This window comes from Lathyrus oleraceus, chromosome 2, assembly GCF_024323335.1.
Source record: "Lathyrus oleraceus cultivar Zhongwan6 chromosome 2, CAAS_Psat_ZW6_1.0, whole genome shotgun sequence".
Classification (NCBI taxonomy): Eukaryota; Viridiplantae; Streptophyta; class Magnoliopsida; order Fabales; family Fabaceae; genus Lathyrus; species Lathyrus oleraceus.
Genome location: NC_066580.1, coordinates 148,637,941 through 148,710,029, shown reverse-complemented (window position 1 = coordinate 148,710,029; position 72,089 = coordinate 148,637,941). Strand labels below are relative to the sequence as shown.

Here is a 72,089-nt window from a genome sequence, read left to right as displayed (position 1 = left end):
TCGGGAGTCGGTTATGCGAAGGGAAGGTATTAGCACCCCTACGCATCCGTAGTACTCTACGGTATCCACTTTTGTAGTTTTCGTCTAAAGGGTGTGGGTTTATCTTGTGCTGTTTGCCAAAAAAAAAGGGTTAAATGAAAATGACTCGCGCGGATGTCGCATCCACTGCATACGTATCTCATCTGAATATGAGAATCAGAGTCTTCGTAGCTCGGCTACCTATGGGCTGGGGGGATGTGTGCTCGCTAAGACATCGCGTCTTATGCCTACGTATCTCATCTGGCCTGAGAATCAGAGCAAAACGTAGTTCGGCTAACTATGGGGTTATGGATTGGGTTTTGGACGAACGACGTCACTACGCAATCTACCGGATGCTCGACCTTTGGAGACTTACTTGCCTGTAGTAGAAGGAGTTAACGTGTTGCTTTGGGTTTTAGGGTTTGGGATGCTCAAGGGCAAAAAGGCAGTCCTTGATGAAGGAACCGCGCTACCTGCAGGGATACGAACACATACAAAACAAACATGTATAAAGTAAATGTGCCAACAAGGGGCTCAGAAGTAAATAAACAAAAGAAAACAAATGCCTCCTATCGAGGTCTTCCAGCTAAGAAAGCGATAAAATGCGGAAAAGAGGTAAAAGTACCACACGGATGAAGATCCGAAGTAACAGCAATTAAAGGAGTAAGAAACCCAGAGATCTCCCAAGCTAATGCCATCAAAGAAAAGTAAGTCAGTACAGGTAATCGGAATGAACCTCCAGGGGGTATCCCACAAATAAAGTGGAAAACCATGCAAGTTATCCCTGCAAAAGTCATGTGAGCCCTCACAAAAACTCAACAAAAGGGTTAGTGAAACACCATAAGCATTTTTTTCATGGATAACAGTATGGTTTCAGAAACCTCAAACCCTGTGGCATACACTTCAGAAATTAAACGATTAAGCATTCAAGGCATTATTTATACATTCATACATAATTATGAACCCGTGGGCAAAAACCTAATGAAATTCATCCATCATACCTCAAACATTCAGAGTATTCAACTTCAAAGCAAAAGGTAATGGGAATAAAGGCAAACCTGATTGGAGAGCTTGATTGAAATTGAGTTGCACCCGTGAGGTTTACAAAACAATCTTTAGGATTTATGTGAGGCAGAGATGATTCTGTGTAGTTGAGTTCCCTTCAGGGTTTGGAGGCTGCTCTGAACTCCGTTAGGTCTTCTCTCACTATCTTTTGCCTCAGGGTTTTGTTCCAAGGAAACCTCAGAGTATTTTGCTTCTCTTCCTTTTTCTCAAGTGAAGCCTTGGTATTTATAGACTGAATTTCATGGTTTTGTGGGCTCAAATGAGAGAGACCCAAGTCCAAAATTTTTTTATATTTTATTTATTTTATTATTATTATTTTTATTTATTTATTTATTTATTTATTTTTCGTTTTTTTTTTCCGGATCTAATTCTGATTGACATGATGAAATGCAATATGAAATGAATGCATGAATGAGGAGGGCAAATTTTGGGGTGTTACAGCTGCCCCTATTTAATCATCAGCTAAACCGAGTAGGATGAAAGCGAACAGCGTATCAGACAAACGGGGTGAGCTGTGATTGAATACCAAAGATAGACCGAAAATTTGCGCTCCGAGAACACCACAAAAACGCGGAAATACACCGTGCTGTTTATTTTTCTTCCGATCCTCTGGCTTAATCTGGAGTTTCGATCCTCTGGCTGAACCTATACTCAATTTAGTCCTCTGGTTGGATATTAATTTTGATCCTCGGGCTGGATACGATTTTGATCTTCTGGCTAGATCTTCTTCGATCTTCTGGCTAGATCTCCTTCGTTTCGATTCTCTGGCTGAATCTATTTCCTTTGATTCTCTGGCTGAATCTACTTCGATCTTCTGGCTTGATCTGAATTGTTTCGATTCTCTGGCTGAATCTATTTCTGGTCTTCGGGCTAGACCTGACTTCGATCTTCTGGCTAGATCTTCTTTGATCTTCTGGCTAGATCTCCTTTGTTTCGATTCTCTGGCTGAATCTATTTCCTTTGATTCTCTGGCTGAATCTACCTCGATCTTCTGGCTAGATCTGAATTGTTTCGATTCTCTGGCTGAATCTATTTCCGGTCTTCGGGCTAGACCTGACTTCGATCTTCTGGCTAGATCTTCTTCGATCTTCTGGCTAGATCTCCTTTGTTTCGATTCTCTGGCTGAATCTATTTCGATCTTCTGGCTAGATCTGGATTGTTTTGATGATAAATTCCCATCATTAGGATCCCGCATCTGAGGCATGCGCTGGTTGACCCTCTTTTGAAATCTACACCCAACCTTCATATTAGATATGCAGCTTCGAGCATATTCCACTTTTGGGCTTCGTACATATTCTTCGGGCTAGAACATGTTGTAACGACTCCTCTATTAGACTTGGGCTTGCTGGGGAAATAAAGCTTGTAGGCGACTTCATTGGGGAATCTTCAAATTGAGCCTTAGGCTGGCTTACTGGAACACGATTCTCAGGCTGAATCTTCGAAATGACCCTCAGGCTGGATCACTGGAACACGATTCTCAGGCTGAATCTTCGAAATGACCCTCAGGCTGGATCACTAGAACACGATTCTCAGGCTGAATCTTCAAAATGACCCTCAGGCTGGATCACTAGAACACGATTCTCAGGCTGAATCTTCAAAACGACCCTCAGGCTGGATCACTCACGCTTGATCCTCTGGCTGGATCTCATGACCTTGGTTGTAAAGTAATTCTTCAGTCTGCTTGGAAGAACCTGTTTATCAGCTTATGTGTATGCTTGATATGATATGCATGCAAATGCAAATGTTATGCATGGTGTAAAAAGAAATCTGCTTGGGGAAGCAAACTCCGGTAGGGAACAGATCGTTGTATCAATCCTTGAATGCTCTGTGGGGAATGATCCGTCTGCCGGGACCAATGAGCCACCAGAAATAAATTGGCTGCTTGAAAAGTTGACCTTGCGAGGGGAGTATCAACTATGGAAATTTTTCTCGGCGAGGCTCTGTGAGGAGAGTCTGTGGGGAAAACACTTCCTGGGGAAATGTAGTAGGAAACGACCTTTGTTGGGGATATGAACTTGCTAATCGTCCTCAAGCTGGGGATTAGAACAAATCTGTTAGAAATAATCTGCTGGGGATGAGATGAACACTGGGAACACCACCCTCTCATCTGTTGGTTATGCAACCACTCCGTTGTTGCTAGGAAGATACAGTCTGACACTGTCAACTCCGCTGGGGATATATAGTCTGGATACTGTCAACTCTACTGGGGATAGACAGTCTGGATACTGTCAACTCTGTTGGGGAACATGCTCTGCTGTGGAGAGACTTTGTCAACCGCTTGGGGATGAGGATTCATGACTTGGCATCTGGTTCCTGTGACCTGCAACCAAAAATACACGTATGCCTCGGGGGAATTACTCGGTTTGAATTCACCGTCCGGGATTAAGCACATTCAAAGCAATTTTAAATGTTTTCCTGTGCAAATCATCTGCAAAAGCCACCATTATGTTCATATGCAATATGTTTTATCAAAAATTCGGACATTTTTGCAAACAAGCTGATAAATGAAAAATAAAGAGGCTCTTTAACTGAATTATTCGACTCTTAATGGGGAGAAAATTTGTGCCAGGAATAGGCGAGGGTATCAGGAAGCTGATCCCTGAAAAGAGGTGATCGCTATAAAAAGAGAACTATCCTAATGGCAATGGGGATACGGGGTCCCACCGAGTTTCGACTCTGCTATGGCTCGTATGTCCTCAAGACGCTCTGCTCATCTTGCTTTCTGAAGTGGATGATTAGTCGATCTTTAACCTTCGAAGATTGCCGGATTAAATGAAACGGTGATATAACACTGATGAACTCAGATCACAGTCATTCGCTTATTCCCTAACTTTTGCCTGGATCGCCCCCTTTTTCGGGTTTTCAATCCATCGGGATACCCATTTTTGCCTGAGCCGCCCTTTTGGGTTTTCGACTCACCGGGTGTACTCTTTTTTTATATCCCTAATTTTTGCCCGAACCTCTTTATTCTCTTTTTTTTTGTTCGTCGGGATGCCCTTTTTTTTGCCTGGACTATTCTTTTTATCGTCCAGCGGGTCTATTTTATGCGAAGTATTTTTTTTTAACTGCGTCTGAGTTAATAGGGAACGGGAAGTCTTCGCCATCCATGGTTGTCAGCATCAGAGCTCCGCCAGAGAAAACTCATTTAACCACGTACGGACCCTCGTAGTTCGGTGTCCATTTGCCCCTGTGATCTGTGTTGGGAGGAAGAAATCTTTTGAGTACCAATTCACCGACTTGATACCCCCGAGGGCGCACTTTCTGACCAAATGCTTTCTTCATTCGTCTCTGACCGAGATACGTCAATTCTGGGTACGTAGTTCCAGCATAGCACCATTTCCCGTTGGTTTGATTGATGACCAAAGCTGAATCCCCGTATACATCCAGGGTTTTAATTTGTATATTGATGGCTTCCTCAAGTCTTAGGATACAAGCTTCGTATTCGGCTTCATTGTTGGTGCAGGGAAAAGTTATTCTGACACCAAATGGCATATGAACCCCCTTCCGGTGTGATCAACACTATACCAACTCCGCGACCATTGACGTGGACCGCCCCATCAAACATCATAACCCATTTGGATTCAGGGTCAGGCCCCTCCTCCGGGAGTGGTTCCTCTCAATCTTTCGATTTGAGAAACATGATGTCCTCATCAGGAAAGTCAAACCTCATAGGTTGGTAATCATCAATCGGTTGCTCTGCAAGATAGTCTGACAAGACACTTCCCTTGATGGCTTTTTGTGAAGTGTATTGGATGTCATACTCTGTCAGTATCATTTGTCACCTAGTAACCTTTCCGGTAAGTGCTGGCTTTTCAAAAATATACTTGACTGGATCCATTTTTGATATCAATAGAGTCGTGTGAGTCAACATATACTGTCTTAGTCGGCGAGCAGCCCATGCCAAAGCGCGGCAAGTTTTCTCGAGCAATGAGTATCTTTGTTCACAGTCGGTAAACTTTTGCTAAGGTAGTATATTGCATGCTCTTTTCGACCTGACTCGTCATGCTGACCGAGCACACAACCCATTGACCTTTCTAACACAGTCAAGTACATGATCAACGGTCTTTCCTCTCGGCCTGTAGACTGGCCCCGATCTTGATCTCTTTCTTGTCGTCTTCGGTACCAACGTTGACGGTCTCAATCACCTCCTGATAAGGTGTAATAGCTCGGTCCTCCTGTTTCAACAATCTGGCTAACCCTTCAGGCAATTCACAATCTTCCTCAGCCCCTTCTTCGGCTTGATAGATAGGATTGTCGAAGTCATACTTGGCCATAGCAGTGTCGTTAGCAGTGAGATCCGAGTGGTCGGCTCTGCATGATGGAGGATCATGCTTTACCTTAGCATGAGAGATTTTTTTTTTGGAAAGAAAGAAAAAACGAAAAAAGAAACATTGCCATTTTTTTTTGTAAAAGTAAAAAAAAAACTGAAAGAAAGAGAACACAAAATTGTTTGCAAAAGCTGTCCTTTATTGATGATAAAAATAATTGCGAAATGTATCTAAATGGATGGCCCTACAAATGAGCCGTTACACCTTGGGCAAAGTGTAAGACTTTATTATGCATGTAATAAAGGAAAACAATAAAAATCACTCTTTCAGTAGAGTAACCCGGACGGTTTTTTCAGACGACCAATTGTCGAACTTTTCTCCCGGGACACACGGGCGAATCCAGCTATCTAAGTCATAGTCGCTGTCAGCCTTGTCTTCATCTGCAGCATTGACGATGTGGGGGGAAACCAAACCCCCGCTAGAGAGAGTACCGATTTCATTCTTCTGAGATCCCGGAGCATACCCCAATCCAAACTTGTCTTCTTTGATGATTGGCTCCACAAATTTGCCCCAGCCTTGGGCATTACCAGCTTTAACCACTTCGACAGCTTGCTTGTATGAAGAGATAGAAGTCCCGACCTTCTCAAACTCAGGTGAAAAGACAGCTTCGGGCGCGACCTCATTGATGTTTGTAGTTTCGAAGCCCTGACACAGCATCTCGTGCATCTCGCCGTCCATCTCTACATACTTAAATGTAGACAGGTGGCTAACAAAAATATCCTCTTCACCACATACAGTGACGATCTGACCTTCTAATTCATATTTGAGCTTCTGGTGGAGGGTAGAAGTAACAGCACCGGCAGCATGAATCCAAGGCCGACCTAGCAGACAGCTGTAGGCAGGCTGGATATCCATAACATAAAAGGTGCTCTTGAACACCTGCGGTCCAATCTTAACTGGCAACTCAACTTCGCCAAAGAAAGCTCTCTTAGAGCCATCAAAAGCCCTCACAACTAAGTTACTTGGCCTCAGGATGATGCCATCGCAATCCAACTTCATTAAGGCTTTCTTTGGAAGAACATTCAGAGAAGAGCCTGTATCAACCAAAACATGGGAAAGCACCACCCCTTTGCACTCCATTGTGATATGCAAGGCTTTGTTGTGATTCCTTCCCTCAGGTGTCAGGTCATTATCGGTGAAACCTAGCCCCCGGCTAGCGTTTACATTGGAAACTACCGACTCCAGCTGGTTAACAGTTATCTCCGGTGGAACATAGGCCATATTCAGTACTTTCAACAAGGCTGCTCTGTGCGCCTTAGAGCACAGCAATAGTGAGAGAATGGAGATCTTTGAGGGTGTCTGATTTAGCTGGTCGACTACCTTGTAGTCACTTTTCTTGATAATCCTCATAAACTCATCCACTTCCTTCTCGAATGCGGTCTTAGGAGGATCTTCCTCAGTAGTAACCTCTTCGGTGGATACCTGTTTCCCTTTAGCCTTGGCAGCTGCCTCGGCTTCAGTATTCGCGCGTAATGTTGATGGTGCAAATAGGCATCCACTGCGAGTGAAGCCACCAACCCCTCCAACATTGTCTACAGCGGAGCTACCAATGTCAATGTCTTCTTCGTTAACTTTCTGCCCCTGGCAGTAGATATCAGCCCCATAGTGCCACGGGATAGCACTGTCTTTCTCATACGGAACAGGTCCTGGTACCGTGATGGTGATTGGACCAACCAAAGTCGGTTGAGGGCTGTCAGAGTAAATTGCGACTGGTGCTGAACTTTTGATGTTCACCGCTGCTGGTTCTGTACTTTCTGGGAAATATATTGTTGTCGGAGCGAGTCTCTCGGGAACATATATTTCTTCAGGAGTGAAATAAAACGTCACCGTCGATACATCATTCTTCACTGGACGGGCCTGATCGAACTGAAGACAACCTTCATCTATCAGTTGCTGAATACCCTTTCTCAAACTATCACATCCGTTTTCGGCAGCTTGACAATTTCTGCATTCTTCCCCACAGCCCGGGAAAATCTGTCCTTTCAGAAGTCAGTCTTTAACCACCGATAGTGAAGTCTTCACCTTAGTCACATCAGAAACCAAATTCAAAGTTTCCCCACTATCAACAGCATTAATCCTCTACCCGCCGCGAGCCGGCATCGGGTTCTGGATAACATTAGGCACCGGAGCAAAATTGATAGCCTGGGCATCTCTCAAATCTTGTACCTTTAATTGGAGAGCCTTGCAATTATCTGTAGTATGGCCAGGTGCGTTGGAGTGAAAAGCACATCTGGCGTTGACATCATAACCTCTAGGCAGATTATTGGGATCGATTGGTGGGGCCAGAGTTCTCAATGTAACCAGATTCATGTCAATCAGCTTAGGAAGTAATACTGAATAAGGCATTGGGATTGGCTCGATGACCCGGTCCGTCTGCCTTGGACGTTGTTGATAGTGTCTCTGCTGACCCGGATTACCTCCTTGTTGTTGATTGTTGTACCTGGGTTGTTGTTGCGGATGATATTGCGGTTGAGGAACAGGTGTTGGAATAGTGACTGCGGCCACTTGATCTTGATAATAATTAGGGCGTCCTTTACTCCTGCCTCTGCCGGCATACACAACGCTTGCCTCGCCTTCTTTTCTTCGCTGACCGTTACCAGCATACGGTCTCTTGGGACCGGATGAGTTGGAAGCACTATTGTCTTGAATTCGGCCCATCTTCAACAGACTCTCGATTCTTTCTCCAGCAATTACTATCTCTGCAAAGCTGATTGACGGGCAAGCAGCCAATCTCTCAATATAATTGCCTTGAAGAGTGTGGTCATGAACATGTCCGCCATCTCCCTTTCAGACATAGGGGGTTGGACGGACGCAACAATCTGTCTCCAACGCTGAGCATATTCTCTAAAGGTCTCCTTGGCAGTCTGGGACATACCTTGCAACAAGGTCCGATTTGGAGCCATGTCCAAGTTGTATTGATATTGCTTGACAAAAGCCTCTGCCAAGTCTTTCCAGCTCTTGATGGTAGTACGAGACAAATGAGAATACCATTCACGAGAAGCTCCAGTTAGACTGTCTTCAAAATAGTACATCCACAGCTTTTCATCTTCCGTGTGAGCTCCCAACCTTCCCAAATAAGATTGGAGATGAGTGCGTGGGCAAGAAGCCCCGTTGTATTTCTCAAAAATAGGGGGTTTGAACTTGTGAGGAATCCTTACTCCCTGAACCAGACCAAGATTTGTGACATCAAAGCCTAAGAAATTTTGAGACTCCAAAGATTTGAGCTTCTCAGCAAGCTCATCCATACGGCGAGTGGTCTCGAGGGCCTCGTCGTGCAAAGAAAATTGATCACACTGATAATCTTCAGTAACGGGGCGCCCGTTAATCCGAATTCCTTGATTCACATTGTACCTTCCACCAATACCATTTCCAACATTCCCTGTGTTGCCAACATTACCCGGGTTTCCATCAGCATTTGCGTTACCAGTGTTACCAGTGTTCACAGGGTTATCAGCGTTCCCAGGGTTACCAGGGTTTCCCTTAGCATTTGGTATCTCCACCTCCGGATCGGGTCTCGGTTGCTCAACCAATTCCCTCAGCTTTTCCTGGCCTTCTGCCATACCAGTCATCAATGTCATGAACTGATCCATCCTTTCACGCATATCAGCCAGCTCTTTCTGTACTTGGTCCATCGCTAGTCGTGGACGGTTTTCCTTTGTCGGGTATCTGTGAACTCGCTTGGGACCAATAACTGCCTGATACAGGGAACAAACATTAGACACTGCGGTGACACCTGCAAAACAGACAAGGGTTAATATGCATGGTATGCGATGCACTGCTTGTTCAGTTTTAAGGCACCCCCGTTTTGAAAGGGAATACCCTGCAAATGAATAAGCATGAGATGTTGGATGCAAATATGCAGATGATGTTATGCAATGCAAAGGCATGTCAATCAGAATTGATGGATCCGCTTGAACATCTGTCAGGTTGCACTTCCTGGAGAGAAATTCACTGAGGAATATAATACAAGACCAAAACTCTGCTCCAGAAAACCGGGTTGGTTGGAGGTTAAGGTTTCCTGAATTTAGCCCACCCCTCACTGGTAGGTTCTAAGAACAGAAGTTCGTCAGCTTCAGTCCTTCAGTCGCGAATAATACATTTACCACTGAAGGTTTGGAATTATTACGGGATAAAAGACCTCCACTGACTCCCCTCAACAGGACATCCTAAAGCAAGTTCCCAGTCTCGGGGTCCTCGGATTGATCAGCGAGAATGCGCCCACCAGAGCTAACATAATCACGTCTCGGAGGAGAGGCCTCGACTGAGTTCTCGGGAAATGGTCACCAGAGTCGACGATTTCTAAAGGAACACCATGTCGTTACGGAACATCCGTAGGACATAATATATCCAAAAGAAACCTCGTCTGGGTGTGGTTCTTCACGAACGACTTAACGTAGCAACATGCCACGCAAGCCTCATGATCATCCACTCTAAAACCTGTGTGTACACTCAAGCCTGGGTAATGGGCTTATCTCTCGTAGAACATCCCATCCCAACAAACAAACAACAGCTCCAACAGATACAGCAGATGAATGCAAGCAAGTTAGTGAATAAATGTACAAAAGCATGAACACCCAAAAAACAAGAAATCACAAAAGCTAGGAGGGACTCGCTTAGGGCAGATGGACCAGCAAGAGGTCAACTTCTTTCAGTCCCCAGCAGAGTCGCCAGCTGTCGCAACCTGAAAAATACAGTGCGCGAAAAAACAACCGGCGAAAGAAAATGACAGAAGAGTCGCCACCGTGCGTTATTCATCCCAAAGGAGGGAAAGGAAACGCTCGAAGTAAACCTGAAAAAGGAAAGGACAAGACGGGGTCTCGCAACCAAATCTTGGGTTCGGGAGTCGGTTTTGCGAAGGGAAGGTATTAGCACCCCTACGCATCCGTAGTACTCTACGGGATCCACTTTTGTAGTTTTCGTCTAAAGGGTGTGGGTTTATCTTGTGCTGTTTGCCAAAAAAAAGGGTTAAATGAAAATGACTCGCGCGAATGTCGCATCCACTGCATACGTATCTCATCTGAATATGAGAATTAGAGTCTTCGTAGCTCGGCTACCTATGGGTTAGGGGGATGTGTGCTCGCTAAGACATCGCGTCTTATGCCTACGTATCTCATCTGGACCAAGAATCAGAGCAAAACGTAGTTCGACTAACTATGGGGTTATGGATTGGGTTTTGGACGAACGACGTCACTACGCAATCTACCGGATGCTCGACCTTTAGAGACTTACTCGCCTGTAGTAGAAGGAGTTAACGTGTTGCTTTGGGTTTTAGGGTTTGGGATGCTCAAGGGCAAAAAGGCAGTCCTTGATGAAGGAACCGCGCTACCTGCAGGGATACGAACACATACAAAACAAACATGTATAAAGTAAATGTGCCAACAAGGGGCTCAGAAGTAAATAAACAAAAGAAAACAAATGCCTCCTATCGAGGTCTTCCAGCTAAGAAAGCGATAAAATGCGGAAAAGAGGTAAAAGTACCACACGGATGAAGATCCGAAGTAACAGCAATTAAAGGAGTAAGAAACCCAGAGATCTCCCAAGCTAATGTCATCAAAGAAAAGTAAGTCAGTACAGGTAATCGGAATGAACCTCCAGGGGGTATCCCACAAATAAAGTGGAAAACCACGCAAGTTATCCCTGCAAAAGTCATGTGAGCCCTCACAAAAACTCAACAAAAGGGTTAGTGAAACACCATAAGCATTTTTTTCATGGATAACAGTATGGTTTCAGAAACCTCAAACCCTGTGGCATACACTTCAGAAATTAAACGATTAAGCATTCAAGGCATTATTTATACATTCATACATAATTATGAACCCGTGGGCAAAAACCTAATGAAATTCATCCATCATACCTCAAACATTCAAAGTATTCAACTTCAAAGCAAAAGATAATGGGAATAAAGGCAAACCTGATTGGAGAGCTTGATTGAAATTGAGTTGCACCCGTGAGGTTTACAAAACAATCTTTAGGGTTTATGTGAGGCAGAGATGATTCTGTATAGTTGAGTTTCCTTCAGGGTTTGGAGGCTGCTCTGAACTCCGTTAGGTCTTCTCTCACTATCTTTTTCCTCAGGGTTTTGTTCCAAGGAAACCTCAGAGTATTTTGCTTCTCTTCCTTTTCCTCAAGTGAAGCCTTGGTATTTATAGACTGAATTTCATGGTTTTGTGGGCTCAAATGAGAGAGACCCAAGTCCAAATTTTTTTATTATATTTTATTTATTTTTTTATTATTATTTTTATTTATTTATTTTTTTTGTAAAAAAATAATTTATTTATTTTCATTTTTTTTTTCGGATCTAATTCTGATTGACATGATGAAATGCAATATGAAATGAATGCATGAATGAGGAGGGAAAAATTTGGGGTGTTACAACATCCATTGGTGTGTAAGGGATTCAACACAGACTTTGATGGGGATCAAATGGTTGTTCATGTGCCTTTATCTTTGGAGGCTCAAGCAGAAGCTCTTTTACTTATGTTTTCTCATACGAATCTCTTGTCTCCGACTATTGGGGATCCCATTTGTGTACTAACTCAATATATGCTTATTGGACTTTATGTATTAACTAGCGGAAATCGTCGAGGTATTTATACAAATAGGTATAATTCATTTAATTGCAGAAATTCTCAAAATGAAAAAATGAGCAATTAGAACTTTAAGAACTTGAAGTATATGAAAAAAAAACCTTTTTTTGCAATTCATATGATGCAATTAGAGCTTATAGACTGAAAAGAATCAATTTTGATAGTCCTTTTTGGCTCCGGTGGCGAATAGATCAATGCATTATGTCTTCAAGAGAAGTTCCTATCGAAGTTCACTATGAATCTTTTGGTACCTATTATGAGATTTATGGGGATTATTTAGTAATAATAAGTATAAAAAAAGAAATTTGTTGTATATACATTCGAACCACTATTGGTCATATTTATTTTTATCGAGAAATCGAAGAATATATACAAGGTTTTTCTCGAGCCTATTCATACGGTATCTAATCATATAGATGGTTAGTGTTGGTATCCACGCTAAGTCAATTCATGATACTAGTGTAAATTCAGGTCAACTAGCATCTTTTCCATTTTCTACGTGAATAAACATAAAGAAAAGGGAGTTTTCCAATCATTCACTCAAATTCATTATCGTCGAACCGAATACCACTGGGAGGTACTTATGGCAGAATGGGCCAATCTAGTCTTTCACAATAACGTGATAGGTGGAACTGCCATTAAACGACTTATTAGCATATTAAAATAGATCATTTCGGAATGGCATATACATCACACATCCTGGATCAAGTAAAGACTCTAGGATTCCATCAAGCTACTGCCACATCTATTTCATTAGGAACAGATGATCTTTTAACAATACCTTCTAAAGGATGGCTAGTCCAAGTGCTGAACAACAAAGTTCCGTTTTGGAAAAACATAATCATTATGGGAATGTCCATGCGGTAGAAAAATTACGCCAATCCATTGAAATATGGTATGCTACAAGCGAATATTTGCGACAACAAATGAATCCCAATTTTCGGATGTCTGGCCCCTTTAATCCAACCCATATAATTTCTTTTTCAGGAGCTAGAGGAAATGCATCTCAAGTGCACCAATTAGTCGGAATGAGAGGATTAATGTCAAATCCACAAGGACAAATGATTGATTTACCCATTCAAAGCAATTTACGTGAAGGATTGTCTTTAACAGAATATATAATTGCTACGGAGCCCATAAAGGGGTTGTAGATACTGTTGTACGAACATCAAATGTTATATATCTTACACGTAGACTTGTTGAAGTGGTCCAACACATTGTTGTATGGTGAACAGATTGTGGTACCATCCGTGGGATTTTTGTAAACACCCGAAATGAAATGATGCCAAAAAGAATTTTGATACAATCATTAATTGGTCGTGTAGTAGCCGAGAATATATATATATATATATATATATATATATATATATATATATATATATATATATATATATATATATATATATATATATATATATATATATATATATATATAGGTTCATGGTGCATTATCGTTAGAAATCAAGATATTGGAATTGGACTTATCAATCGATTCATAACTTTTCAAACACAACCAATATTTATTAGAACTCCCTTTACATGTAGGAATACGTCTTGGATCTGCCGATTGTGTTATGGGGGGGAGTCCTATTCATGGGTGTCGCAGCCTAAAAAATATAGTATGCAAAAAACAACCGGCGAAGAAGAAATGACAGAAGAGTCGCCACCGTGCGTTATTTATCCCAAGGGAGGGAAAGGAAACGCTCGAAGTAAACCTGGAAAAAGGAAAGGAAAAGACAAGGTCTCGCAACCAAATCTTGGGTTCGGGAGTCGATTATGCGAATGGAAGGTATTAGCACCCCTACGCATCCGTAGTACTCTACGGGATCCACTCTTGTTGTTCTTGTCTAAAGGGTGTAGGTTTATCTAATGTACTATTTACTAAAAGAGGGGTCAAAAGAAAATGACTCGCACGGATGTCGCATCCACTGCATACGTATCTCATCCGAATATGAGAATCAGAGTCTTCGTAGCTCGGCTGGCCCATGGGTTAAAGAGGAGTGTGCTCGCTAAGACATCGCGTCTTATGCCTACGTATCTCATCTGGAATGAGAATCAGAGCAAAACGTAGTTCGGCTGACCTATTTGTTTGTTTTGGATGAACGACGTTACTACGCAATCTACCGGATGCTCGACCTTTGGAGACTTACTCGCCTGTAGTAGAAGGAGTTAACGTGTTCTTAGGAGAAGAAATATCAATGGGTTTGTTTGTGTTTTAGGGATGCTCATGCAAAAAGGAAGTCCTAGACGAAGGATCCGTGCTACCTTAATTGACATGCAAACGAGAGACTATACGAAGCCTAGCAATCCTATGGGGAGACGATTACACCATACAAAACGAACATGCATAAAGTAAACGCGCCAACAAGGGGCGCAAACATACGTGGGTAGGGCTTTAGTCAAGAGGGGTCATATCAACCTCGACAAACAAACCATGGAAAGGTAATCAAACGGGCTCTTAACCGCTGACATTGAACGTCAGGGTGAGCAGATCAAAAGGGTAATGAGGATAAGACCTCATAGCTCTTAACCCTGGACGGGGTGAGCTCATGACAAAAAGTGGGGATTCAGAAAGGTGGAACCCTCTCCACTGACTGACCGGACAAAAGATCTTAGGCTTTTGTTCTGAAGTATCGACACGTAGTGCGAGCATAAAGAACGACACACTGAATAACGGGGGATTGATTACTAATCCCTTTTGTCCGTCAATTGCCTCTTCATAGAGGTCTTTAGCACTGGTGCCTCTTCTTGGAGGTCTTTTAGGCACAAAGGTAAACACACAAAAACATTGTCTCCTATCGAGGTCTTCCAGCTAAGAAAGCAGTAAAATGCTGAAAAGATGTAAAGGGATCAAAAGATCTACCACACGGATAAAAATCCGAAGTAATAACGACTAAAGAAGCAAGAAACCCAGTGATCTCTCAAACTAGCACCACCAAAGAAAGCAAGTCAGCAAAAGCAATCAGAATAAATCTCCACGTGGTATCCCACAAATAAAGTGGAATACCAAGCAAGCTATCTCTTCAAGAGTCATGTGAGCCCTCACAAAAAAAACTCAACAAACAGGTTAGAGAAACAAGATGGGGCGCAATCAAGAGTTGCACCAAACCAGAATCAAAATATAGCCACATGAATCATGTCATTAAAGTTCACAAAAAGCTCACAAAAGCAACCAAGGACAGGAGGCCTAGACCTCTTGTCAGACAAATGCATCAAAAGGGTGTCAAAACTCAAAGTCAGGGGGCAAGGATCCATACATCAAGACATGACATACATACCAAAACATGTGCCCGGATGCGATAGAAAACATGTCATAACAAACACAAAACAGATTGGAGAGAAAACACAAAAAAAACAGCTACTGTCGCGATCGCTACAGCATCGCTTAGCGAAGGCTTAGCGAAGCTTTGCTGTAGGCTCGCCTAGCGAAGGTGCTAGCGAAGGCCTGCGGGTTCTGGATTCTCCTTTGATAACAATACGATTTCAGAAATTAAGTGATCAAACATTCGAGGTATTGGTCTACACATTCATACATAGCTAAACCCACATGTGAAACCTAACGATATCCACTCTTCCAAATTCACCCATAATTCCTCACACATTCAGAAAATTTCGAATTGAAAGCATAAAGTAATGGAAATAAGGCAAACCTGATCGGCGAGATCGGTTGAAATTGAATTGCACCGTTGGGTTTGCAGAACAATCTTAGGGTTTACATGAGATGGAATTGGTTCTGTGCAGATGAGTTCCCTTTGGTGTGTATGAAGGCTGCTCTGAATTCTATTAGTCAGCTTGCTCTTTTTTCTCTCTGGGGTTTTTCCACTGAATTTTTAGAATTTATAACCTGATTTTCGTGGTCCTGTGGGCTCAAATGAGAGAGGTCCAAGTCCAAGATTTTTCTATTATATTTTGAAAACGCGTGCGCTTCGCCTAGCGAAGGATTTGCTCGCCTAGCGAGCATGACAGTTCAGACTCGCTAAGCGAACCACGCTGCTCGCCTAGCGAGCATGACAACTCAGGAACAGATTTTTGCTTCTTCAAGATTAGCGTTTCGCATGATGAATGGACCCCATTTGAACATGTTGGAAGTAACTCAAGTCTTTCCCTTGTGTTGACTGATCACCCAGATAGAATCCACAAAGTGTCTTGGATGATATTCAAGCTTCTTAATTCTGATTCTGATTGACATGATGAAATGCAATATGAAATGTTAAACGACCTAAAAATGAATGCATGAATGAGGGGGGCAAATTTGAGGTGCTACAGCTGCCCCTATTCAATCAACTGGAGACCCGAAAAGAAGATAGCAGTGACTTTCGCACTTTCGAGGTATCAAGGGATTAAATACAATAAAAGCCTGAAAATTTGCACTGAAGTAAAGTAACAATGCCTGTCAGAATCGGCAAAGAGGTGGTCTTGAAAGAAGAACCTGTCTGTCTGGTACGGTGAGAGTCGGTCTGGATACCGAAAAAGAACGTCAACCTGGATACCAAAATAAATGGTAACACAGAAATAACCATGGCCTGAATACCGCTCATCAGTCTGAATACTGGAAATGACTTCGATCTGAGCATCGGAAGATATGAGATTATCAATATCGGTCTGAACATCGAGAGACTGGCCTGAATGCCGCTTCGGTCTGAATACCGGAGATCTGGCCTGAACGCCACAAGTTGCATCGACCAGAACGTCGGAAACTTCTTCGATCTGAACATCGGAAAATTGGCCTGAATGCCACAAGTTGCATCGACCTGAACGTCGGAAACTTCTTCGATCTGAACATCGGAAAATTGGCTTGAATGCCACAAGTTGCATCGACCTGAACGTCGGAAACTTCTTCGATCTGAACGTCGGAAAATTGGCCTGAATGCCACTTCGGTCTGAATACCGGAAACTTGGCATGAATGCCACAAGTTGCATCGACCTGAACGTCGGAAACTTCTTCGATCTGAACATCGGAAAATTGGCCTGAATGCCACTTCGGTCTGAATACCGGAAACTTTCATGCCCGTCAGCATCGGCAGAAATAGGGAACATGATAATTGAGGCGGCGCGTGGGCCAAGGACCCCTGCTGGGAATAATAGGTCATGAACAACCTTCAGTCTGAGCACTAGAAACGACTTCTGGCTTATCACTTGGGATACCGAGAATATTTTATGCTTTATATGCGTATGTTTGAATTTTTCGATGGCGTAATGCTCCATGAAAATGGAAATGCTACGCAATTTGGGAGGATGCAATGCAATATGATTCTACATGCAGGGATGCGAAATGCTTGATTAGAGAGAATGCCAAGCCGAGACAAGGAATTCTGCTGGGGAAATGATCAGAATCTTCTGGACCCTGGCAAGGTTGTTGGAGATGCACCGCACAAAGAACTCTGTGGGGAAATGACCCGCCACACGGTGTTCTGGCAAATAACAAAATACCGAGGCTCTGACCGAGGAGAGAACGACACTGAAAACTGGCTGTTGAGGAAAGCGACAGTGGTCCTGGCAACCATAATTTACGAGAGACGATTCAGCAGGGGGCAAACACCGATACGGTACCGAGATTCTGCTTCAAGGAGAGAGACTGCGGATCTAGCGTCGAGATCGTCGATCTGGCATCGAACTTTGAGGAGCAGCCGCTTCTGCTGGGAAGGTACAGTCTGGCACTGTCAACTCCGATGGGGATATACAGTCTGGCACTATCGACTCTACTGGGGAGTGTATAATCTGAAACAAATGCTTGGGGAAGTACAACAGTGAGAGCCTGCTGGGGATTGAAGAATCCAACACTCGGACTAGCTCTGCAGGGATAAGATATCAAAATTCCAACTGTTGAGGAAAAACATCCGCGATCATTTGATGGGGACCTTGAGGAAATGCCCCGAGTGTACCTGTTCTGAATAGACGATCCAAGGCACTTAAAATTTACAGCAATTTTCAATGTTTATTAAGCACTTACCTGTAAAGCTCTTATGTTTCATGATGCAATGTTTATCAAAAAGTCGGACGTCATTTTTGTAAACAAAACAGCAAAATGAAAATGAACACAGATATGTACTGAATAACAGGTTTTTATTGATTGAGTGGCCTCTGAATAGGCATTTACATCAGGAAGCAATCCCTGGAAAGAGGTAATCGCACAAAAGATAAAAAAACAGAAATTAATCTAATGGCAATGTGAAATGGATTTCTATCGGGTTCCAATCCTGCTATGACTCGCTCGTCTTCAAGATCCTCCAGATGATCAGCTTTCCGAAAAAGGTGATTAGACTGTTTCCTATCCTTTGGAAGTTTCCAGTTATCGACGTGAGGTGAGATTCATAACTACTCAGAACGCGGTCATTCGCTTAATCCCTAACTTTTACCTGGATCGCCCTTTTCGGGTTTTCAATCCACCGGGACACCCATTTTTGCCTAAGTTGCCTTTTCAGGTTTTCAACCTACCGGGTGTACAATCTTTTCATTTTTAATCCCTAATTTTTGCCCGAACCCTCTCATTTTCTTGGTTCGTCGGGATGCCCATTTTTGCCTGGACTATTCTTTTTGTTGTCCAGCGGGTCTATTTTATGCGAAGTATTTTTTAACTGTGTTTGAGTTCACAGGGGAAGTAAAGTTTTCACCATCCATAGTTGCAAGCATTAAGGCTCCACCGTCAAAAACCTTGGTGACAATATACGGTCCATCATAGTTAGGAGTCCACTTGCCCCTGTGATTTGTCTGAGGAGGAAGGATCCTTTTCAACACTAGATCTCCAACTTGGAAACATCGAGCACGCACTCTCCGATCAAAGGCTCTCTTCATCCGACTCTGATACAACTGCCCATGACAAATGGCTGCCATTCGCTTCTCTTTGATAAGACTCAACTCATTGAACCTTGTCCGAATCCATTCAGCTTCGTCTAACTTGACATCCAACAGGACTCTTAGGAAGGAATCTCCACTTCAACAGGTAGGACTGCTTCCATTCCATACACAAGGGAGTAAGGGGTTGCCCCGGTCGATGTACGTACTGAGGTACGGTACCCATGCAAGGCGAAGGGTAGCATCTCATGCCAATCTTTGTACGTGACGACCATCTTCTGCACAATCTTCTTTATGTTCTTATTTGCTGCCTCAACAGCACCGTTCATCTTAGGGCGATAAGGGGAAGAATTGTGATGCTGAATGTTGAAGTTCTGGCACAACTCTTTCATCATTTTGTTATTGAGATTAGAACCATTATCAGTAATGATTCTTTCGGGAATCCCATAAAGACAAATGATTTCTTTCTTGATGAATCAGGCAACCACATGTCTAGTGACATTCGCGAATGATGCTGCTTCGACCCACTTGGTGAAATAGTCGATGGCAACAAGGATGAAGCGATGCCCATTGGAGGCAGTCGGCTCAATATTCCCAATCATATCAATGCCCCACATAGCAAATGGCCACGGCGAAGACATCACATTCAAAGGATTTGGCGGCACATGCACCTTATCAGCATAAATCTGGCATTTATGACACTTCTGAGCATATTTGAAACAATCAGATTCCATGGTCATCCAGTAATAACCCGCTCTCAACAATTTCTTAGCCATTGCATGTCCCCCGGCATGAGTACCAAAGGAGCCTTCATGAACTTCTTGCATTAACATGTCTGCTTCGTGTCTATCCACGCATCTGAGCAAAACCATGTCGAAGTTTCTCTTATACAATACATCGTCTTTATTCAAGAAGAAACTGCCTGTCAATCTTCTCAAAATCTTTCTATCATTGTTGGATGCCCCTGCGGGGTACTCTTGATTCTTCTTAAAGCACTTGATGTCGTGATACCAGGGCTTGTCATCAACTACCAGTTCAGCAGCAAACGCATACGCGGCCCTATCAAGGCGTACCACGTCGATCTTGGGAACATGGTTCCACCGAATCACCTTGATCATGGAGGATAAAGTAGCAAGAGCATCTGCCATCTGATTCTCATCACGAGGTATATGATGCAGCTTTACTGTTGTGAAGAAAGTCAACAATCTTCTCGTGTAATCTCTGTAAGGGACCAGATTGGGTTGGAGGGTGTTCCAATCACCATTCACTTGATTGATCACTAGAGCTGAATCTCCGAAAATGTCCAGGGTCTTGATTCTCAAATCAATGGCTTGCTCAATACCTAAGATACAGGCTTCATACTCAGCTTCATTATTGGTGCACTCAAAAGTCAGACGAGCGGTGAAAGGCATGTGGGCACCTTTCGGAGTAGTAATGACAGCACCAATTCCACTTCCTCTGGCATTGACAGCCCCATCGAACAACAAAGTCCACTTTTCGTTTGGATCAGGTCCCTTCTCAACAACTGGCTCTTCGCAGTCTTTCATCTTGAGGAACATGATGTCTTCATCTGGAAAATCAAACTTCATTGGCTCATAGTCTTCAATCGGTTACTGAGCAAGATAGTCTGACAGAATACTCCCTTTGATGGCTTTCTGGGATGTATACTGGATGTCGTACTCTGTCAGTACCATTTATCAACGAGCAACTCTTCTGGTGAGAGCTGGCTTCTCAAATATGTACTTGACTGGATCCATCTTGGAGATCAGTAAGGTTGTGTGAGTCAGCATGTATTGCCTTAATCGCTTAGCAGCCCATGCAAGTGCACAACATGTCTTTTCAAGCATTGAGTACCTCGACTCGCAGTCTGTGAACTTTTTACTCAGGTATTAGATGTCATGCTCTTTCCTACCTGTCTCGTCGTGTTGACCGAGAATACAACCCATGGAATTATCAAGTACTGTCAAATACATAATCAGCGGTCTCCCTGGGACTAGGGGCATAAGGATAGGAGGATTCTGCAAATACTCTTTTATCTTCTCGAAAGCCCTTTGGAAATCATCGTTCCACCTGATAGCCTGATCTTTTCTTAACAATTTGAATATTGGCTCACACATGGTTGTTAGGTGGGAGATGAACCTTGCAATGTAATTCAACCTCCCTAAGAAACCACGGACTTGTTTTTCTGTTCTTGGCTCAGGCATTTCTTGTATCGCTTTCACTTTGTCAGGATCCCCCTCAATCCCTTTTCCGCTAACAATGAAACCCAACAGTTTTCCAGATCTCACCCCGAAAGTACACTTGTTCGGATTAAGCCTCAGCTTGAATTTCCTCAAACGCTCAAACAATTTCTGCAGATTCACCAAATGTTCTTATTCTATCTGAGATTTGGCAATCATATCATCAACATAAACCTCGATTTCATGATGAATCATATCATGGAAAAGAGTCACCATCGCTTGTTGATATGTTGCCCCGGCATTTTTCAGACCAAACGGCATCACCTTGTAGCAGAAGGTCCCCCATGGGGTTATGAATGTTGTCTTCTCCATGTCTTCTGGTGCCATCTTGATTTGATTATAGCCAGAAAAGCCATCCATGAAGGAGAATACCGAGAACTGGGTTGTGTTATCCACCAAAACGTCAATGTGAGGTAATGGGAAATCATCCTTAGGGGTAGCTCTGTTCAGATCCCGGTAGTCAACACACATCCGTACCTTTCCATCCTTCTTAGGTACTGGAACAATGTTTTCAACCCATGGAGGATAATTGGTGACTGCTAGAAAACCTGCATCCAACTGTTTTTGCACTTCTTCCTTTATCTTGACAGCCATCTCTGGTCTTGTTCTTCTGAGCTTCTGCTTGACCGGAGGACAACCTTCTTTGAGAGGCAAGCGGTGTACCACGATGTCTGTGTCAAGCCCGGGCATGTCCTGATAAGACCAGGCGAATACGTCAACATACTCTTGCAGCAGTCCAATCAGCCCTTTCTTCACATCGTCTTCTAAAGCAGCCCCTATCTTGATTTCCATCTTGACGTCCTCGGTGCCAAGATTAATCACTTCAGTAAACTCTTGATGCGGTTGAATGACCCTTTCCTCTTGCTCTAATAGCCTGGCAAGTTCTTCAGGGAGTTCACAGTCTTCATCACCCTCTTCTTCAGCTTGAAAGATTGGATTTTCAAAGTCGAAGTGAGCCATAGCAGAACCGTTATCAATAGGATCCGGTGATGTGCATCTGCATGAGTGATGGTATGTGCTTATGAGTGTGAACAAGAAGTGAAAACTAAACAAAACATTGCCAAAATATTTTTTTGACTTTTGTTTTTTTTGAAAACTGCAAAAATAGAAAGACAGCGAACAAAATATTTGAATGCAAAAAGACGTCCTTTATTTATGATAAAAAATGCAGGTATCCACATAGATGAGCCCTACAATGAGTCATTACGCCCTGGGCGGAACGTAAGACTTGGACATGCATGAATAAACAAAGAAAAATTACTCCTCCAGAAGAGTGACTTGGATAATCTCTTCAGAAGACCAGTTGCGGAGAACTTCACCCGGGACCCTTGGACGCACCCAGTTGTCGATGTCGCAATCACTATCCCCATCTTCCTCGTTGACCGCAGAGACCTGGCCATATTGGATGACGCCAGCGCTGGAGAAAGTAATCGGCCCCTGACGAGTCTAAATTGTTGAAGTTGTAGAAGTCAGAGTTGGCTGATACCCAATCCCGAACTTGTCTTCTTTCATTGATAACTCTAACAGACGTCCCCAACCGGGAGCAACACCTAAATCCACCAAGGCATGTGCCTGCTTGAAGGACGACATAGAGGCACCCGCTTTAACCTCTTCCACCGGAGCTGCATCCTTGATCTGAACTGCCTCAAAGGCCTGACATAGGGTCTCATGAAATTCACCTTCTACCTCCACATACTTGAATGTAGACAGGTTACTGACCATAATGTCCTCCTCACCACAGACGGTGATGATCCTCCCACTGACCGGGAACTTGATCTTCTGATGCAAGGTCGAGGAGACTGCCCCAGCATTGTGGATCCAAGGACGACCCAGCAAGCAGCTATACGAAGGACTAATATCCATCACATAGAAGACGGTGTTGAAGGTTTTTGATCCAATCTGAATTGGCAATTCTACCTCTCCGAACACCAACCTCTTAGAACCATCAAAGTCTCTCACAATAAGATCTGAAGGCTTCAAGACCAAACCCTCTACTTCTAACCTTGACAGGGCTCTCTTGGGTTTCTGCGGGTACCGTACCGGTGAATGCCTGAATCAGCTATTCTGCTAGTGGAACACCAAATAATATGAGAACACCGCAGTGGTACCTGTTATGCAAGATATGCAAATGAATATGTAAATGCAATGACATGTTTATCGATTCCAAAGGGTATTCTACCCCCTTGATTCCAGTCTCATAAGAAGATCGAGCCATAGATAAACTTCGAAGATCAAGATGCAATAGAGAGAAAACCTTCATAAGTTCAAAGAGAAGGGCCTTAGCCGACAGTACATCAAGAGAGGATCTCCACAACAAGCCTGTGGATCATCACTACAATATAATAAGTAAAAAGAGGAACAGAAATCAGGAATCAGCCTCCTGTATACAACCCATAAGGACTGCTCCTAACTTCAGCCAGTAATGCCACTGTGTCAGGATGATCTGGAGATTTTGTCAAACGCCGGATAAGCAGATTCCTCTTATGAATAACTCCATCCAACTCATTGATGTGCTCTCTGTAGTAATTCCCATCATCTTCTCCGAATACCTCTTCAAGTCTGGATTTCTTCAAACCTGCCAGCACTTTGAGTTCCTCAATCTGTCCTTGAGCTTTGTTGAGTTGATCTGTGATATAACCATTGGTTGAACTGGCGCACAGAAGCTCATTGCTCTTCTCCTTCGGCAAAATCTTCAACTTCTCCATCTGACCAGTCAATTCGGCCTCCATCTCCTCCTCCTTTACCTTCCTAGAAGCTGAAAATGTATCCCATTGCTCTCGCCAACCAGCTAACTTACCATGAGCATCTGTTAACTGCTGCTTGACTCACCTCAACTCAGAACTGGATGATCCCAGGGCTTTGTTTGTCTCTCTGAAGAAGTCCACCTCCACAACTAATTTCCTCTCTGCTTCCCCTTGCAATCTGACGGCTTCCCCCTTCTGATATTCCGCCTCATGGAATTGCCGTATACAGTCTTGCAGCTTCACACTTAACTCCGATTTTTCAGTTTGAAGCTCCTCCATGGCATTCTTCAATTTGTCATACTCCTCTCGACCCACCATTGTTGACTGCTCAGGAGCAGGTGGATACAAAGGTTCTTCAATAGGAAACGGCAGACCAAAGAGTTCGACTCTTCCTTGAAGCCACTCTCCATACTGAGGGTAAGTTCTACAATCTCCTTTTCCAAGCACAGTTCTTCCTCTTTTGATCACCTTGAGCCAAGCCTCAGCTGCCTTACGGGATACAGTCAAATCAGATGAAGAATGGAAAAACAGAGATTCTTCCACATCTTTTTCCAAAGACGGAGTTCTCAAAGCATACCCAAACTGTCTAACTGCTAGAGAAGGATTATAGTTGATACCTCCTTTTCTTCCTACCAACGGTACATTCGGGAAGTTCCCACAACTGTGAATGATATCCGTCCGAAGCAAGTTCTGGTCAGACCACCAAGAAATATCTTTAGCTCTTAACCTCATCAGCCTCTTCGACCAACTCGACGAGTCCTTGAAATCAATGAACGCTCCTGACTTGGGTAGGTGAGAACTGAACCACTTATAAAACAAAGGTGCACAACAATTCAACAATCCTCCCCTTCTATTCTCATTCCTGTGATGCACCGAATGAAAGAAATCTCCCAACAAGGTCGGCACCGGATTTCCCAACACGAAGAGGCGTATGGCGTCTATGTCCACAAATTTCGCCACATTAGGGAACAGGACAATCCCATACACACAAAGAGCCAACACAGCATTGAAACCCCTCTGGTCACCATCCTTAAGCTTCTTCTTTGCTTCTCCCACTAAGAAACTCAAATGAAAACCACTGACTCCTCCCTTCTGACACATATTAGGCTTCAAGACTGATTTCCCCAAATACGTGGCTGAAGCGACCATACTGAGATCAGGCAGAAACTCGGAACTGTAGAATAGCAACTGCGACTTGATAGACACTTTGAGAAAACTAGCAACCTCCTTCAAAGTAGGGACCAAAATATAATCTGGGAATGTAAAACACCTCAGGGGAGGGTCATAGAACTGCAACAATGTAAAGAGAGCATCATGTTGATCTTTGGAGAGAACCATAACGAAACTTAGAATCAAACCATAATCCTTCCGGAATCCTTCTAGAGAATTATGATCCATTAACTTCATCAGCTGTTGAATGGGATCCAAATAAACCACAGGAAACTTGTAGGTGACGTGTCTCTTTCTGCCAATGTCCATCTTAGAAAGACCAAAGAACCCCGACCGGAATCAAGAGGAAGATATAAACCCCTAGTAATAGATAAACATATGTTAAATGAGATGAATGTAAAATGATGTGATGCAATGCAGTGACATGGGAATCAAGATTGTTGTATCTGCTTGAACAACTGTCGTGTTGCACTGTCTGAAGAGAAACCCACTGAGGAATATAATACAAGGTCAGAACTCTGCTCCAGAAAACTGGGTTGGTTGGAGGTTAAGGTTTCCTGAATTTAGCCTGCCCCTCACTGGTAGGTTCTAAGAACAGAGGTTTGTCAGCTTCAGCCCTTCAGTCGAGAATAATATGTTTACCACTAAAGGTTTGACATTATTACGGGATAAAAGACCTCCACTGACTCCCCTCAACAGGATATCCTAAAGCAAGTTCCCAGTCTCGGGGTCCTCGGATTGAGCAGCGAGAATGCGCCCACCAGAGCTAACATAAACGCGTCTCAGGGGAGAGGCCTCGACTGAGTTCTCGGGAAATGGTCACCAGAGTCGACGATTTCTAAAGGAACATCAGTCGTTATGGAACGCCCATAGGACAGAATATATCCAAAAGAAACCTCGTCTGGAATGTGGGTCTCATGAACGACTTAACGTGGCAACATGTCACGCAAGCCTCATGACTATCCACTCTAAAACTTGTGTGTACGCTCAAGCCTGGGTAGTGGGCTTATCTCTCATAGAAAATCCCATCCCAACAAACAGAACCAGCAGATACGGCAGATCATATGTACATGAATGCAATAAGGTAAAGCAGGTAAATGCTGAAAAATAAATAACTGTGCGAAAGAATAAACACCCAACAAACAAGAAACCTACAAAAGCTAGGAGGGACTCGCATAGGGAAACCGGATCCCCAGCAGAGTCGCCAGCTGTCGCAGCCTAAAAAATATAGTATGCGAAAAACAACCGGCGAAGAAGAAATGACAGAAGAGTCGCCACCGTGCGTTATTTATCCCAAGGGAGGGAAAGGAAACGCTCGAAGTAAACCTGGAAAAAGGAAAGGAAAAGACAAGGTCTCGCAACCAAATCTTGGGTTCGGGAGTCGATTATGCGAAGGGAAGGTATTAACACCCCTACGCATCCGTAGTACTCTACGGGATCCACTCTTGTTGTTCTTGTCTAAAGGGTGTAGGTTTATCTAATGTACTATTTACTAAAAGAGGGGTCAAAAGAAAATTACTCGCACGGATGTTGCATCCACTGCATACGTATCTCATCCGAATATGAGAATCAGAGTCTTCGTAGCTCGGCTGGCCCATGGGTTAAAGAGGAGTGTTCTCGCTAAGACATCGCGTCTTATGCCTACGTATCTCATCTGGAATGAGAATCAGAGCAAAACGTAGTTCGGCTGACCTATTTGTTTGTTTTGGATGAACGACGTTACTAGGCAATCTACCGGATGCTCGACCTTTGGAGACTTACTCGCCTGTAGTAGAAGGAGTTAACGTGTTCTTAGGAGAAGAAAGATCAATGGGTTTGTTTGTGTTTTAGGGATGCTCATGCAAAAAGGAAGTCCTAGACGAAGGAACCGTGCTACCTTAATTGACATGCAAACGAGAGACTATACAAAGCCTAGCAATCCTATGGGGAGACGATCACACCATACAAAACGAACATGCATAAAGTAAACGCGCCAACAAGGGGCTCAAACATACGTGGGTAGGGCTTTAGTCAAGAGGGGTCATATCAACCTCGACAAACAAACCATGGAAAGGTAATCAAACGGGCTCTTAACCGCTGACATCGAACGTCAGGGTGAGTAGATCAAAAGGGTAATGAGGATAAGACCTCATAGCTCTTAACCCTGGACGGGGTGAGCTCATGACAAAAAGTGGGGATTCAGAAAGGTGGAACCCTCTCCACTGACTGACCGGACAAAAGATCTTGGGCTTTTGTTCTGAAGCATCGACACGTAGTGCGAGCATAAAGAACGACACACTGAATAACGGGGGATTGATTACTAATCCCTTTTGTCCGTCAATTGCCTCTTCATGGAGGTCTTTAGCACTGGTGCCTCTTCTTGGAGGTCTTTTAGGCACAAAGGTAAACACACAAAAATATTGCCTCCTATCTGTAGCGGTGTATTCGTCACTTTATGATTTATTGATTAAATCAAAAGCAAAGCATACAAAGATAGAGTCGCCACCGCACTTTTATTTATCCAAAGGATTGGCTAAAAAGCGAACAAAAGCCTAAGAAGTTTTACACATAGAAAACTAATGAAAAGGTCAGAGATCTGGGTAAGGGGTTAATTACGCAATGGGAAGGTGTTAGGCACCCAAAACGTCCTAGGTACTCCTAGGGAACCTCTTTTCACACTTGTTGTATAAAAAGTTTATTTGTTTATGACATATATTGTGCAAACAATGATGGAAGGGATGAGAAAAGAATATACAATTTTTATTGTTTTTGTGTTTGAACGGATGAACCCGTTGCCTACGTACCTTCCATGAAAGGTAAGGATCAAAACGCCGTAGTTCGACTAAAAGATTTCCAAAATATGAGTGGGTTCATTTTAAAACAAAAGCCCTAAGGTCTTTCGTTATCCACGGGAGAAAACTCAACCTTATACAAACAACAAGTCCACCATGTGAGAAAAGCTTCAACTTGCTAGTGAGGGGTTAACCCTATAATAAGCAAGGAAGTCTTACAATTCAATCACTAAGGACAAAAGGTGAGATTAACATCAACCAACTAGGATAAATCAAACCTATGGCTAATGTATGAAAACTTATCAAGAATGAACAAAGCCACAAAACAATTGAATGAGTTGGAGTTAACCAATTATGAGTATTTACAAAATATGGTCAAAGTATGATTAGAATTCAATTCAAAAGAAGTATTAAGAAAATGAAGTTTGAAAAGTCAAAGGCCTAAGGCCTAGGTTTCTAATTTGAAAGACATGTCAAAATGTTTGCACAATAGATGTCAAAGTTTTTGAATTATCATGTGAAAAGAGGGTCTTGAAAACACACACAAAAAAGGATGGGTGAGGAAGTAAAACTTCTTAGGTGTTCACCTCTTGAAATCATATGGAAGATGATTCAAGTGTGTCCTTTGGAATAGGCAACAATGCAAATAACAGATAAACAAAGTATCAGGCAAGGCCAACAAAAGCGGATACCGGATGCCAATTACTGGACTTATACTAATCTCCTAAAATAAAGATGGATACCAGATGCCACTCAATGGACTTATACTAGTCTCCCAAAGCAAAACAAAACATGGATATCAGATGCCAATCAACTGGACTTACACTAATCTCCTAAACCAAACAAAGAAATGATACCGGATGCCAATCAACTGGACTTACACCAATCTCACAAAACAAACTGGATATCGGATACCAATAAATGGATTTACACCAATCTCCTAAAACAAACAAACATGGATATCAGATGCCAATCTATCTGGACTTATTCTAATCTCCACAGAAATGATCATGGGAAACAAATGCCAATAAATGGACTTATAATTGATTCCTCACATACAACAACATGCAATAAGCAAAAGGAAACAAGTTGCCAATAAATGGTCTTACACTCGACTCCCACCAAATCATAGGAATAAAGGCCAATGAATGGACTTACACTTGATTCCTCAATGGACAATCAAAGATGTTACAAAAGATATAAACAAAGATCATGCAATAATGAGCAATTAATGATGATAAATGCACAAAGGCACACATAAGCAGATATGCACAGATGAATCAAGCAATCAGGCAAACAAGTCAATTAGCACACACTATATACAAGCAATTAGGCTCAAACAAGGTTAGACTTTACAGTCAACTGGAATGGGGTAAGTGGTGCTTTTAACCTTAACATTGAGAGTTAAGGTGAAGCAGATGAAATGGAGATGAGGGGTGTGCCTCATAGCTTCTATCTCTGGTCAGAGAGAGCTTTGAATAATAGAAGATGTGGGAGTTCAGAAAGTTGGAACTCTTCTCCACAAAGATTAGACTCCATAGATCTTGGGCTTTTACTCACTATGCATCAACACATGTAGTGTGAGCAAGGTGAGTGACACACTGAGTAGCAGGAGATGGACTACACATCTCTTTTGTCTGCCAATTGCCTTATCAAAGGACTTTTCCTGCTTAGCACAAAAATAAACACACAAAGACATTGCCTCTTAAGGAGGACTTCAGACAGGTGCCTGGCCACATAACAGGCCAGGTCTTCCAGACTACATGAGGAATAGAGGTTATACCTAATTGGTTAAGCAACCAAGCAAAAGCAAGTTCAAAGTGAACTTAAGCAACTTAATGTACCTGTGGAAACATCACACAAATCAGTACACAGTTTAGACAAACCAACAACAGTTAATATCAACAGTCAAACCCAATAAGCAAAGGCATAAGCCACAAGTTAAGCTCAAATGAGTTAACAGCCCTACAAAACACACAATGTTAGTAGATAATGGTAAACATCAAGTGCTCAAATGATGAAGCATCAACAACTATGGACCTTGAGTGATCAACCTGAAAACAAAGCTCAAAGATGAGAAGCAAACCCTTAGGCCAAAGCCTAGGGTCAAAGATGAGGAAAAAATTTAAAACAGAAGCTCAAATTTGACATGATGAAACTTCAAACAATTATTGACACATAGCAAAAAGTCTCACATTCATATCATTTACCAAATGCATTTTATGATCAATTGAAGTTCAAGACAATTTTAAAGTCCACATGTGATCAAACAGAATGAAAAATCCCAATTAAATCAGAAATGATTCACAAAAATCTAGAAAAAATCATACATGTTCAAGACATACCATATGATCAGCATGCAAAAAATCAGAACAATTGAGCATCATTTGATAGGGTAAACACATAGCATAAGATGAACATGCAAAGGTGTGACACAAATTGTCACACCTACTTAGAAAATTCACAAAACAGAAACCACAAATGAGAAAATTGCAAACTCAACATCAAAATATCAATTAGAGTGTCTAGTTTCATCATGCAAATTTCCAGAAGCATTGGATCAACACACATTATTTCACAAAGGAAATGGCAAGCAATGTCAAAATAGCATACATGTACAAAAACTCTAGACAAAATTAAATCCAGGCCAGGCACAACTTTTATTTTCATGCTGATAAAAAACTAGAGGAAAAGAGAAAATCATAGCAAAAATCCCCATATCAATTGGATCATTATTTGATTTTATATGATTTTTTGAAGATGCAAATGAAAAATGAAATAAAAATTGAATAGAAAATAGAATTAAATGAATTAATATGAAATTAATTTGAATTTGGTGAATTGGCGCCCAGGACAAAACGGTGCGTTTCATTCAATTCTCGCCTGGCCAATCAGAGCGCATCATGGGAGCGCGCATGCACCAATGGCAAAAAACCCTAAGGCTACGGCAACGGTTTAGAGAAACCTATTGGCAACGGATTTGCGTGGTCAAAAACAAAAGAAAACCGTGGCCTGAACTGTATCTTCTTCTCCAACTCAAACACGCGACATGAACAGTAACCAAGCATGAACACTATGAACAATTTTCTCAGAATTAACCAATAAGCATATCATCGTGTAGCTTAAACCTCATGGAACACGAATCAATCAATAATCAAGCTTCTAACAACCTAAATCGCACGGATCGATCAAAGTAAATTTCCACATGCAAACTTTAAATCGATGAATCTAAGTGAATAATGCACGGAATCAAGTGGTTCAAAGCTCAGAATGCTCACACAAACACGATCTACAAGAATCACACAAGGAAATTGAGAATAGAGAGAATCGATCTAAAACCTCTTGAAGAGCAGCTTTTGAATTCAAGCGTTTCAGGTCCTTGCAATGCTTCCAATGTGTTCTAGCAAGCTTGTATGAGTGAATGGAAGGATCTTTAATGTCCAATTGGTCACGAATCAACAGATTGAAGAATCCACCATTGATGTTCTTCAAGCTCAAGCTGCTTCAAATGGCACGGATTCACCTGGATCTTGCTCGCAGCTTACTCTATGATGATGTTAGATGAAGAATCAAGCAAGAATTATGCAATTGCTATGAAGAAATGAGAGAAAAATTTGAGAGAAAAATTGAGAAAAATTTTTAGATCTGAGATTTGTGAATTGTGCTTAGTGTTTTCTGTTAGGGTTTTGGTTTATATACTCCTAATTAGTCATGCCTAATCATGTTTAACCAAAATGCTAATGCATGATTAACTTAGGAGGTGTTTTGACAAAATGTGATTTTTCAACCTTGCATGAAAATGGTGCATGAACAGTGCACGAATTTAGTTCAAATTCACTTAAAATGATATTTTGGAGCTATTGGCAATTGTAAAATATTCAAATGAATTACCAATTTTAAATTGTGAAAATTCCCTCCAAAAATCAAGATTTTTGCAAATGATCATGAAATGAGAAATGATGCAATGTAATGCAAGATTATGAAATTATAGGTCATGACAAGAATTTATCAAAAAGAACCACATGATTTGGAGCAATGGTTGAGAAGTTATGCCCTTTTGAAGTTCAATCCACACTTGGCCATGTTTTGATCATATCTCTTCAACCACAAATGAGAAATTGATGTTCTTGGACATTTTGGAAATGGGAGAGAGAGATCTATAACTTTCATGTTCAACAAAATTTCATTTGAAGCATTTTTGGTCATGTAATTTAAAGTTGAAGTTGGATGAAAACCTTTCCATTTTTGGAAAGTTCAAATTATAGGTCACTTTCTATTTTTGGCAAATTTTGACTGGACCTCAAATCCTTCAAAGAGAGTGTTTGAAATGTCAAATGAGACTTGTTTGAACATGAATGAAGTATTTCCCATCACTTCCCATATCCAAAAATCACAGTTGACTTGCAGTTGACTGGCTAGGGCTTCAGTTGACTGAAGAATGCCTTGATGAGATTCAAGCCTCTACCACTTGAGATTTTGATTCAAAATGATATCATAACTCTTATGAACTCTTGATTAATGAATGTGGTGCCCAAATTCTTCAGAATGGCCACCATCTATAGCTCAATGAATGCATTGACTGCCTTGACCTGTAATTGCTTCATCTACAAGTAACAAGGTTAGATGACATATTTTTGTACTTTTGGTTAGTGAACAAATGAAAAGAAATGATATACAAATGCAAAACATGCTTGGTGATCAAGAACCACTCTCAAAAGATGACCCACCCACAGGGAAGGAAGCAAGGTGCACAATGATCCTTAAGGCAATGAAATGAAATGATATGATATGATGAGGTATCTTAGGGACAAAATTGGGGTCTTATAGATGCCCCTATTTAAGGTCATTCTAACCGGAGAAGTGAAGTTTATAAATCTTCATCTCGACGCGGTAGAATGGGCTTAAATAACAGTAATGAGACAAATTTTGGTCCCTAAGAGACCTCATGATGCAGATGTATGCATGCAAAAGAAACAACAAACTCTGTGGGGAATATGGGTCCACAAAGAAGGAAAGACGATCCATCGGAGTAATACACTCACCAGGAACAGAGACTCTAACAAAACTCTCATGGGGATAAGAAAAAGAAAAAGAATGCGTGAGCAGGACACGACTCTGAATTAGGGGAAACAAGAACTAAACTGGAGACCTCACTGGGGAGTGAAGGACTCACACTGGGGAAAGAAAGAATTCCAAAGGAAAATGTAACACCCCGATGAAATTAAGATGATTGTTTAAATTAAGTTAATATTTTATCTATTAATTTAATTAAATAATTAGAAAATTATTGGATTATTAATATTATTATTGGGATAATATTATTGGGTTTTATTATTGGAGTATATAAGTTGGAATAATAAAAAGTCCTAATTTTTTTTGGAAAAGGGTTTTCACGTGAAAAAGGAAAAGAGAAGCGGCTGAAAGAGAAAGGGCAAAGAGGCAGAGCAAGAGAAGAGGAAAAGCTTGAAGCTAACGGAATTGCCGGATTTACTCAGGTAAGGGGGGTTTATCATCGTTTGATGGGTCTTATGGGATAGCATGTAATGGGTAGTGATGAACCTCTGAATTTGACTCTGATTGAAATGATATGTGATGAATTTGTGAAATATTGATGAACGAAATTGGATGATAATTGATGAAATTGTAGGAATTAGATGTAGTAAGGTTAGCGATTTGAGAAGTGGAATGTATCTGAGTTGTAATTGATAAAACGAACGAACGTGTATGAATAAATTGGACTATGAGAGGTTGGATCTGAAGGATCTCGTAGCAGAGAAAACCCATAGCAGATCTGGAAAACTGGATTCTGGTCATACGTGTATGGCACTAGGCAATACGCGTATGGGATGGCTTGAAAATGGGGGTTTTGGCGCTGGTACGCGCCATACGCGTGTGATACGCGTATCCCTGGAGTGGTACGCGTATGGTGTATGCTATACGCGTATGAGTGAAAGAGATGATGTTTTGAACATGAAAGCGTCTCTGTTGGTACGCGTATGAGGATGTGGTACGCGTAGCATACGCGTATGGGCGTGGGCGATACGCGTATGGGATGGGCGAGGAAATGCGCCATACGCGTATGGGCATAGGCGATACGCGTATGGGCAGACTTGTGGTTTTCTGCACTGTGGTTGTGCAGTTTTTGGTGGTTTAGGCTGAGAGATGTAACTTAGCTGATGTATGACGTAGTAGGGATCATTTCCCGTTGTTTTGAGTAGTATAGGTATTAGTAGAGTGTGCTAATACTGTGTTTGATGATGAGGTATGATATGATATGCCTTGTGATAAAATGTGTTGATGATGCTGTGAATGTATCAGTTATGTATGCATTTGTGAATAGACTGTTTTATGGCTTAGAGTGTGAGCATATGTCTATTCTTGAGTTGTTGTTGTTGTTGCATTGCTAGGTGATTAGCATGCATATTGTGGCCCATTTGGGGTGGTAGCTAATTCCCATGGTGAGGAATTAGTGAGTAAATCATTTTGATTATTGTTGATGTTTGCATGCTAGGTGATTAGCGTGCATAGCATGGCCCATTTGGGGTGGTAGCTAATTCCCATGGTGAGGAATTAGTGAGTGAGTCACTAGGTCTCAAATGAGTGGGACTAGTGAGCTTGGTAGCCGTGCCGGGATTGGGACGGTGAGGTTGAACTATATGTTCACAAAATAGTCGGTACCGCATGCATGGAGTCTCATTGCATAATATATGTATGGCGTGTAATATGAATGGATGTATTCCAATATTACACGTGTATTTGTGTTGGTATTGTTGTGTTGTTATTGAGTATGAGGTTGAATTAATATGCTGTTCCTGAATGTGTGTTTTGATTAGGGTGATGAAGTGTGTTGAATCACTTAACATAACATGATATTTTATAATACTCATTATATTGATTGAGGAACTCACCCTTACAACTGTTTTTCAGGTAACGAGAAATGAGTTGAGTAGAAGCTAATTGTTGGAGTCTAGTGTAGTCTCCGTAGTGGGTCGTGCTCTGATAGATGTAACATCGGGATGGGTTGTCTTAACTTGTTTTGAATGTTTTATGGTTGGTTGAGAACCATTTTCCATGTAATGTTTTGCATGATTGATGAAATTATATCCGCTGTGTCTTATGCAATTGTTTAAGTTTGAAATTAATAAAAGAGCATGACCTCTATATTGTTGAATAGTGTGGAAGATTGTGTGACACCCTTAAAGGGCATAATTACTCTGATGTTATATTTTGATATTTAATTAAATTATTGGGGTATTTTAGAAGGGTGTTACATTAGTGGTATCAGAGCATAGTCGGTCGAGTCGAGTCGTAATTATTCTGTTTCCCCTGTACGGGATAGGTGTTGAGTAACCCTATCAGTACTTATTGTTTAGCTTTTTGGACTTTCAGAATAGAGATGGCTGGAAGAAGTAGAGACGATGCTGTGATTGCTGAGGCTCTGGGTATGCTAGCTGGAGTACTTGGAGGAAATCCGAATGTTGTGGGAATGGGAGCTGCTCGTCAACTGAGTGAGTTCCAGAAGAACAATCCTCCAATGTTCAAGGGAGCATACGATCCAGATGGCGCTCAGAAGTGGTTGAAGGAGATCGAGAGGATCTTCCGAGTGACTGAGTGTGCCGATAACCAGAAGGTCAGGCTCGGTACGCATATGCTGTCAGAGGAAGCAGATGATTGGTGGGTTGCTACCCGCACCGAGTTGGAAGCTGCCGGGAGTGCTGAGGTCACTTGGGCGATGTTCAGAGAGAGATTTCTGAGGAAGTACCTTCCAGAGGAGGTCAGGGGAAGGAGGGAGATAGAGTTCTTAGAATTGAAGCAGGGCAATCGGTCTGTTACTGAGTATGCTGCTAAGTTCACAGAGCTGTCGAAGTATTACATTCCCTATGATGAGGCTACTGGAGAATTTTCAAAATGCGTGAGGTTTGAGAACGGGTTACGTCCCGAGATCAAGCGGGCTATTGAGTATCAGCGGATTAGGGTGTTTTCTAATTTGGTCGACTGTTGCAGAAGGTTTGAACAGGATACCAAGGCCAGAGCGGAAAGCTATCAGCAGAGGGTTGATAGGAAAGGCAAGAATCAGAATGATCGTGGGAAACCGTATGCAGCTGGCAGAGGTTTCCAGAGACAGAGTGGGAGGAAGAGACCTAGTGGGGGAGACTCTAGTGCTCCTGCTAAGTGTTTCAGATGCGGTCGGGCTGGACATCGTGTCCATGAGTGTACCAGTACTGAGATGAAGTGTTTCAAGTGTGGCAAAGGTGGTCATTTGGCTGCAGAGTGTCGGTTGAAGACTGTAACTTGTTTCAACTGTGGAGAGTTGGGTCATATCAGTCCACAGTGTCCTAAGCCGAAGAAAGAGAATCAGTCGGAGGGCGAGGTCTTTGCTTTATCAAGTTCGGAGACTTCTGCAGATGATCGTTTGATCCGAGGTACGTGTTATATTAATGGCTTTTCTCTTGTAGCTATTATTGACACCGGTGCTACTCATTCCTTTATATCTTTGGATTGTGCTGTGAAACTTAAGTTAGAGATATCTGAGATGCTTGGAAGTATGGTGATTGATACTCCTGCGAAGGGTTCAGTGACTACTACTTCAGTTTGTTTAAATTGTCCTTTGAGTATTTTTGGTAGAGACTTTGGGATAGACCTTGTGTGTCTTCCACTAGTGCAGATTGATGTTATCTTGGGAATGAACTGGTTGGTGTTTAACCGAGTTTCTATTAACTGTTTTGATAAGACTGTGATTTTTCCTGAGATTGAGGAAGGAAAGAATTTGTTTCTATCTGCAAGGCAGGTGAATGAGGCAGTAGTAGATGGGGCAGAGTTGTTTATGCTGTTAGCGACTATGGAAGCTAAAGATAAACTGGTGATTGGTGATCTAGCCGTGGTGTGTGATTTTCCTGATGTGTTTCCGGAAGAGGTGAATGAATTGCCACCAGAGCGTGAAGTTGAGTTCTCGATTGATTTGGTACCTGGTACTAGACCGATATCGATGGCTCCGTACCGTATGTCTGCTGTTGAGTTAACTGAATTGAAGAGTCAGTTGGAAGATCTGTTGGATAAGAAATTTATTCGTCCGAGTGTGTCACCGTGGGGTGCACCAGTGTTGTTGGTTAAGAAGAAAGAAGGTACCATGAGGTTGTGTGTGGACTACAGGCAACTGAATAAAGTGACGATCAAGAATCGGTATCCTTTGCCGAGGATTGATGATTTGATGGATCAGTTGGTTGGTGCGAGTGTGTTCAGTAAAATAGATTTGAGATCTGGGTATCATCAGATACGTGTGAAAACTGAGGATATTCAGAAGACTGCGTTCAGAACAAGGTATGGACATTATGAGTATTCTGTAATGCCTTTTGGAGTGACTAATGCGCCTGGAGTATTCATGGAGTATATGAATAGGATTTTCCATCCGTATCTAGACCAGTTTGTTGTGGTGTTTATTGATGACATTTTGGTGTATTCGAAATCTGAAGAAGAGCATGCTGAGCATTTGAGAGTGGTTTTAGAAGTTCTACGAGAAAAGAAGTTATTTGCTAAACTATCCAAGTGTGAATTTTGGTTAGAGGAGGTTAGTTTTCTTGGTCATGTGATTTCAAGAGGTGGTGTTGCTGTTGATCCTTCTAAGATAGAAGCGGTATCTAAGTGGGAAGCTCCGAAGTCTGTTGCTGAGATTCGAAGTTTTCTTGGTTTGGCTGGTTATTATAGGAAGTTCATTGAGGGACTTTCTAAGTTGGCGTTACCGTTGACGATGTTGACAAGAAAGGGGCAAGCGTTTGTTTGGGATTCGAAATGTGAAGAAGGTTTCCAAGAGTTAAAGAGAAGGTTGACTACTGCTCCTATTCTGATATTACCGAGTCCGTCGGAATCATTTGAGGTTTTCAGTGATCATAAGAGTTTAAAGTATTTGTTTGATCAGAAAGAGCTGAATATGAGACAGAGGAGATGGTTAGAATTTCTGAAGGATTATGACTTTGGTTTGAATTACCATCCGGGTAAAGCAAACGTAGTGGCTGATGCATTGAGTCGGAAGTCATTGCATATGTCTATGTTAATGGTTTAAGAATTGGATCTAATTGAACAGTTTAGAGATTTGAGTTTGGTGTGTGAGAGTACTCACAATAGTGTTAAATTGGGAATGTTGAAGTTGACGAGTAATATTTTGGATGAGATCAGAGAGGGTCAGAAATCCGATATGCTTTTGGTTGATAAGTTGACTCTAGTGAATCAAGGCCAAGGTGGTGAATTCAGAGTTGATGAGAATGGTGTTTTGAAATTTGGTAATCGGGTGTGTATTCCGGATGTTACCGAACTTAAGAAGAGTATTCTGGAGGAAGGACATCGTAGTGGCTTGAGTATTCATCCTGGAGCTACAAAGATGTATCATGATTTGAAAAAGCTATTTTGGTGGCCGGGAATGAAAAGAGAAATTGCGAGTTTTGTTTATTCCTGTTTGACTTGTCAGAAGTCGAAGATTGAGCATCAGAAGCCGTCGGGGCTAATGCAACCGTTGGCTATTCCAGAGTGGAAGTGGGATAGTATCAGTATGGATTTGGTTTCGGGTTTACCGAGGACAAGTAAGAATTTTGAAGCTTTGTATGGTAGGAGATGTCGGACACCGTTATGTTGGTATGAGTCCGGTGAGAGTGCTGTGGTTGGACCGGAGATTGTTCAACAGACTACGGAAAAGATTAAGATGATTCAGGAGAAGATGAGAATTGCTCAGAGTCGTCAGAAGAGTTATCACGACAAAAGGAGGAAGTCACTGGAGTTCCAAGAGGGAGATCATGTGTTTCTTCGTGTTACTCCGATAACTGGAGTTGGTCGAGCTTTGAAGTCGAAGAAGTTGACACCTCGATTTATTGGTCCCTATCAGATTTTAGCAAGGATAGGAGAGGTAGCCTATCGTGTCGCTTTACCGCCGTCGCTTGCGAATTTGCATGAGGTTTTTCATGTGTCTCAGTTGAGGAGGTACATTCATGATCCGTCGCATGTAGTCCAAGTAGATGATGTACAGGTGAGAGATAACCTGACTGTTGAAACATCACCTATGAGGATCGAGGATCGAGAGTTGAAGCAGTTGCGGGGTAAAGAGATCGCCTTGGTGAAGGTAGCTTGGGAAGGACCAGCAGGTGGCAATGTGACTTGGGAACTTGAGAGTCAGATGAAGGAGTCTTATCCTGAGTTGTTCGCTTGAGGTATGTTTTCGAGGACGAAAACTCTTTTAGTGGGGGAGAGTTGTAACACCCCGATGAAATTAAGATGATTGTTTAAATTAAGTTAATATTTTATTTATTAATTTAATTAAATAATTAGAAAATTATTGGATTATTAATATTATTATTGGGATAATATTATTGGGTTTTATTATTGGAGTATATAAGTTGGAATAATAAAAAGTCCTAATTTTTTTTGGAAAAGGGTTTTCACGTGAAAAAGGAAAAGAGAAGCGGCTGAAAGAGAAAGGGCAAAGAGGCAGAGCAAGAGAAGAGGAAAAGCTTGAAGCTAACGGAATTGCCGGATTTACTCAGGTAAGGGGGGTTTATCATCGTTTGATGGGTCTTATGGGATAGCATGTAATGGGTAGTGATGAACCTCTGAATTTGACTCTGATTGAAATGATATGTGATGAATTTGTGAAATATTGATAAACGAAATTGGATGATAATTGATGAAATTGTAGGAATTAGATGTAGTAAGGTTAGCGATTTGAGAAGTGGAATGTATCTGAGTTGTAATTGATAAAACGAACGAACGTGTATGAATAAATTGGACTATGAGAGGTTGGATCTGAAGGATCTCGTAGCAGAGAAAACCCATAGCAGATCTGGAAAACTGGATTCTGGTCATACGCGTATGGCACTAGGCAATACGCGTATGGGATGGCTTGAAAATGGGGGTTTTGGCGCTGGTACGCGCCATACGCTTGTGATACGCGTATCCCTGGAGTGGTACGCGTATGGTGTATGCTATACGCGTATGAGTGAAAGAGATGATGTTTTGAACATGAAAGCGTCTCTGTTGGTACGCGTATGAGGATGTGGTACGCGTAGCATACGCGTATGGGCGTGGGCGATACGCGTATGGGATGGGCGAGGAAATGCGCCATACGCGTATGGGCATAGGCGATACGCGTATGGGCAGACTTGTGGTTTTCTGCACTGTGGTTGTGCAGTTTTTGGTGGTTTAGGCTTAGAGATGTAACTTAGCTGATGTATGACGTAGTAGGGATCATTTCCCGTTGTTTTGAGTAGTATAGGTATTAGTAGAGTGTGCTAATACTGTGTTTGATGATGAGGTATGATATGATATGCCTTGTGATAAAATGTGTTGATGATGCTGTGAATGTATCAGTTATGTATGCATTTGTGAATAGACTGTTTTATGGCTTAGAGTGTGAGCATATGTCTATTCTTGAGTTGTTGTTGTTGTTGCATTGCTAGGTGATTAGCATGCATATTGTGGCCCATTTGGGGTGGTAGCTAATTCCCATGGTGAGGAATTAGTGAGTAAATCATTTTGATTATTGTTGATGTTTGCATGCTAGGTGATTAGCGTGCATAGCATGGCCCATTTGGGGTGGTAGCTAATTCCCATGGTGAGGAATTAGTGAGTGAGTCACTAGGTCTCAAATGAGTGGGACTAGTGAGCTTGGTAGCCGTGCCGGGATTGGGACGGTGAGGTTGAACTATATGTTCACAAAATAGTCGGTACCGTATGCATGGAGTCTCATTGCATAATATATGTATGGCGTGTAATATGAATGGATGTATTCCAATATTACACGTGTATTTGTGTTGGTATTGTTGTGTTGTTATTGAGTATGAGGTTGAATTAATATGCTGTTCCTGAATGTGTGTTTTGATTAGGGTGATGAAGTGTGTTGAATCACTTAACATAACATGATATTTTATAATACTCATTATATTGATTGAGGAACTCACCCTTACAACTGTTTTTCAAGTAACGAGAAATGAGTTGAGTAGAAGCTAATTGTTGGAGTCTAGTGTAGTCTCCGTAGTGGGTCGTGCTCTGATAGATGTAACATCGGGATGGGTTGTCTTAACTTGTTTTGAATGTTTTATGGTTGGTTGAGAACCATTTTCCATGTAATGTTTTGCATGATTGATGAAATTATATCCGCTGTGTCTTATGCAATTGTTTAAGTTTGAAATTAATAAAAGAGCATGACCTCTATATTGTTGAATAGTGTGGAAGATTGTGTGACACCCTTAAAGGGCATAATTACTCTGATGTTATATTTTGATATTTAATTAAATTATTGGGGTATTTTAGAAGGGTGTTACAGAAAACACATCCATTGGAAAGACACAAGCTGACTCAAACTACCCACAAAGGATACTTCGGATAAAAATCCGGACTCGGACCGGGAAAGATCCACAAAGAACCTCCCTGCCGGGGAAAATTGCATATATTGGGGAAAACGCCAATACAGCAAAAGGGTAAAATCACAACAGGAAACTCCACTGGAGAAGGTATAACAAAGAGACTCTCACGGGGAAGCAACAAAGAAATGAGGTGTCACCGGTATAAGGGTAACAAACTCAGGAAGAATGAATATCTAAGACCGGTATAAGGGTGAGAGATATCAATCAACCAAACATCTGAGAAAGACCTGAAAAAGGTACATCAACTCAGGAAAATCTGACTCCACAGGGGACCAAGGTCATAATAGGGAGCAGAAAGGAAGGAACACCAGGGATACCGGTTAGGGCATATAATAGGTGACCGACCGAAGCGTGAATTGGTATATATGCCAAAACACTCATCATCCGAAAGGAGGGCTTGAAAAAGCAAATCGACTTACAGGATGGACATTCGAATCCGCAGAGGGAAAACGAATCTTACTCAGCTGGGGACACAAACCCAAAGAGTGCATGAGATATAATATCCATTACCATCAGAACGTGGATAAAATACTCGCATGAGATATATTATCTATTACCGTCAGAACGTAGACAATATACTCGCATGGAAGGAAACACCAGGGATACCGAGGTATATAATAGGTGTCCTACCGAAAACGTGAATTGGTATATATGCCAAAACACTCATCATCTGAAACACAAACTTGTTAAAAGATGGATATTCGATTCTACAAAGAATACGAATCTTACTCTACTGGGGATAATCAACAAAGGACTCCAACCAAAGAGCGCATGAGACATATTATTCATTACCGTCAGAACGTGAATAATATACTCGAAAGGAAGAGACACCAGAGATACCGGTTACTGGGTATATAATAGGTGACCAACCAAGAAGAGAGGCAATCGATACCAAGCATACGGGGTAAATGAAAGACAACTCACAGAGGATAAATTGCAAGCATCCGGCAATTATCCAACAACAAATATTCGATTCCGCAAAGGGAAATAACGAATCTTACTCGACCAGGGAAACACAACAGGCTTCGACTGAAGAGTGCATGAGATATATTATCCATTATCGTCAGAACGTGGATAACATACTCGCATGGAAGATTATCCATAACCGGTATAAGGGTTAATAAAGGATAAATCGGCCGAAAAAGAAGGGCATCGGGATACCAAAACTAGGTATATAAAGATGACCAATCAAAGGGAGCAACAAACATTACCAAGCAAATCGGTAAATGAAAGAAGACCCGCTGGGATGAATTGCGTAAACAACAATTACCTACAAGGACTAGCTGGCGACTTCAAAGGGATGACATTGCGAGCATACGACAATGATCCAGAAGACTGCTGGGGATGAAATTGCTAGCAACCGGCAATTATCCAGAAGCAAGGAAGGAATATCAACATCGAATATTGAATGAAGATAACCACAAAGAGTAACCATCATCGGGTAGGATGAACAACAAGGTTAACTCTGCAAAGGGAGAAATTAGGGTTTACAACTACTGAATACGGGGTAGAAGACCAAAAAATCTGGCTGAGGATAAAATTGCTAGCAATCAACAATTATCCAACTGTTCCACAAGGAAGCAAACTCCGTTGGGGATAAAACCGCAACAACATAGGATTTACAACTACCGAAAATGGGGTAGAAGACCGCAAAATCCACCATCATTCAGAACGAACCACAAAGGTTACCTCTGCTAGGGGAAAAGAGATAGGACTTACAACTACCGAATACGGGGTAGTAGCCATCAACTCTGATGAGGATAAAAGGTAGGGTTTACATCTACCGAATACGGGGTAGAAGACCAAAAAGTCCGCGTGGGGAATGAAAGAATCATAAATCCGCACGGGAAACAAAATAGGGTTTAGAACAAACCACAAACTGCTGGAGAGCAGGAAAATTAGGATTTACAACTACCGACTACTGGGTAGAAAACCAACGTCTCTTGCTGAGGAATAAAAGGTATATAACCACAAATTCCGCCAAGAGGAAACATAGGACTTACAACTACCGGTATAAGGGTAGAGGCCCAAAAAGATTCCGCTGGGGATGAATGAATTATTGTCGGTTACTGGATAATTCATTCATTTATTCCACAGGGAAGCACAAGAAACAGCTGACAAATAATCAATTCGGGATTGATCCGAAAAGACAGACTGAATCAAGACTCGTCCTATGAGGATATAACTCAATAGGAACACCCATCCCAATATATGTGTTGGGAGGAAACGGAAGAAACCGTCATCCACGAGGATATATCTCAGTGGGGAACTGCAGAAGGAAAGACAGACACTTTCTGCTTATGGGCTGACTCTATATTGAAAGATTTAACACCCGACATCTGCTTGGGGAGATCTATAAAGAGATCTGTATCACCCATAGCAGGGAATAACAAACAAAAGATATATGGCAAAAGAATGCAACATGAATATCTGAATGTTTATGATTATGCATGAATATGCGTGATTTATGTTTGATGAATGCTGACAAAACAGACAATTCTAACACAAACAGGGTCCAAGAATCAAACGCCCGGTACTACACTTCCAGAGGAAAACCCAAAAAAGGTCCAACTGGAAAGCCAATCTGCTGGAGATCTACATGCTGAAAAGCAAAGATCTGCGGGGAGGCAAAAGATCGGAGATATCACAAAATCTCTGAGTGATGGATCTACAATCAACCCAACTGGGGTACAGAAAGTCACAACAGGCATAAACAGCCACAAAGACGAATCTGTTGGGGGAACTGGAGGAATCCCGAGATATCTGCAGGGGAACAAGAGTTCACTGCACAGGCTAGGACTGCTACGAAGGCAACTCCAAACAACTCCGCTGGGGAACAACCCACAAAGGGAGAACAGATCATCCACGTAGAATCTAACTGCACAAGCAACTCTACTGGGAAAACTGTCAGCCACTCCATCAGGGATAAACCCACTGAAGGAAGAAAAAAGATCACACAAGTAGATTCTGCCACAAGCCACTCTACTAGGGATCAAAAGCATCAGGGAATCAACCAAACCACAAATCCTAACTCTGTCGGGAATACCAACTCCTTTGGGGATTTTGCATAGATACAATCCACCATACCACAAATCTACCGGCAGCCTAACTGGGGAATCCACTGGGGATCAGCAAACGACTCCACACAGGGAGGAGGAAGAGAACTGGGGATCAACCACCAAAAACTGAACCTTCCAAGAGGCAACCAACAACCGCTGAGGAAGAGATAATCACTACTATGCTGAAGGGACAAGCACCCCGATGGAGAGATAACAACAACTCCGCTGGCAACTTGGCCGGGGAAGAGGGTAAAGTACCGGGTGTCAACCCACCAACTTAATCTTCCAAAGAAATCAACCGTGTTGGGGAGAGACTACCGCTAGAGAAAAACGAAGTCTTCCACAAGCGCTCTGCTCTGGGGATATATCACAGATTCCACTAGCGACTGTGCCGAGGAAACAGATAGCAACAACCCTGCTGGCGATTGCATTGGGAAGAGTGATGGGGTACCGGAATGTCAACCCACCAACCACCGAATCTTCCAAAAAAGAAAGCAACCATGCTGGGGAGAGACTACTGCTGGAGAAGAAACTGAGTCTTCAACAACACTCTGCTTGGGGAACAGCCCCACCAACAACTCTGCTTGGGGAACAACCCCACCAACAGAAAAGGAGAAAGAGGATACAACCATGCCAGGAATATGAACAAAATGTCTTACCTGTTGGAAAATCATGCCACCCTTGGGAGAGCACTGAGAAATTCTTGAGTATCCTTTGTGAATGTTCACTTTGTTAAAAACAACAATTTGAAAAAACTTTATTTGTTTAAAACAATGACATTTTATCAATTAAAACATGCAAAACATTTGTTGGATTGAAACAAATAAGAGTGCAAATAATTGGATAAAAGCTCAAATTGATTTGATGGAATGGTAGCCTGCAAATGGCAGGACTCCATAGATCTGTACAAATTTGAAATCAGTGATATATATTGGAAGAGGGCTACATTGAACATAATGATCCTTTCTCTACCAATTTGAATCTCGATGTATGCGAAGCTTCAGTCGGCGACGAATCGAGAACCTCTGACAAAAAGACAGTTGCGGAACAGAAAGTCTTGTCAGGATGCAGTTACTTGCCAAATCCCTAATTTTTGCCTAGATTGCCCCAGGGTGAGGTACTCAATCTAGCGGGATGCAAATATTCTTTGTTTTTTTTTAATGTCTCTAATTTTTGCCTGGATTACCCTTTCGGGTTCTCCACCGAGACGCTCATTTTTGCCTAAGCCGCCCTTTCGGGTTTTCAACTTAGCGAGCTATTCTGTTTTTGATTTGCATATACTTTTTTTAGGCAAAGTATCTCTTAACTGCATCTGAATTCACAGGACGAGTGAAATCCTCCCCATCCATTGTTGTAAGAATCAAAGCACCACCTGAAAAGGCTCTCTTGACAACATATGGACCCTCATAGTTTGGAGTCCACTTGCCCCTGGAATCGGGCGCGAAAGACAAGACTTTCTTGAGCACGAGGTCTCCTTCTCGGAACACGCGAGGCTTGACCTTTTTATCGAATGCTTTCTTCATTCTCTGCTGATATAACTGACCATGGCACATGGCAGTCAATCGCTTCTCTTCGATCAAATTCAGTTGGTCGTAACGACTCTGAATCCATTCAGCATCAGTCAACTTGGCTTCCATCAAGACTCTCATTGATGGGATCTCCACCTCTACTGGGAGAACAACTTCCATGCCGTAAACAAGAGAGAAAGGGGTTGCCCCTGTTGAAGTGCGGACAGATATACGATAACCATGCAAAGCAAATAGCAGCATCTCATGCCAATCTTTGTACGTAACTGTCATTTTCTGGATAATCTTCTTGATATTCTTATTAGCAGCTTCAACAGCCCCATTCATCTTAGGTCTGTAAGGAGAGGAGTTATGGTGTGCAATCTTGAATTCAGCGCACAACTCTTCCATCATCTTATTATTCAGATTAGATCCATTATCAGTAATGATCTTATCTGGCACACCATAAATGCAAATCAGCTGGTTCTTGATAAACTTCACAACCACCTGCCTGGTCACATTCGTATACGAAGCGGCTTCAACCCATTTGGTGAAGTAATCAATTGCTACGAGAATAAACCTGTGTCCATTGGACGCTTTCGGTTCAATCATGCCGATCATGTCGATTCCCCACATAGAGAAAGGCCATGGTGATGAAATCACATTCAGAAGTGTCGGGGGAATATGAATCTTATCCGCATAAATCTGACACTTGTGGCATTTCTTCACGTATTTGCAGCAGTCAGACTCCATTGTCAGCCAATAGTAGCCTGCTCTCAACATCTTTCTAGCCATTGCATGTCCATTGGAATGAGTACTAAATGAACCCTCATGGACCTCAGTCATCAACAAGTTTGCTTCATGTCTATCCACGCATCTGAGCAAAACCATGTCGAAATTTCTCTTGTACAATACTTCACCACTGAGGTAGAAACTGCCTGACAACCTTCTCAAAGTTTTCCTATCTTTCACAGATGCCCCAGGCGGGTAGACCTAGTTCTGGAGGAAATTCTTGATATCAAAATACCAAGGCTTGTCATCATTGACTTCTTCAACTGCAAACACGTGAGCTGGTCTATCCAAGCGCATCACGGCAATGTTGGGAACTTCATCCTAATACTTGACCACAATCATGGAAGCAAGCGTAGCAAGCGCATCTGCCATCCGATTATCCTCTCGAGGAATATGATGAAAGTCAACTTCTGTAAAGAACGTTGAAATCCTCCTCGCATAATCTCTATATGGAATGAGACCTGGCTGATTCGTCTCCCATTCACCCTTGATCTGATTGACAACCAGGGCCGAATCACCATACACGTCAAGATGTTTGATTCTCAAATCAATACATTCTTCCAGTCCCATAATACAGGCCTCATACTCAGCCATATTATTCGTGCATTTGAAAGTTAGCCTTGCTGTAAAAGGAATATGTGTGCCATGAGGAGTAATGATTACTACCCCAATTCCATTTCCGTACTGATTTACAGCGCCATCAAACACCATCGTCCATCTGGAACCAGGTTCCGGACCTTCGTCAAGTGTAGGCTCGTCACAATCTTTCATTTTCAAATACAGAATCTCCTCATCAGGGAAGTCATACTGAACAGACTGATGATCTTCAATCGGCTAGTGCGCTAAATGGTCAGCCAAGATACTACCTTTGATAGCTTTCTGAGCTCGATACTCGATATCATACTCAGACAACAACATCTGCCAACGGGCAATTCTCCCGGTTAAAGCAGGCTTCTCGAAAATATACTTGATTGGATCCATTCTGGATATCAACCAAGTCGTATGATTTATCATGTACTGGCGCAAACGCTTAGCAGCCCAAGCCAAAGCACAGCACGTCTTCTCAAGCATAGAGTATCGAGACTCACAATCAGTAAATTTCTTACTGAGGTAGTAGATAGCAGATTCTTTCTTCCCTGATTCATCTTGTTGACCGAGTACACAACCCATCGAGTCTTCAAGGACAGTCAGATACATGATCAGAGGTCTTCCTTCTACAGGCGGAGACAAGATCGGTGGTTCAGACAGATATTCTTTGATACTGTCGAAAGCTTTCTGGAAATCCTCGGTCCAATCATGAGACTGATCTTTCCGGAGGAGCTTGAATATCGGCGCACATGTGGCAGTCATGTGGGATATAAATCTGGAAATATAATTCAAGCGGCCAAGAAAACCTCGGACTTGCTTCTCAGTTTTGGGCGCAGGCATCTCTTGTATTGCTTTGACCTTTGCAGGATCGACCTCAATACCTCTCTCGCTGACAACAAAACCCAACAACTTGCCAGAACGGACTCCAAATGTACATTTGTTTGGATTCAGGCGAAGTCTGAACTTCCTCAAACGCTGAAAAAGCTTCAACAAATGCTCAACATGTTCAACTTCCGTTCTTGACTTAGCAATCATGTCATCGACATAGACCTCTATCTCCTTGTGCATCATGTCATGAAACAAGGTGGTCATAGCTCGTTGATACGTGGCTCCGGCGTTCTTCAAACCGAAGGGCATCACTCGATAACAGAATGTTCCCCAAGGTGTGATGAATGTTGTCTTCTCCATATCCTCGGGTGCCATCTTGATCTGGTTATAACCGGAAAATCCGTCCATGAAGGAAAATACTTTGAATTTAGCTGTATTGTCTACCAACATATCAATGTGTGGTAGAGGGAAATCATCTTTTGGACTAGCTTTATTCAAATCTCTGTAATCAACACACATACGGACTTTTCCGTCTTTCTTAGGCACAGGCACAATATTGGCCACCCATAGAGGATATGTAGAAGTCACCAGAAACCCCGCATCAATTTGCTTCTGAACTTCCTCTTTGATCTTCACTGCCATATCTGGATGAGTTCTTCTGAGCTTCTGCTTCACAGGCACGCACTCAGGCTTCAAAGGCAGGAAATGTTGCACAATATCTGTATCTAGACCCGACATGTCTTCATATGACCAGGCAAAGATATCGGAATATTCTCGTAGCAAACTGATCAACCCCTTCTTGACAGACTCTTCAAGGAGTGCCCCAATCTTGACCATGCGAACACAATCTTCGGACCCCAAGTTGACTGTTTCCAAATCTTCAAGGTGTGGTTGAATGATCTTCTCTTCGTGCTCAAGGAGACGGGTAATCTCATCAGGAATCTCTTCAACGTCATCTTCCTTTGCCTCGAATACAGGGAATTCAAAGTTGGGAGATGGCGTTGGATCATTATGTTCAATGGGTTTTAGAATCAACCTGCATAATGATTTTGGTTAATGAAAAACTTTAGCATTTAAACAAGCAAATCATTATGCAGATGAAAATGTTGCTTTTATTCTTGTTTTTATGGGTTTTTTGTGATCACTGATTTCATGCAAAAAAGCAAAAAGTGAAAACAAAAGGAAAAACAAATGTTTAACAATGCATTAATTGAATGAAATATCATTGTATAAATGCTGCCAACAATGTCATCACTTCTCCTTTTGGCATGGGAGAAGGGTTTTGAACAAAGTGAACCATTACTCTGATCTATGAATGACTGTAGGAACATCTACAGCGACCCAATTGTGGCAGACGCCATCAGGTATAACAAAGTTGTTCAAGTCCTCTGCATCCTCTTCCAGAATAGCAGCAGTTTCCTCAGCACGATCGGCGTGGATGAAACCTCCACTCTTGAACATCCCATGCTCATTGAATGCCCCAGAAGAATAACCAATGCCAGCCCGGGACTTGTTGTCTTCGAGCTCAATCATCTTCCCTAAACCAGCAACTGCACCACATTCGATGGCCAGTTTTGCATCACGGTAGGAAGCAAATGAAGGAAACTTCTTCTCAATCGGCTCAGCAATAGATAAAGCTTGGAACAACGTTCCAACTTCATCCTCAGCATCAATATATGAGAAAGAAGACAAGTGGCTAACCAGGAGAGCCTTTTCTCCCCCTACCACAACCAGTTTCTTGTTCTTAACAAATTTCAGCTTCTGGTGTAGGGTGGATGTCACGGCGCCAGCCTCGTGAATCCATGGTCTACCAAGGAGACAGTTATATGATGGGTGGATATCCATAACCTGGAAGGTAACCTGGAAATCACTAGGTCCTATCTTGATTGGGAGATCAACTTCCCCAATCACAGTCTTACGCGACCCATCGAAAGCCTTCACAACAACCCCACTCTGCCTCATGGGAGGCCCCTGATATGACAATCGAGAGAGTGTGGTCTTCGGCAATACATTCAGAGATGACCCAGTGTCAACTAGCACGTTGGACATGGCGTCAGTCTTGCAGTTCATAGAAATATGTAGAGCCATGTTGTGGTCTCTTCCCTCCTCCGGGAGATCAGCGTCACAGAAACTCAAAGTATTGCAAGCGGTGATGTTTGCAACTATACTGTCAAACTGTTCAATGGTGACGTCGTGATCGACGTAAGCCAGATCCAAAACTTTCTGCAGAGCCACCCTATGGGGTGCTGAATACAGCAGCAAAGAAAGCACGGAGATCTTGGACGGCGTTTGTAGAAGTTGGTCTACAACGTTGTACTCACTCTTCTTGATGAGCCTCAGCATCTCATCACATTCTTCATTCACAATGCCGCTCGGGCCAACAGAAGAAGCAGGAGTCTTTTGTACAGAGGAGGGTTTGGCAACAGGTCTTGGATTCTGAACATTCACAGCCGTCCCAACCGGACACTCAATAGTATCAGAAGCAACATGAGGTTTAGGGGGTGCAGAAAACACACGACCACTACGGGTCAACCCGCTCACGTCAGCAATATTAACAACGGAAGTCGAAGGCAACGACACTTCTTTCCCATCTTCCACAGCAACGGGATTATATCTGAAGGGAACAGCTCGATCCGAAGAATAAGGCACAGGGCCTGCAGGCTTGATTATCAGAGAAGGAGAGACCTTCGGCTTGCTACCATCATAACGGATGACAACAGGCTCGGGCAACTTGAACACAGGAGAAATAACATTTACTTCTGGTTCGTCTTCATCAACATTACGGTTCTGAAGAATCTCTATGGTACCTTCATCCAATAGCTCTTGAAGCTCTCTTCGCACTTGGCGACAGCCCAGTCTATTGACGGAGCAAATGCGGCATCTGTCATGGTCATGCTCCCTATGGCTGTACTCACACAGGAGACGATGCAACTCGACCAACAACTGTCGAATATGACTCACATATTTGACTTTATACTTCCCAGGGCACCCCTGGACCATGTTCACTGATTTCCCATGCTCGGGCAATGGGTTCTTTGTAACATTGGGGCCTGAGCCCTCGAAGCTCAGAATACCGCATCGCATAAGGTCTTGAACCTTAGTCTTCAAAGGATAGCAATTCTCAATATTGTATCCTGGAGCACCGGAATGATACACACAATGTTGATCTGGCTTGTACCACCACTGCGGATTAGCAGGCACAGCCGGAGGATCCCTGGGAGTAACCAGCTTTCTTTCCAATAAGGAAGGATACAGTTCAGCATATGACATAGGAATGGGATCAAAACTGATCTTCTTCCTATCATAATTCAGATTAGCCTGATTGCTGGTACTGCCACGAGGCTGGTAAGCCTGTTGCTGTGGACGGTGTTGTTGTTGATACTGAGGTTGCTGCTGATGCTGATGCTGATTAGGCTGCTGATACTGAGCATTATCTCTGAAAACAGGTGCTATGTGAGCCACCTGGTGCTGATGACGCGTCGGCTTCCTCTTGACAGAGGGTCTTCTAGGCTTAGCATGGGATTGCACAGCATGTGCCTCCCCATCTTTCTTCTTAAACGCCCCATACCGTTTAGAAGAGCTCTCATCTTTTGACAACCGTCCTTCACGGACACCTTCCTCCAAACGCATCCCCATGTTCACCATCTCGGTGAAATTAGAGGGAGCACTAGCAACCATCCGCTCATAATAGAATGAGCTAAGAGTCTTCAAAAAGATCTTAGTCATTTCTTTCTCTTCTAGCGAAGGAGTGATCTGAGCTGCCAGCTCTCGCCACCTCTGGGCGTACTCTTTGAATGTCTCTTTATCCTTCTGAGACATGGCCCTGAGTTGATCACGGTCAGGCGCCATATCAACATTATATTTGTATTGCTTGACGAAGGCTTCGCCAAGATCATTGAAGGATCGGATATTTTCACTATCAAGGCTCATATACCAACGAAGAGCCGCACCAGACAAACTATCCTGGAAATAATGAATCAGCAGCTGATCATTATCTGTCTGCGTAGACATCTTCCTGGCGTACATAACCAGGTGAGCGAGAGGGCAGGTGTTCCCCTTATACTTTTCAAAGTCAGGAACTTTGAATTTGACTGGTATTTTCACACCGGGAACAAGGCATAACTCGGCAGCAGATTTGCCAAACAGATCTTTCCCTCGGAGGGTCTTCAATTCCTTACGCAGCTCAAGGAATTGGTCGTTCATGGCATCCATCTTCTCATTAACATCAGAACCCTCAGACGGCTCTGAATGATAGATGGTGTCGTCTACCCTAGGAGTGGTATGCACGACAGGAGGAGGCATTGCAAGGACCGGGCTAGATGCCGGCATGGAAGCAAAAGTCGGAGCTGGAATATCAGGCATGAAACCGGGAGGCATACCCCACGGAAACCCGGCTGGCATGGCATTCGGCACATAATAGGCATTAGCAGCTGGCACAGTCGGAGCAACCACTTCTGATATAACAGTCCTCTGGGGAGGAGTTGCAGGAGGAAGAGACGGTTGATTCTGGGCAGCAAGGAGTTGCTCCATCAAAGCGCCAAGTCTGGCGACCTCTTCTTTCAGTTCTCTGTTCTCTTACTCAAGTTGATCCATCACTCTAGCAGAATTGGCTCTGGTATAGTACCGGTGAGTCAGCTTGTCTTCAAAATAAATGAAGAGCACAGAGTTAGGCCACAGACAAGAAGACCAGAAGGATACCTGCTTATGCAAAATGATGCATGCAATGTTTGTGCATATGCTTTGTTTTTATTTCAAGGAACTTTTAGGGTTCTATTTGCAAATTTTGAAATTTAAAGCATTTAATTGCATATGGAAAATATCTCATCAAATATATTTTTGACAAAGAAGTACAGCAATGTTTGATTATTACAAGGGAAAAGGAAAATAGACATCCTATGGATCCCTAGAAGCTCGAGATGCTGGAAGACGAGATACACAAAGCTTCTTGATCTCTCTCTCATAGGCTGCTTCCATATCCGCTTTTTCCTTTGCGAGTCGATCATACTTCCTCTTCCAGAATTTGGAAGACTGAGGAAGTAGAGAAGTCCAAGTATCATTCGGATCGTCGATCACCTGATGCTCGAGAAACTCGATCAGAGCGTCCTTCTCCTTGATTTGCTGAAGCAACTCTTCTCTTTCACGGATCCAGGCACGTGAAAGGTCTTCGTCTCTCAACTCCTCTACATCTTGGTTAGGGAGGGTTGAAGGCCCAGCCACAACCAACGGTGTAGGTCTCGGATAGTCGTAGGGCATAAGATACTCTGAAGCTCTCTGTCTGACCCAAGAGGTATACGGCTCCAAAGCAATGCAGTTCTTCGGACCTAACTCATTCCTGGTCTTCTTGCAGATCTTGCACCAAGCGCGGACAAATCTGGCTTTCATGCCTTGGGGATCTTTACCCTCCTGAAAGAATACACCTTCTAACAGAATGTTATGAGGTTTATCCTTTAGGGGGAACCCAAGCTGACGACGTGCTAGGATAGGATTGTAGCTGATCCCACCACATGTACCAAGAAGAGGCACATTAGGGAATTCACCACAATAATCGATGATCTGCACAGTATCATACACGCGATCATACCAAGAGATATCATCATTAGTGAGAGACATAAGTCTTTGAGACCACCGTAGACATCCCTTGTTCTCCTTGAAAGCAACCGTCTGCGGTAAGTGAGAAATAAACCACTTATACAGCAGAGGCAAACAGCACACAATAACTCATCCACCCTTTGCATTCCTCAGATGCAAAGAGAAATAGGCATCACCCAACAGAGTCGGAACGGGATTAAGAACTGAAAAGATCCTAATGGTGTTCACATCCACAAATTTGTCGATGTTGGGGAATAATACCAAACCATAGATGAGCAGCACAAATAAAGCCTCAAAGGCATCCTCACTCATGGACTTCCCATAAACGGTAGCTTGAGCGATGAGGAAATCAGAAGAAAGTCCCTGAATTCCACCTTTGGTCATCATATTAGCTTTAATCAGGGATTCATCTATGTGCAACAAGTCTGCAATCTCTCGAGAAGTCGGAATACTCTCTAAGCCACTGAACGACACCTGATCCAGAATCGGGATCCCAATAATATGAGCATACTCCTCAAGCGTAGGCAACAACTGGAAGTCCAGAAATGAGAAGCAGTGATACAGAGGATCATAGAACTGAGCCAAGGTACTCATCAAACCCTCATCAACCTGAGTAGTCAACAGAGGCAGAAGCTTCCCATAGCGAGCTTTGAAACCCAAGGGATCTAGTACATAAGATGTCAGATTCCTTAACTCTTTCACATCGGGCTGTCTAAAGCTGTACTTCTTTGTATGCCTTTTTGGTCTTTCCATGTCTGAAAATTTTGCAAATAAACCCTTTAAGTTCCTTGAAAATTTTCTGATCTTTCTGATGACATGAATGCAAATGAGTGCATGAATGCATGAATGCAACAATCACACTCAAGGATCAAGCAAAGCACACCAGACAAAGGTCGTGGGAAAGCTCGTAGTATCCCTAATATCAATCATCCATTTTGGTGGATTATGGTTTTCACCTTATCGACACCCAAGTTCCATTGATATTAACGATACATGAACCGACTCAATCATCCTTAATATCAATCATCCATTTTGGCGGATTATGGTTTGCACCTTATCAACGCCCAAGTTCCATTGATATTAAGGATATTTGAACGACTCAACCACGAATCACGGGTTTGCTGAGAGTCACGAGCATGGAGTCCTGGTTAAGAACCACCCAAAAGGAGTGTACTAGGGTTTTAAACCTGCCAGACATGTTCTACCAGAGGTTCCCATAGTCATCATCCCATCTTTCGGATATTATCGGAGAAACGAATACTCGTATTCCAAAAATATTCTCAAGAGAGACTCTTATGAGTGTAGTATCGCGTAACAATCGCATCAGATCTTACATCTGAACGACCTCCGCACTACGTCCTAAAAATAGGCCAAGATGGGTTTGGTAAACTACGGTCCTTGGCTTCTAAGGCACATGATTGAAAGAATAATGCCTAACCACAAATAACTTGTGTGACATTATTAATCCAACATGACCTCCACCAAGTGAATGGACTCGCAAGTCAACTTGTTAAGGAATACTCCACACAAGTCGACAAGACTATGCCATTCTCCTATCCTAGAGTGCACTCGAGTTCGGGTATAGAACTCATCTCACAGAGATCACCAAAGCAAACAAGCAGTTGTATATCAACCAATTCAAACATTACAATCAATACAGTAATCCCAAATTGTACAAAAATATGTCATATAACAAATAAACAAATATCATACAACAAGGGTGAAAAGTAGGCAAAACCACCAGGGAAGGTCTAATGTTCATCCCCAGCAGAGTCGCCACTTTTCTGTAGCGGTGTATTTGTCACTTTATGATTTATTGATTAAATCAAAAGCAAAGCATACAAAGATAGAGTCGCCACCGCACTTTTATTTATCCAAAGGATTGGCTAAAAAGCGAATAAAAGCCTAAGAAGTTTTACACATAGAAAACTAATGAAAATGTCAGAGATCTGGGTAAGGGGTTAATTACGTAATGGGAATGTGTTAGGCACCCAAAACGTCCTAGGTACTCCTAGGGAACCTCTTTTCACACTTGTTGTATAAAAAGTTTATTTGTTTATGACATATATTGTGCAAACAATGATGGAAGGGATGAGAAAAGAATATACAATTTTTATTGTTTTTGTGTTTGAACGGATGAACCTGTTGCCTACGTACCTTCCATGAAAGGTAAGGATCAAAACGCCGTAGTTCGGCTAAAAGATTTCCAAAATATGAGTGGGTTCATTTTAAAACAAAAGCCCTAAGGTCTTTCGTTATCCACGGGAGAAAACTCAACCTTATACAAACAACAAGTCCACCATGTGAGAAAAGCTTCAACTTGCTAGTGAGGGGTTAACCCTATAATAAGCAAGGAAGTCTTACAATTCAATCACTAAGGACAAAAGGTGAGATTAACATCAACCAACTAGGATAAATCAAACCTATGGCTAATGTATGAAAACTTATCAAGAATGAACAAAGCCACAAAACAATTGAATGAGCTGGAGTTAACCAATTATGAGTATTTACAAAATATGGTCAAAGTATGATTAGAATTCAATTCAAAAGAAGTATTAAGAAAATGAAGTTTGAAAAGTCAAAGGCCTAAGGCCTAGGTTTCTAATTTGAAAGACATGTCAAAATGTTTGCACAATAGATGTCAAAGTTTTTGAATTATCATGTGAAAAGAGGGTCTTGAAAACACACACAAAAAAGGATGGGTGAGGAAGTAAAACTTCTTAGGTGTTCACCTCTTGAAATCATATGGAAGATGATTCAAGTGTGTCCTTTGGAATAGGCAACAATGCAAATAACAGATAAACAAAGTATCAGGCAAGGCCAACAAAAGCGGATACCGGATGCCAATTACTGGACTTATACTAATCTCCTAAAACAAAGATGGATACCAGATGCCACTCAATGGACTTATACTAGTCTCCCAAAGCAAAACAAAACATGGATATCAGATGCCAATCAACTGGACTTACACTAATCTCCTAAACCAAACAAAGAAATGATACCGGATGCCAATCAACTGGACTTACACCAATCTCACAAAACAAACTGGATATCGGATACCAATAAATGGATTTACACCAATCTCCTAAAACAAACAAACATGGATATCAGATGCCAATCTATCTGGACTTATTCTAATCTCCACAGAAATGATCATGGGAAACAAATGCCAATAAATGGACTTATAATTGATTCCTCACATACAACAACATGCAATAAGCAAAAGGAAACAAGTTGCCAATAAATGGTCTTACACTCGACTCCCACCAAATCATAGGAACAAAGGCCAATGAATGGACTTACACTTGATTCCTCAATGGACAATCAAAGATGTTACAAAAGATATGAACAAAGATCATGCAATAATGAGCAATTAATGATGATAAATGCACAAAGGCACACATAAGCAGATATGCACAGATGAATCAAGCAATCAGGCAAACAAGTCAATTAGCACACACTATATACAAGCAATTAGGCTCAAACAAGGTTAGACTTTACAGTCAACTGGAATGGGGTAAGTGGTGCTCTTAACCTTAACATTGAGAGTTAAGGTGAAGCAGGTGAAATGGAGATGAGGGGTGTGCCTCATAGCTTCTATCTCTGGTCAGAGAGAGCTTTGAATAATAGAAGATGTGGGAGTTCAGAAAGTTGGAACTCTTCTCCACAAAGATTAGACTCTATAGATCTTGGGCTTTTACTCACTATGCATCAACACATGTAGTGTGAGCAAGGTGAGTGACACACTGAGTAGCAGGAGATGGACTACACATCTCTTTTGTCTGCCAATTGCCTTATCAAAGGACTTTTCCTGCTTAGCACAAAAAGAAACACACAAAGACATTGCCTCTTAAGGAGGACTTCAGACAGGTGCCTGGCCACATAACAGGCCAGGTCTTCCAGACTACATGAGGAATAGAGGTTATACCTAATTGGTTAAGCAACCAAGCAAAAGCAAGTTCAAAGTGAACTTAAGCAACTTAATGTACCTGTGGAAACATCACACAAATCAGTACACAGTTTAGACAAACCAACAACAGTTAATATCAACAATCAAACCCAATAAGCAAAGGCATAAGCCACAAGTTAAGCTCAAATGAGTTAACAACCCTACAAAACACACAATGTTAGTAGACAATGGTAAACATCAAGTGCTCAAATGATGGAGCATCAACAACTATGGACCTTGAGTGATCAACCTGAAAACAAAGCTCAAAGATGAGAAGCAAACCCTTAGGCCAAAGCCTAGGGTCAAAGATGAGGAAAAAATTTAAAACAGAAGCTCAAATTTGACATGATGAAACTTCAAACAATTATTGACACATAGCAAAAAGTCTCACATTCATATCATTTACCAAATGCATTTTATGATCAATTGAAGTTCAAGACAATTTTAAAGTCCACATGTGATCAAACAAAATGAAAAATCCCAATTAAATCAGAAATGATTCACAAAAAACTGGAAAAAATCATACATGTTCAAGACATATCATATGATCAGCATGCAAAAAATCAGAACAATTGAGCATCATTTGATAGGGTAAACACATAGCATAAGATGAACATGCAAAGGTGTGACACAAATTGTCACACCTACTTAGAAAATTCACAAAACAGAAACCACAAATGAGAAAATTGCAAACTCAACATCAAAATATCAATTAGAGTGTCTAGTTTCATCATGCAAATTTCCAGAAGCATTGGATCAACACATATTATTTCACAAAGGAAATGGCAAGCAATGTCAAAATAGCATACATGTACAAAAACTCTAGACAAAATTAAATCCAGGCCAGGCACAACTTTTATTTTCATGCTGATAAAAAACTAGAGGAAAAGAGAAAATCATAGCAAAAATCCCCATATCAATTGGATCATTATTTGATTTTATATGATTTTTTGAAGATGCAAATGAAAAATGAAATAAAAATTGAATAGAAAATAGAATTAAATGAATTAATATGAAATTAATTTGCATTTGGTGAATTGGCGCCCAGAACAAAATGGTGTGTTTCATTCAATTCTCGCCTGGCCAATCAGAGCGCATCATGGGAGCGCGCATGCACCAATGGCAAAAAACCCTAAGGCTACGGCAACGGTTTAGAGAAACCTATTGGCAACGGATTTGCGTGGTAAAAAACAAAAGAAAACCGTGGCCTAAATTGTATCTTCTTCTCCAACTCAAACACGCGACATGAACAGTAACCAAGCATGAACACTATGAACAATTTTCTCAGAATTAACCAATAAGCATATCATCGTGTAGCTTAAACCTCATGGAACACGAATCAATCAATAATCAAGCTTCTAACAACCTAAATCGCACGGATCGATCAAAGTAAATTTCCACATGCAAACTTTAAATCGATGAATCTAAGTGAATAATGCACGGAATCGAGTGGTTCAAAGCTCAGAATGCTCACACAAACACGATCTACAAGAATCACACAAGGAAATTAAGAATAGAGAGAACCGATCTAAAACCTCTTGAAGAGCAGCTTTTGAATTCAAGCGTTTCAGGTCCTTGCAATGCTTCCAATGTGTTCTAGCAAGCTTGTATGAGTGAATGGAAGGATCTTTGATGTCCAATTGGTCACGAATCAACAGATTGAAGAATCCACCATTGATGTTCTTCAAGCTCAAGCTGCTTCAAATGGCACGGATTCACCTGGATCTTGCTCGCAGCTTACTCTATGATGATGTTAGGTGAAGAATCAAGCAAGAATTATGCAATTGCTATGAAGAAATGAGAGAAAAATTTGAGTGAAAATTTGAGAAAAATTTTTAGATCTGAGATTTGTGAATTGTGCTTAGTGTTTTCTGTTAGGGTTTTGGTTTATATACTCCTAATTAGTCATGCCTAATCATGTTTAACCAAAATGCTAATGAATGATTAACTTAGGAGGTGTTTTGACAAAATGTGATTTTTCACCCTTGCATGAAAAAGGTGCATGAACAGTGCACGAATTTAGTTCAAATTCACTTAAAATGATATTTTGGAGCTATTGGCAATTGTAAAATATTCAAATGAATTACCAATTTTAAATTGTGAAAATTCCCTCCAAAAATCAAGATTTTTGCAAATGATCATGAAATGAGAAATGATGAAATGTAATGCAAGATTATGAAATTATAGGTCATGACAAGAATTTATCAAAAAGAACCACATGATTTGGAGCAATGGTTGAGAAGTTATGCCCTTTTGAAGTTCAATCCACACTTGGCCATGTTTTGATCATATCTCTTCAACCACAAATGAGAAATTGATGTTCTTGGACATTTTGGAAATGGGAGAGAGAGATCTACAACTTTCATGTTCAACAAAATTTCATTTGAAGCATTTTTGGTCATGTAATTTGAAGTTGAAGTTGGATGAAAACCTTTCCATTTTTGGAAAGTTCAAATTATAGGTCACTTTCTATTTTTGGCAAATTTTGACTGGACCTCAAATCCTTCAAAGAGAGTGTTTGAAATGTCAAATGAGACTTGTTTGAACATGAATGAAGTATTTCCCATCACTTCCCATATCCAAAAATCACAGTTGACTTGCAGTTGACTGGCTAGGGCTTCAGTTGACTGGCTAGGGCTTCAGTTGACTGAAGAATGCCTTGATGAGATTCAAGCCTCTACCACTTGAGATTTTGATTCAAAATGATATCATAACTCTTATGAACTCTTGATTAATGAATGTGGTGCCCAAATTCTTCAGAATGGCCACCATCTATAGCTCAATGAATGCATTGACTGCCTTGACCTGTAATTGCTTCATCTACAAGTAACAAGGTTAGATGACATATTTTTGTACTTTTGGTTAGTGAACAAATGAAAAGCAATGATATACAAATGCAAAACATGCTTGGTGATCAAGAACCACTCTCAAAAGATGACCCACCCACAGGGAAGAAAGCAAGGTGCACAATGATCCTTGAGGCAATGAAATGAAATGATATGATATGATGAGGTATCTTAGGGACAAAATTGGGGTCTTACACTATCGAGGTCTTCCATCTAAGAAAGCAGTAAAATGCTGAAAAGATGTAAAGGGATCAAGAGATCTACCACACGGATAAAAATCCGAAGTAATAACGACTAAAGAAGCAAGAAACCCGGTGATCTCTCAAGCTAGCACCATCAAAGAAAGCAAGTCAGCAAAAGCAATCAGAATAAATCTCCACGTGGTATCCCACAAATAAAGTGGAATACCAAGCAAGCTATCTCTTCAAGAGTCATGTGAGCCCTCACAAAAAAAAACTCAACAAACAGGTTAGAGAAACAAGATGGGGTGCAATCAAGAGTTGCACCAAACCAGAATCAAAATATAGCCACATGAATCATGTCATTAAAGTTCACAAAAAGCTCACAAAAGCAACCAAGGACAGGAGGCCTAGACCTCTTGTCAGACAAATGCATCAAAAGGGTGTCAAAACTCAAAGTCAGGGGACAAGGATCCACACATCAAGACATGACATACATACCAAAACATGTGCCCGGATGCGATAGAAAACATGTCATAACAAACACAAAATAGATTGGAGAGAAAACACAAAAAAAAAACAGCTACTGTCGCGATCGCTACTGCATCGCTTAGAGAAGGCTTAGCGAAGCTTTGCTGCAGGCTCGCCTAGCGAAGGTGCTAGCGAAGGCCTGCAGGTTCTGGATTCTCCTTTGATAACAGTACGATTTCATAAATTAAGTGATCAAACATTCGAGGTATTGGTCTACACATTCATACATAGCTAAACCCACATGTGAAACCTAACGATATCCACTCTTCCAAATTCACCCATAATACCCCACACATTCAGAAATTTCGAATTGAAAGCATAAAGTAATGGAAATAAGGCAAACCTGATCGGCGAGATCGGTTGAAATTGAATTGCGCCGTTGGGTTTGCAGAATAATCTTAGGGTTTATATGAGATGGAATTGGTTCTGTGCAGATGAGTTCCCTTTGGTGTGTATGAAGGCTGCTCTGAATTCTATTAGTCAGCTTGCTCTTTTTTCTCTCTGGGGTTTTTCCACTGAATTTTTAGAATTTATAACCTGATTTTCGTGGTCCTGTGGGCTCAAATGAGAGAGGTCCAAGTCCAAGATTTTTCTGTTATATTTTGAAAACGCGTGCGCTTCGCCTAGCGAAGGATTTGCTCTCCTAGCGAGCATGACAGTTCAGACTCGCTAAGCGAACCACGTTGCTCGCCTAGCGAGCATGACAGCTCAGGAACAGATTTTTGCTTCTTCAAGATTAGCGTTTCGCATGATGAATGGACCCCATTTGAACATGTTGGAAGTAACTCAAGTCTTTCCCTTGTGTTGACTGATCACCCAGATAGAATCCACAAAGTGTCTTAGATGATATCCAAGCTTCTTAATTCTGATTCTGATTGACATGATGAAATGCAATATGAAATGTTAAACGACCTAAAAATGAATGCATGAATGAGGGGGGCAAATTTGAGGTGCTACAATGGGGACCTGGTACAATTGGGAGAAGTTGTAGGGATTATTATTGGGCAATCTATTGGAGAACCGGGAACTTAACTAACACTTAAGAACTTTTCATACTGGTGGAGTATTCACAGGGGGTACTGCTGAATATGTGCGAGCCCCCTCGAATGGAAAGATAAAATTGAATGAGGATTTAGTTCACCCTACACGTACACATCATGGATATCATGCTTTTATATGTAATATAGACTAGTATGTAACTATTGAAAGTGACAATATTATACATAACGTCATTATTCCACCAAAAAGTTTTCTATTAGTTCAAAATGATCAATATGTAAAATCAGAACAAGTGATTGCAGAGATCCGCGCGGGAACATATACTTTTAATTTGAAAGAGAGGGTTCGAAAACATATTTATTCTGACTCAGAAGGGGAAATGCATTGAAGTACTGATGTGTACCATGCATCAGAATTTATGTATAGTAATGTACATATCTTACCAAGAAAAAGTCATTTATGGATATTGTCAGGAAAGTCGTGTCGGTCTAATACGATCCATTTTTTACTTCGCAAGGATCAAGATCAAATTACCATGGATTCACTTTCGAATGGAAAAACCAATATTTCGAATCTTTTAGAAAGGAATGATCAAGTAAAACACAAATTATTTTATTTCAATACTTTTGGTACAAAAGAAAAAGGGATTAGCGATTATTCAATATTTAATCATATCATATGTACGGATCATTCGTATCCCGCTATTTTTCACGATACTTTTTATTTCTTGGCGAAAAGGCGAAGAAATCGATTTCTTATCCCATTTCCATTCCAATCGATTCAAGAATGAAAGAACGAACGAATGTCCCCTTTCGGTGTCTCCATTGAAATACCTATCAATGGTATTTTTCATAGAAATAATATTTTTGCTTATTTTGATGATCCTCAATACAGACGACATAGTTCAGGAATTACTAAATATAGAACTATAGGAATTCATTCTATTTTTCAAAAAGAAGATTTCGTTGAGTATCGAGGAATCAAAGAATTAAAGCCAAAATATCAAATTCAAGTAGATAGATTTTTTTCCAGAAGAATTGCATATTTTACCCAAATCTTCTTCCCTAATGGTACGAAATAATAGTCTTGTTGGAATAGGAACACCAATCACTTTCAATATAAGAAGTTGAGTAGGCGGATTGGTCCGATTAGACAAGAAAAAAAATTAGAATTAAAAATATTTTCTAGAAATATCCATTTTCCCAGAGAGATGGATAAGATATCCCGACGCACTTCTAAAGATCATGAGTGGAAAATAATTTTGAAGAAACGTGTTTTGTTCAATCTCATCTAATGTATCCATATTTTAATAATTCAGCAAGCATGCAATATAATCTTCATATATAATTGTTGAGTTTATTTTTTTGGAAGACAGGTCACATGTTGCTATATGTGTTGAATTAGATATTTGTCCATATAAAAAAGATTTAATTAAAAAAAATTTATCACTTTTTCTATACAAATTTTTTGATATACAAATATTCCATTGTCCATATAAAAAGGATTTTAACATTTTTTCTATGTAAGTTTCTTAATATACAAATATTCCATTATTCATATTATAAACGATTTAACACTTTTGTTATATAAGTTTTTTGATATACAAATATTATATTGTCCAAACGCTTTATATATAAATCTAGACATAACTTTATCATTCCTAAGTCCTTCATTCCAAACTCTTTCTTTAAGCAACTTATAATTTTTAGAAACTCTTCAAGAGATCAAATAATATTTGTGTTATCAACATAAACATTGATTATGACAAATAATTTTTTAGATCTTTTCATAAAAATACAAAGACAAATAAAAATATTTGTATATTCATCATTTTACAAATTCGACTAAGATAATTTAACTAGATGTGTCCTAGTTGTTTTGGTGCATAGAGAGATTTAATCAATTTGATAAACTAGTCTTTGATAAAGTAGTCTTTTCGAGATTCAAAATTATGTGTCTCGTGTATATTAAATCAAATCATTTAGGATATTTTAGGTATATGTCATTATTAAATGAATCATATAAACAAGTTGGTACAACATCCATCGTGTACAAATTAAGACCACCATGTGCTACTAAGCTTTGCTTTTTCTTAATCATATTTCATTAAAAATGCTAGCTCACATAATGTAAAAAAACTTTTAAATGTATCAAGCCGATCTGTTATAAATTAGAATGGAAATCTTATATTTTATGTAGTCAAATTAAATATAAAATAAAGTTTAATAATTTTTAAATTTTTTAGAAAAATAAGTTAAAAAGAATTTATGAACAATATAATAAATTCTTTTTATAAATTCCGTTAAATGAATAATCTCATAAAATTTATACTACTAATATATTCTTATAAGTCAATACAAATAAATTTTTAATTTCATTTATATTTTAGTTAATTAACTATTTAAACATTAAATCAATCAAATCTTAAAAAGAACATGACAAACTACATATTAAACATGAACCTTAAATTTTCTAGCATACTAGTACAAGATTAGGTTTGAAAAATCCTATCTAGCCTCATTATGTTTCCACCCTAAAAATAATAGGCATGTGATGCACTAGTTATTTGCCCCCACACTAATATATATCTCATTTATTATAGAAACAATACTTACTAAGAAAATATTTAGGAAAAGATATGTTTACCCTGTTTTTTAACACTACACCGTAATTATATACATTAAACATATTAACTTTATTTTTTAATAATTAATTTTATATACAAAACCTTTTTATATTGTTATATACGGTGTATGGATACCGTGCAGAGAAAAATGTTGTCAACACCTCAAAATATTATTATGCAGATAATATAGTGCAATATTCCTTTACCACGTTTCACTAGATCTTAGTTTATTTATTTATACCTTAAAAATTATGTTTGATTCCTTTCATTTTCATTAACTAATGATAAGAAAACGTACACGGATCTAATAAAAAAAAATATAATAATGGTCCATAAAATTGTAATGGTTGGTCTTTTTGGTCCTAAAGTAATTTTCCATAAAGTGAAAAGAAAATCCTCCGAACTAAATAAAATCTTGAAATCATGTATTTTTTGTTTTAATAAAAATATATAAGATTATCTCTGTTTTTTATTATAAGTCGTTTTAGATTTTTTATATTTATTAAAAAAAATAATCATTTTTATATGAAAATAAGAAATTAGGAATGTTTTTATAAAATTATCGTTCATTAATGATATGTATTTAAATGACAGATAATAATAAATTTTTAAAAATATATTAGAAAAATATTATTAATTATTTATTGATAATGAAAAATGATTTATATTATGGTACAATTTTTTTAAATGATTTATAATAAAACACATAGGAATATAATGTAATGTAGTTGGTAAAAATATGACAAATACTGTTAAAACTCTTTTTTAGTAATAAAATCCACTTTTTATCAATATATGAAATCTCAAGATTCTTCCCTTTAATTGTAAGAGGATAATTGTAAAATTTAAGTCAAACCATTAATGACTTATATAGAGTTGTATTAATTTTTAATATTATACGCGTCTCAAATTAAGTATAGCATTTTTAGTGTGATTAAATTGATTAAGAAAATGTGATAAATAAAATAGAGAGAATATTTCATCCGTTTTACCGTAGATGTTTTTTTTAGATTTTCACACTTTGTAAAATAATTATTAATTGTATTAATTTCAAATAAAACGGATATCATTTACTAAAGGTAAGTTAGTGGAAAAAAATAATAAATACCACATTGATATTTTAAAGAGAAAAATAATTTGAGACAAATAAAAATAGGAAATGAGATTAATAAGTATGCACTGTCAGTGTAAATAAATTTACACTGTCAATGCATCACCATCACCCGTTTGCATTACTTTATAGATTTTTAAAATAAAAGTCAAACATATTTTAATATTCAACGTCTAGGATTAACTGATGGTGTAAAATTCTTTTACACTATCAGTGTATTTCAATTAAATCCAATAAGAAATATGATACCTATTGTGAGACTGAGAGAGTATTAATTTTACCAAATTATTTTTATTAACTATTGGTGTATTCTAGTAATCATAAATGTGAAATGAGATAAGAGTGATGTAAGTAGGATTAATTGAAAGGTAATATTAGAAGAAGAAAATGAAATTTGCATTTAAAATTTAAAAAAAACATTTATTTTAGTACAAGAGATTAATTACTATGCACTGTCGGTGTAAAATGTTTTACACAATCGATTCATCATCATCACCCGTTTGCATTACTTTATAGATTTTTAAAATAAAAGTCAAACTTGTTTCAACATCCAACGGCTATGATTAACTGACAGTGTAAAATCCTTTTACACTGTAAGTGTATTTCAATTAAGTCCTTAGTACAAATAATTTATTAAAATACGACATTTATTTTAAAATAGATGGAGTACTTTCTTTAGAAATGTATTGATTATAACTTTTAAAATAAAATAAGTTTATTTTTATTTAACCTAAAATAAGCCCATAATTGGTTACAACTATTATGAAATTGTTTTTTGAATCAACTGGATTGGTTATATGTTTTGTGTAACCGATTACAAGTACGGGTTTTTCAGTTTTCAGTTATTTTGATGTTGTTACTTGTGTCCTAATTCACTTGTAATCATTTTAAATATCTTGGAGGTATTGTTGTCAAAGTGAATGAAAATACTCTCTCTCTCTCTCTCTCTCTCTCTCTCTCTCTCTCTCTCTCTCTCCATTCAATTTTCTTCATTACTCACCAATTTAGTGATTCCAAGTTCTAACATTTGACATCAAGAGTCTGGTTCTATTCCACAAACACTTAGCGTGCAACATGAATTTTGTCTCTAATGAAAGAATCCATGCAAACATATCCATCCTTGATGCTAAGAACTACGACAAATGGTGAAAACAAATGAAGGTGTTGTTTGGCTACCAAGATGTTCTTGAAGTGATCAAGAACGAGGTAAATCCTTTTGTCGAAAGTGCAACGGATGCACAACCAGCAACGCATAAGAAAGAGAATAAGAAAGATTTCAAGGCTCTGTTTTTTATCCATCAATGTGTGGATGGTGATAACTTTGAGAAAGTTGGTGATTGTGAATCATCTAAGCAAGTATGAAAAATCTTAGAGAAAGCATATGCATGGGCTGACAAGGCGAATGTGGTGAGGTTACAAACTCACAAACGCCAACTTGAATTGATTTAAATGGAGGAAAAGGAGACAACTAACGATTTCATAACAAGAATTATTCGATTAGTGAATCAAGTGAAAGCATGTAGAAAAATGGTCATAGAGCAGTATGTTGTCGCGAAAATCTTGCATTCTTTAACGCCAAGATTTGACAATGTGGTTGTAGCGATTGAGGAATCGAAGGATCTTGCGACGATGAGAAAAGACGAGTTGCAAATCTCCCTTAAGGCTCATAAGCAAAAGATGGAAGAGAGAAATTGTGACAGTACAAAGGCTGAAATCATTTTGCAAGCTCGTTTCAATATGTGTGTGTGTGTGTGTGCATGTGTGTGTGTGTGAGTGCGCGTGTGTGTGTGTGCGTGTGTGTGTGTGTGTGTGTGTGTGAGAGAGAGAGAGAGAGAGAGAGAGGAGGAGGGAGGGAGAGGAAGTCAAAAGGAAAGTGGCATGTGAAGAGTAAAGTGAATTTTTCAGAATTTTGGTCGAAGAGAGTCCCAAAATTCCAAGAATTCGACTTATCAAAAGGGTGAGAGCAACTGCAACAAAAATGATGGTCAAGAAAACATCATAGGTGATAGGAAAAGGATTGACAATAGCAAGATTCAGTGTTTTATTTGTCAAAGGTTCGATCGTTTCGCAAGAGAGTGCAATATAAACAAGAAGGAACCTCAAGGGGATGAAGCCAAGGTTGCAATACAAGAGTTTGATGAGGAGAACACACTTTTGATCATGATCACAGAAGGGGAATGTAGCAGCAACAGATTGTGGGACAGCAACAATAGCAGTTTTGAAAACACTGTAGAAACATGTTGTAACCAGTTACGTAAAAGTTGTAACCAGTTACAGGTACAAGAAAATGTCATGATGAGTACGAAAGGTGCAGTTCAGTGCAACAAGGAATGGTATTTGGACTCTGGGTGTTCTACTCATATGAAAGGGAGGAAGGATTGGTTTGTTAAAATCAATTGTGCCATGAAGAACAAAGTGAAGTTCACGGATGTCAGCACTCTAGTGTCTGATGGGATCAATGATGTTTTGATCATGATAAGGGATGATGGACATTCCTTGATAAAAGATATATTGTATATTCCAGGAATCAAATGTAACCTTCTAAGTATTGGTAAATTGCTTGAGAAGGGTTAAAAGATTCACATGGAAAATAAGGGGCTACGTGTTATGGATGCAAACGTTGTTTTGGTCCTAAAAGCTCATATGGTTATCAATAGAACCTTCAAGGTTGAGATGAAAGTTATGAAGCATAGGTGTCTTGCTACAACGGCTAGTCGAGAATAGTGGATATGACACTATCATCTTGGGTATCTCGATTTTTGAGATCCTAATGCATTGCAAAAGAACAAAATGGTAATGGGGTTGCCATTGATCAACATACCGGCTGAACTTTGTTAAGAATTTGTGCAAGAGAAGAAACATAAGGGTAAATTCAGTAAGGATGCAGAGTGTAGAACCAATAATCACCTTAAAATGGTGTATTTGGATGTGTGTGGACCGATGCAAGTTGACTCGATCGGTGGCAACAAATATTTTGTCACATTCATCAACGATTATAGTAGAATGCTACGGACATACCTAATTAAGAGAAAGGATGAGGTATTCAAAAATTTTAAGAAGTTCAAGTCCATGGTTGAGCGGAAAAGGGGCCACAAGCTCAAAGTTCTCAAAATGGATGGTGTAGGTGAATACGTCTCAAATGACTTTGGGAAGTTTTGTGATCAAGAAGGGAGTGTACGTGGGGTTGTACAACCTTTTACACCGCAACAAAATGGTGTTGCCAAAAGGAAGAATCATCGATCATGAACATGGTAAGAAGAACGTTAAAGGGGAAGAACTTGCCTAAAGAGTTATGGGGAGAAGCGGTATCCACAACTGCCTATTTGTTGAATAGGTGTCCAACAAAGAAGCTTGAAAAGGTAACGTCGTAGGAAGCATGGTCGGGATTAAAACTGCATATGAAATATTTGAGAGTGTTTGGTTTCCTAGTGTATTAACATGTTATGGGACAACTTAGAAAGAAACTGGATGATAAGGGAGAGTTGATGATACTTGTAGGGCATCACTCTAACGGTGGTTATAAATTGTATGATGCAGCAAATAGGAGGGTTGTGATTAGCTGAGACGTCATTGTTGACGAGATAAAGGAGATGCAGTAGTCTATAACCGATTACGTAAAAGTTGTAAGCCGTTACAACATTGAAAATTCAATTTCTATAGAATTTGAGAGTACATAAACGTCTGACGTCGAAGCCCGAATTGAAGAGAATTTGAGAAGATTAACAAGGCAATGAGGTTTTCCTCAAAAACTCCAATATTGTGAGTTGTTCCGAGACAACGAAGTCAATGATGATGGTGATTTCATCCATTTTTCATTTATGGCCGAATCTGAGCCGTTAAAACATAAGAGGAATTGTGTGATCCAAAGTGGATTTGTGTTATGAAGGAGGAGCTGGAATCCATCGAGAAGAACATGACTTAGGAGTTGGTTGATCTACCGGACGGGAAAAAGTCAACTTGTGTCATATGGGTGTTCAAAGTGAAGGCAAATCCAAAAGGGTAAAATAATCAAGCATAAGGCTCGATTAGGTGCAAAGAAATTTTTGTAGAATGAGGATGAGCCAGAGGTGAATCCAACTCAGTATAGGAAGTTGATTGGATCCTTGTGTTACTTGGCGTTTAGTGTCGGTATTGTGAATAGATTCATGGAGAGACCGAAGGTGTCTCACTTGGAAACAATCAAGAGATTCCTAGGATACGTCAAAGGATCGATTGGTTGCGGAATTCTCTTTCCCGCAGTAGACACGGGCATAAAATGCACTTTACTCGGTTTTACTGATTCTAAATGGTGCGGAGATAAAGATGATCAGAAGTCTACAGCTGAATACATCTTTATTTTTGGCGAAACACCAATCTCATGGTGTTCGAAGAAGGTATCTGTAGTAGCACTCTCTTCTTGTGAGGTTGAGTACATTATCGTTTCATTGTGTGTGTGTTCCAAGTCGTGTGGCTAATGAATCTATTGAAGGAGTTGGGCAACGATGAGGGTGACGCTGTAACGCTTTTGATTGATAACGTTTCCGTAATAAATCTTGCTAAGAACTCAATTGCACATGGGAGGAGCAAGCACATTGAGATGAGGATTGCACATGGGAAGAGCAAGCACATTGAGATGAGGTTTCACTACTTGAGGGAACTTGTTAGTGAAGGAAGGTTGAGATTGGGATATTGTAGAAGTGAAGATCAGGTAGTTAATTTGTTGATCAAGGGAGTCACAATTGAAGTGTTCAAGAGGTTGAAGATGAAAATGGACATGGAGGACTTGAAGCACTTTAACTAAGGTGGTGTGTTAAGAGAAAACAGTAATTCAAGTGATGTAACCAGTTACAGCTGTGTGAGAAAGTAACAGGAAAGCTAAAAAGGGAAATTCTCGAGGGTGTAACCGGTTACGCATTCACATTAGCTGATTACCACTGTTATGAAATTGTTTTTTTGTTTCAACTGTAATCGGTTACAAATTTTGTGTAGCCGGTTACATATACGATTTTTTTCAATTTTCTGTTATTTTTATGTTATTACTTGTGTCCCAATCCACTTGTAATCATTTTAAATACCTTGGAAGTATTGTTGTCAATGTGAATGAAAGGATTTTCTCCCCCTCAATTACTCTCTCAATCTAATTACAATTCTCTCTCTCCACATTCATTTTTCTCCATTATTCACCAATGAAGTGATTCCAAGTTCTAACAACTTTTATTACATCCAATTTCAATTATTTATATTTTATTTTAAATAAATCAATTTTAATTTTTAAGAGATAATCGGTTTTCCTCTTTCTTTCACTCTCGCGTTTATTTGTTCATCTACCTGTAAATGAATTCTCTTTTATCTTTCTCTTACTTTCCTTCTTTACATTAACAATGAATAACAAGATTTGAAACTAACAATTTCAGATACTAAATTTGATTCCTAGTCAGTAAAAAAACATGATTTGTCTTATACCAAAACATAAACATGCGTGGACCATGAATTCTCAAAACCAATTTTCCACCTCATAAACTTCCTCTTCCATACTCCACACACAGTACATGTTATCTATTTTGTTACTACTATCATTTGTTTGTTTCCCTTTATTAACATTCAATAATTCATAATAAACTTGAACTTAATCAACACAATTCTATTTCAAATGGTCCTTTAATCCTAGTCCAATTAACTGTATTATTCATTTTAAACCTTCTTCTTATCTACACTCTATTATTAGCAACACTTTTAAACCAGATTCTGAATTATTGAACTTTTTTCCATTATCCTCTCTCAAACAATGGCTTCCATAAGCTATTTCCTCCTCATATTCTCCTTCTTCTTCAATCTAGTTTCTTCATCTAGTGATGTTCCAATCAATGTAACCAAACACTTCTCCTTCAAAGATTTCACTTTCACCAACAACTCAAGATTAGTCCATGATTTAAAGCTTCTAGGAAGTGCAAAATTCTCAAATGAAAAAGGTTCACTTCAAATCCCAAATGAATCACAAGAAACAGGTATAAGACATCAAGCAGGTAGAGGTTTATATTCCTTCCCGATTCGTCTGTTAGATCCAATTACCAAAACTCCGGCTTCTTTTCGAACCACCTTTTCATTTCAGCTTAATAATTCAACTACTAGTGCTTCTGATTTAAGTGATAATGGTGGTGGTAGTGGACTCACCTTCATTATTGTACCTGATGAGTTTACCGTTGGAAGGCCGGGACCTTGGCTCGCTATGCTTAATGATGCCTGCGAGAGCGATTATAAAGCGGTTGCAGTTGAGTTTGATACACGGATGAATCCAGAATTTGGTGATCCGAATGATAATCATGTTGGTATCAATTTAGGTAGCATAGTATCTACTAAAGTCATCAATGTTTCTGATGTTGGTGTTTCACT

The 72,089-nt window shown here is 40.5% G+C and overlaps 2 protein-coding genes and 1 pseudogene across 2 annotated transcripts in view; all 3 read left to right on the top strand.

Annotated features, from left to right (window-relative positions):
- The first annotated feature begins 12,414 nt into the window (after positions 1 to 12,414).
- Positions 12,415 to 62,378, top strand: LOC127122344 (DNA-directed RNA polymerase subunit beta''-like; annotated as a pseudogene).
- Positions 62,379 to 67,169: 4,791 nt separating this feature from the next.
- On the top strand, positions 67,170 to 68,294 carry LOC127122343 (uncharacterized). Its single transcript, XM_051052694.1, has 2 exons — positions 67,170 to 67,459; positions 67,775 to 68,294. Exons 1-2 carry the CDS (start codon positions 67,170 to 67,172, stop codon positions 68,292 to 68,294), a joined length of 810 nt encoding a protein of 269 aa, XP_050908651.1.
- A 3,019-nt stretch (positions 68,295 to 71,313) lies between these two features.
- Positions 71,314 to 72,089, top strand: part of LOC127118597 (L-type lectin-domain containing receptor kinase VIII.1) — a 2,505-nt gene continuing 1,729 nt past the window's right edge. Inside the window, exon 1 of the mRNA XM_051048816.1 lies at positions 71,314 to 72,089. This exon is cut by the window's right edge and continues 1,729 nt beyond it. Within this exon, the coding sequence (XP_050904773.1) occupies positions 71,485 to 72,089 (605 nt within the window). The 5' untranslated portion in view covers positions 71,314 to 71,484.

Excerpts from the sequence above, each read along its gene's own strand:
- LOC127122343 (XM_051052694.1), top strand. The coding sequence starts at position 67,170 with ATGGAGGAAAAGGAGACAACTAACGATTTCATAACAAGAATTATTCGA. Across the intron at positions 67,460-67,774 it reads TTGCAAGCTCGTTTCAATAT|GTTCGATCGTTTCGCAAGAG; the intron begins GTGTGTGTGTGT and ends TATTTGTCAAAG.